Source organism: Carassius auratus, unplaced genomic scaffold (genome assembly GCF_003368295.1).
Source record: "Carassius auratus strain Wakin unplaced genomic scaffold, ASM336829v1 scaf_tig00002013, whole genome shotgun sequence".
Taxonomy (NCBI): domain Eukaryota; kingdom Metazoa; phylum Chordata; class Actinopteri; order Cypriniformes; family Cyprinidae; genus Carassius; species Carassius auratus.
Window position 1 is genome coordinate 233,316 of NW_020523420.1, and position 72,089 is coordinate 305,404.

The 72,089-nt window shown below is 41.4% G+C and overlaps 1 long non-coding RNA gene and 1 pseudogene across 2 annotated transcripts; one reads left to right on the top strand and one right to left on the bottom strand.

The window, feature by feature from the left end:
* The first annotated feature begins 12,236 nt into the window (after positions 1–12,236).
* On the top strand, positions 12,237–33,127 carry LOC113069638 (interferon-induced very large GTPase 1-like; annotated as a pseudogene).
* Positions 33,128–37,897: 4,770 nt separating this feature from the next.
* Positions 37,898–41,358, bottom strand: LOC113069652 (uncharacterized). Of its 2 annotated transcripts, XR_003279782.1 has the most exons (5): positions 41,193–41,358; positions 41,018–41,107; positions 40,513–40,583; positions 38,801–38,902; positions 37,898–38,381 (listed from the first exon to the last, which is right to left on the bottom strand). It is a non-coding gene; the product is annotated as an uncharacterized LOC113069652 (long non-coding RNA). The 2 variants fall into 2 exon arrangements; XR_003279781.1 differs by lacking the exons at positions 37,898–38,381; positions 38,801–38,902 and having other exon boundaries at positions 40,031–40,583.
* Positions 41,359–72,089: the final 30,731 nt, after the last annotated feature.

A 72,089-nucleotide genomic window follows, 5' to 3' on the forward strand; every position in this document is an offset into this window, starting at 1 on the left:
ACCAGAAGAGAAAAGCGTGGGCGGGGTCCACGTCAAAAGAGGCTAGATGAGCCCAAAAGGTCGACATAGGCATGGCGTCGCATTCCGGGCAGCCACCTTTGGAAAGTGCATGGACCGCGTGATTCCTTCCCAGGCTAGAAATGCAAAGGATGTGGCGGCCCCCGTAAGTGAGGCTTTGCATTTGCCGCACTTTGAGAAATGAAGCATTTGAAACAACGCCTCAGCTCTTTAAGAATGGCGTGTGTCGTGGGGCGAACACACACACATAATATAAAAGGCGTGAAAGGATATAGGCGCTGGATAGCGCAGCAGAAATGGTGGCTGAAACGGCGAGGAGAGGGCTGGCTTCTGTCTGGGAGGCGATGTGATGTGAACACTTCGCTGAAGAGATGAAAAATCAAAGAGCAACCTATCTGGACTCATATACTTATATAAACATAAGCCACACCCATTTTGGCAAGGCAAGACATGACATACACGGGCGCCCCCGGCCTCATTGGTGCCTACGTCACGAGCAGTCCTTCGATAGGTTAGAGCAGTTTCTGCAGCGCGACCAATAGGTGCGCAAGCTGTCTCACCTAGGTCTGCTTGGGCTGCAATGCGCTTTAAATTGATGCAAATTTAAAGATAATTTTTTTGGATTCAGTATTCTCCAGAAAAAGGGATTTTCCCGTAGCATAAGATAGCTTACACAAAATGAGAGGACTCTCGTAAGAGAACTCTCAACCTGCCGTGGTTCAGCAGATAGTACTTCAGAGTCAAAATCCAAGGTGCAACCCATGGCTCCTGTCACTTAGAGCATTTTCTTTGGTGTCAATGGGCGGATGAACATGACATAAACATGAATATTTATGATTTTTGTGTTAAATATTAGTGCATTTTCACCAGATCACAAAAACTTTTCAACAAGGTAATTACGTTTCAGCTTTGAACGAAGTTAAGCAATTAAAAATATAAATGTTTGTTTGTGCACAAACTATATATTTGTTCCTGTGTAATATGTTTATTCAACAACTACAGCCACTGATTTTTCATTTGAGTACGCTACAAGTAAGAGTGCTTTCACATTTGGTTCGCTTGCCTGGTCCGAACCCAAATTCGATTGCTCCCCCCTCCCAATGCCCCCACTGGGCAGCTCATATTATAACATTTGAGTCCGAACCCCGGTTCTCTTGCGTCATCAAGCCAGCAGCTGTTTACCCCGTTGCTAAGTAACGACAGTGCAGGAGAAGGCAGCAAATGCATAACATTACTCTCTGCACTTTTATGTATTTATGTTTTTGAACCGTTTGTTTTGTTTACAAAGCTTTGGTACATAACGGCACTTACATCTGTTTTACTAATGTACTGCCAATGCTCTAAAGAAAGCTGAAGGCGAACAGAAGCGAGATGCACAGCTCTCTGTTTGCAGCGCGCCAGTCACGCTCATCAGGAAAGTGAGTGAAACACACACACAAACACACGTTTTCATAAAATAATACGTCATTAATAAGCGGTTCATTTCCGAGATTTGGTAAAATTGCGTTCACATCAGCATCGAATCGTACCAGAGTTCACATGGGCGGCAGTGGCACAGTGGTTTATGTACGTTGTCTACAAACCGGAAGGTTGGTGGTTCAATCCCTGGCTCCACCTGACCAAGTGCCTTGAGCAAGACACCTAACCCCAGCTGCTCCCGACGAGCTGGATGGTGCCTTGAATGGCAGACACCGCAGTCGGTGTGTGAGTGAATGGGTGAATGTGAGGCAACTTGTAGAGCGCTTTGGATGGCCACGTGGTCTGTTAAAAGCACTATATAAATGCATTCCATTTACCATGAACCATACCCCAGACCATCGTTTTTAAGCGGGATTGTGGGTGCGCACCCAAGTTGGGAAGACAGTGTTCACATTATCCAAACGAACCAAACTCTGACATCAATCGAACCTGGATGCGCACCAAAAGTGCTAGTGTGAAAGCAACCTAAATTATTAAATAGTAAATATTTTCTTATATTCCTGTTTTGCTATTAAAAGTATGTCATTTGATAAGTATTCCGTTTGAAGTATGTAGCCTATATAGGCTATGTTGGCATAATAACACTTGCTCACTGTATTGTAAGACTGTCAGGTGAGAGATAAGGAACAATAAATACTTTTTTTTCCTCCTTAAAAAAGGTGGAGAAGTGCATGACAGCCTTCCTACAACCAGATTGCAGTTAATGAGGAGAAGATGTTTGTTTTGTAATTAATGAATTTGTTACAAATCTGAAGAGTTTGCTACTTGCGCTTTTATCTGTTATTTTTTCCTAGTTTGCAGAAGCACTTCTAATGGGGAGACTTGAATTTACTCATTTTATATATGAGGCCACTATTGCACACATACTGTACATTTACATGAAGACATGGGTAAACGTTCTCAGAATTTACTTTTGTTTTTGTTTGTTTGTTTGATTAATCCGATGCAGTGGATGATGACCAACAGAGTATGTACTTTATCACTGTAATAGTTCAACAAATAAAATCCAAAATATATACAATATGAAATATACTATATGATAGAAATGTAGTATTATTTGACCAGTTTTATAGTTTAACTACATTCTGTTCCTGAAATCCACACTTTTGTAATCAAGATAATCAAAGGTAATCAAACCAAGCATGACCTAATAAAACGTTTCATGGATAAAGGGTTTTGGCAAAAAGAACATGTTGGTGGATATTCTACTAATATTAATAACAAGTGGTTCATTCTTGACATGAACAATGTGGTCCCATTGATTTGGAAGTATGTTTCTTCTCCCAACATTTAGACTGATTTCAATGAGTTTGTTCATGGTGTATAAATCTCTGTTTGCCATTTGTTGTTCATATAGGAATTTATAACAGGTTTTAGATCCATAAGAGATATTACTTATCACAGAAATCATATAACATGTGCGTGCTTATAATCAGTAGGCCTATCCCTAAACACCTATACAAAGTAGACAGTTGTGTAGTTTTCAGTAGTTTTTTTTTTTTTTTTTTTTTTTTTTTTTACATGACCATGTATTTGATATTTATAAAGGTGTGTTGTAAAAGTAATTTATGTAAGGCCTTCACCACATCTGTTAATAAAACTTTAACACAGATTCAGTTGCTGTCTTTATTTGCCAAAAGGAATCTACTTTTTGTCCTTGAAAGTAAAATATGCAAATTACTGAATGATTTGATTTAGCCATTTGTTGTACAAATATAAAACATTTCAATTGTTATAAATTTGTAGAATATAAGTAGAACATTGTTAAATTACTGCAAGAGTGCTGATTTCACAATTATACTAGTCATGCACAGCAATTCATGCACCACAATGCAATATATGATTAAAGACAATTTCATTTTAATTTCATTTTTTTTTGTCTTTAATTATAAAGTATATTTCATCCATTAAATGTATAATTTTGTAAATAAGATATATTCTAGTTCATGTTTGTAAAAAAAAAAAAAAAAAACATTCATCATAATCATCATAACAAATTTTATTATGGCACAACAGATATATTTTGGCAAAGTTATTAAGCGGCACATTTAAGGGACTCTCTGTCACGACTCGTAAAAGAGGAGGAAGCAAATGCAGGCAATCAGAAATGGTTTATTGAAAACTTGTCCAGAATGTAGGCAATGGTGATAGAAGGTCTACGGTGGCGTGAGAAGTGCTGGATGGTGAAGTCGGTGGTGAAGGTGAAGACGGTCAATGGATGAAACCAGGAACAGACCGGAACACTCACACGAAGACGACAACACGAACATAATCCAGAACACGAACACGGGAGACGGTAATCCAACTGTATGGCTGAAACATGAATGAGGATCAGACAACAGACAGAGAGATGGGTGAGTATTTATAGCTGAGTGGAGATGAGGATCAGCTGGAGCGAGACAATCAACATACAGGTGACAACAATTAACCAAACGAGCACATGGAGACTACGAGAGTACAAATACAAACACAAAACATGACACGGAGGAAACAATGGATTTCCTACCGTGACAGTACCCCCTCCCCTAGGACGTCACCTGGCGTTCCCAGCCTGCCTTACCTGTAGATTGTAATCATCTATAAGGCGATGATCCAGTATGTCCCGAGCAGGAACCCACCTTCTCTCCTCCGGACCGTAACCTTCCCAATCCACCAAGTACTGAAATCCCCGTCCCCTCTGTCTAGAGTCCAGAATACGATTAACCAAATACGTGGTTTCCCCATTAACGATACGAGGCGGGGGGGGAACCGGGGCAGGCGGGTTAAGACGGGAAAAAAATCACTGGTTTAATTTTGGATACATGGAACACGGGATGAACCCTCCTGTACGCCGGAGGAAGGCTAAGACGCACTGTTACCGGATTAATGATTTTGGTAACAGAAAACGGGCCAATAAATTTGGGAGCAAGCTTATTCGTAACGGAACGCATAAGAATATTCTGGGTTGAAAGCCACACTCTTTGACCGACGACGTAACGGGGAGGCTTCGACCGGTGGCGATCGGCCTTAGCCTTGGTGCGCGACCTAGCCTGGAGCAGAGCTCTGCGAGCTCTGGTCCAGGTGCGGTGACACCTCTGGACTAGTGCGTGTGCGGAGGGGACCGAAACCTCGGATTCCGTACTGACAAAATTAGGTGGTTGGTACCCTAAACTACACTTAAATGGAGACATGCCCGTAGATGACACTGGCAAAGAATTGTGTGCGTACTCCACAATTGAGAATTGCTGATACCAGGACGAAAGATTATTGGAAGCCAAACATCGCAAAACCCTTTCGACATCCTGATTGGCTCGCTCGGTTTGACCATTGCTCTGGGGATGGAACCCGGAAGAAAGACTAACAGTCGCTCCTAACAATTTACAGAATTCTCGCCAAAATTTGGACACAAATTGGGGACCCCTGTCAGAAACCACGTCTGTCGGAAGGCCATGTATACGGAAGACGTGGTCAATGACAGCTATCGCTGTTTCCTTGGCTGATGGTAATCTGGGCAAGGGAATGAAATGAGTCGCCTTCGAGAACCAGTCCACTACGGTTAAAATCACCGTATTGCCCTTAGAGGGCGGGAGGGCGGTAATGAAATCTAGCGAAATGTGGGACCAGGGTCTCGAAGGGACAGACAGCGGTAAGAGTAACCCATCTGGAGGTCGATTGGAAGTCTTACCAATAGCGCAAACTGAACAAGCCAAGACGAAGTCGTGGATGTCACGAGCCATACCAGGCCACCAAAATCGTTGCTTGACTAGAAACCTAGTTCTACTAACCCCTGGGTGACAAGCAACACTGGAACAATGACCCCACTGGAGAACGTCTGACCGTAACCCCTCCGGCACAAACAATCGGTTCGGTGGGCAACGAGCCGGGGGCGTTACCCCTTCTAAGGCAGTCAAAACCTTCGATTCGACCTCCCATCTGAGCGCGGAGATAATGATGGTCCCCGGTAAAATGGGCTCGGGAGTAGCAGTACGATCGGAACGCTCAAAAAGACAGGATAAAGCATCGGCTGCGTTTGACCACCTGAACGTCAAACTAGGGGAGGTCAAAGCGGTCAGAGGCGCGGCTAGTTGGCTGAAATTGCGAATGAAACGCCGGTAAAAATTGGCGAACCCCAGAAATCTCTGCAGGGCCTTGCGAGACTCTGGGGATGGCCAATCTACCACAGCCTTAACTTTCTCAGGATCCATGCGAACACCCTCAGTCGAAATGATGTGTCCTAGAAAAGAAACAGACTGTGCATGAAAAACGCATTTCTCCGCCTTGACAAACAATCCATTCTCTAGCAACCGCAGAAGCACTCGTCGTACGTGTTGCACGTGTTCCTGGAGAGACGAAGAAAAAATCAATATGTCATCCAGGTAAACATATATGAACAGATCGACCATGTCTCGCAACACGTCATTAACTAGTGCTTGGAAGACTGCTGGCGAGTTCGTTAGCCCGAAGGGCATCACGCAGTACTCAAAATGGCCTCTAGGGGTGTTAAAGGCAGTCTTCCACTCATCCCCCTCCCTGATGCGGACCAAATGATAAGCATTACGTAAGTCCAATTTAGTGAAAACGGACGCTCCCTGCAACCTCTCAAAAGCTGAAGACATAAGCGGCGAAGGATAGGTATTCTTTACCGTTATGTTGTTCAGCCCTCGGTAGTCAATGCAAGGTCGCAAGGATCCGTCCTTCTTTCCCACAAAAAAGAACCCCGCCCCCGCTGGAGAAGAAGAAGGGCGGATGAACACCGTTGCTAGAGAACTGGATATATATTTTTCCATGGCCGCCTTCTCTGGAATAGACAAAGAATATAACTTGCCCTTAGGTGGAGAAGTACCTGGCAATAACTCTATCGCACAGTCATAGGGACGATGAGGAGGAAGAGAATCAGCCCGAGACTTACTGAACACCTCCTTCAGGTCGTGGTACTCCGCGGGCACGTTAGCCAACTCCACTGCTTCCCCCTGAAACACAGACTCAGAAACATTAACACCAGCAGACAAAAGACAAGACAAATGACACTCCTCGCTCCAGCTAACCACCGATCCGAGGCGCCAATCGATCCTGGGGTTGTGTTTATGGAGCCAGGTGTGACCGAGAACAATGGGAGATTGAGGTGAGTCCGTGATGAAAAATGAGATCTCCTCCGTATGGTTACCAGATGTGATGAGAGAAACAGGTAAAGTGGTCTGTGTGATGACTGGCAGTCTGTGTCCGTTGAGTGCAAAGGGTGCAATGGGGTGTTTGAGGGAGGTGAGAGGAATGTTGAGCTTACTAGCGAACCTGAAGTCCATGAAACTACCCTCGGCCCCAGAATCCAACAAAGCGTGATGATCGAGTGCGTGGGTGGACCACCGTAGACTCACCGGAAGGAGTGTCGATGTAGATGAGGTCTTCCTGGCAGAGATCCCACGCGATAGTAGCCTCCGTTTTACTATCGGGCTTGGTCTTCTTACCGGACAGCGCTGGATGTGATGTTCTTGGCTGCCACAGTATAAACACAGTCCCAGGGATCTCCACCTGATCCTCTCCTCCCGGGAGAGCCGAGCTCGCCCCACCTGCATGGGTTCAAGATCTCCAGGTGGGCTGACCGCAACCTCTGAGCGCTGACGCTGAGCCTCCGGTCTGGTCACGAGAACTGCTCTCCCCCTCCGTCTGGCGGCTTGGTCGAGTCGGTTGTCTACTCTGATGGCGAGGTCAATCAGGCCATTGAGAGAAGTGGGGAGCTCAACGGCGCGGATCTCCTGTTGGATGCGGTCAGCCAACCCATGCAGGAAGTGATCCCACTGCGCCTCTTCGTTCCACTTACACTCCGCCGCCAGGGTGCGGAACTCGATAGAATAGTCAGATACGGACCTGTCTTCCTGACATAGGTCCGTGAGAAGTCTAGCTGCCTCCCTCCCGGCGACGGAGCGGTCGAAGACCCGTCTCATCTCCTCCGAAAGGGCGTGGAACGAGGCACAGCAGCTGTCTTGGTTCTCCCACACCGCCGTCCCCCAGAGGGCAGCCCTCCCCATCAGAAGTGACAAGACGAATGCCACCCTCATCTCCTCGGTGGTAAACGTGCGGGGCTGCAGGGCGAAGTGCAGAGAACAATGTGACAGAAATGATCGACAAAACTTTGGCTCACCCGCATATTTCTCAGGGATGGGGAGGCATGGTTCGGACTGGGAAATCCCCCCGGAGACGATCGGCGGTGTGGGTGGCGTGGGAGGCGCAGCGGGTGGCGGTTGTTGTTGTTGTTGAGCCTGGAGAGCGAGCTCGGACACCTTCGTCACCATTGCTTGGAAAGCTCGACCCATCTCATCTATCGCCTTGTCTTGGCAATCCATACGACCAACGGCTCTCTGCAGAAACTCCTCCAGATGAGATGGGGAGCGATCGCCTGCTGCTTCCATGATGTTCAGATCCTACTGTCACGACTCGTAAAAGAGGAGGAAGCAAATGCAGGCAATCAGAAATGGTTTATTGAAAACTTGTCCAGAATGTAGGCAATGGTGATAGAAGGTCTACGGTGGCGTGAGAAGTGCTGGATGGTGAAGTCGGTGGTGAAGGTGAAGACGGTCAATGGATGAAACCAGGAACAGACCGGAACACTCACACGAAGACGACAACACGAACATAATCCAGAACACGAACACGGGAGACGGTAATCCAACTGTATGGCTGAAACATGAATGAGGATCTGACAACAGACAGAGAGATGGGTGAGTATTTATAGCTGAGTGGAGATGAGGATCAGCTGGAGCGAGACAATCAACATACAGGTGACAACAATTAACCAAACGAGCATATGGAGACTACGAGAGTACAAATACAAACACAAAACATGACACGGAGGAAACAATGGATTTCCTACCGTGACACTCTCAAGGTAAAATAAGAATATTATATAAATGCTTAATAGTTGTTTGCTCATTTACTTGGAGCATAGCTTACCTCGACAATCACTAACCATGACACAATATATAAATTATTTTGCGTATTAACAAATAACCACTAAGTATAATGTCATTCTATGCTGAAAGATACCTTCTTGAAAATCTTGTGTGTTTCAGTGACAACAGACTAATATTTTCAGAGTTACTCTAAAGAGTAACTAAACCCTAAACCAACTTTTTTAGTTAATGATCTGTAAGAATGGGGCTTAATAATCTGTTCTACCCGTAATAATCGAAACAGGAAATACATGAATATTCATGTATACTCCGCCCAGTGACACCGAATATCTCAGAACACACAGGAGGCGCCGCAGGGCAGACGAACGAACACGGACCGATTACTACAAGCAACCTGGGCAGGAGGAAACAGTAAAATCACTTATTAGTGCTTATTGACACAATACTTAAAGGTGCCATATGCAGAAATTGAGGTAAAAATATCCATAACATGACCTACACGCATCAAAAGAATGAGAATAAAGGCGATGATGTCATTAAAAAAATGTCAAGTTATAGTGCTGCAGAGATATCAACCTTAATTAGCATTAGCATTACTAGCCCCGGCCCGGCAGGTGTTGTAATACCAGTTTCGGCCGTGGGAGGCGGTATGCGGACAACATAACCACCAGCCAACCTGCAACAAATACACGAATAACTCGCAGGGCGTACCTGGACCTGATGTCAATCGTGTGGAAAGTACAGCCCACTACTTTCAGTTCAGAGAAGAGAGCGGAAGGATAGCTGAAGCCCTTGGCAAAAGACCAACACCCGCTACAGGGAAACAACCGCGCTCGGAATCACAAATCAAATCAGATAAGAATACCAGAGTAAACATCGGCACTGCTTTTAATCGCTGGAGACAACTGATGGACCTGAAAGAAATGAGGTTTGACTTGCAAGTTAGATGCTGTTAGTATTTCGCTAGAAGTTTGTTTTATATGTTTGTGTATTTGTTTTCGGGAAGTTATAACATAGAAATGTATCGAAGGCTGTTCGATAAACGTGCTAATGTTAGCGATGGCTAACCGTAGCTGCGTTTGATAATTAGCTAGCTATAACTTAACGTTACCCATTTTATTATATAGGGCTGTGCATGTCTTTACTCATGTACATCTCATCAGTAAAGACGCTCCTGTAATTAGGAGTATATCTCCAGTACGTGTGTTCAGATCAGGATTGCCAGGTTTTCACAACAAATTCTGCCCAGTTGCTTCTCAAAACTAGCCCAATCTCGCTTCCAGAAGGTTCCCCGATAAAACATTGCTTCCCGGGGTTAAAATATAGTTTTTTTTAGCAGGGTTGCCTTGGTATAATTCGCATTTTAGGGGCTAAATATCACGTTATTTGTATTGGGGTCGCTGTGACCAGCGGACATGAAAAACAACCACCACAGACTTGGCAACACTGGTTGGCATTTACTGCACGGAGCCGTAATTCACTGACAATTCACCTGGCAACCCTGATCTGAATGCACATGCTGGAGATATACTTCTAATTACAGGAGCGTCTTTACTGATGAGAGGTGCATGAAAATCGCATTCGATTTTTTGCACAGCCCTATGTATCATAACTAACCTGCTCTGTCTAGTCTGTTGGTCTCCGTGTCCTCTTTGCTTCGTGGTTTTTCTGAGCGTGAAAAAATTGATGTGTGGCGTGAAAGCGTGTGAAAAGAGTCAAATGCGTGTGTCTCACGGTGAATGCTTGAGAGTTGGCACATTAGTTCTCAAGCAGAATAAAGGACAGGTTGATTATTGCTGTTTAGCGTTTGTATTAATCTATGATGTGTCCTTGTTTGCCTACAGGGACATAAAAAAATAAATTAAAAGTGATACGTGGACCAAGGTGTCTGAGATTGTTCATTTTAAGTAAAGGATCCTAATATTTCGTCCACAACAATATTTAATGAGGTTATAACTCCTTGTGGTTAGTCTGCACGAGATCAACAAGCTTGTTTGCTTTGCGGCCGCTTTAAATACAAAATAAGCATTCGATCTACGTTAGAGCGTCTCAGCGCTCACAAATCTTTCTGCAGCATCGTGAGCAGAGCGGCAAGAGCGATTTTTGACGCTCTAGACGCCGGCGGTGTGAACGCACAGTTAGGCTTCGGCTGTGGCTGTAGTGTTGTTGTGAAAGTAGGGGCGGAGCATAGAGACTATGCCGTTTCTCGTTTGTTACTCTAGAGTAGACCAATTCACTTTATTGAGGCATACTGCCCCATCTGTTATGGAATGTGGAGTATGACTTGATTTTTTTTGCCAAACATTACAGATGGCACCTTTAAAACATTAAATGATATTTTAGAACTAATTTTAAGTTATTTAACCGCTGTAAGAGGAAGTAAATCTCCTGTCAGGTGAATACTCACAGTGTTTACCAGTTGTCACAAGTTTAGCTTTTCTCTGTTAGTGAAGTTCCAAAATTTGATTATTTGAGTAAAGTTAATGTTGAAATGTACTGTGTCAAATTTCCACAATTAAGAGTTGAACGCATGGGTAGCTAACCTTACCAGTAGTGTTTTGCTCATTAAGAGTTTACCATAAAACATGACAAGTCATCATGTATCTATAGTTAAATATTAAAAATATATCTCAGAAAAGTCACTGATTTGTTGAAAAATTATTTGAGGTATTTAGTGATTGGTGTATGTGAATAATCTGAAAAAAGTAAATAAAAAATTATAAATAAATATATTAAATTTCACTTTCTGTTATGTCCTGACACACAATAAGGAAATAAGAACTAGCCAAGCATATGCATGGAATTCAGGACAAAGGTATCAGATTCTTAACTGATTTATAACTCACTTCATTCATTTTTATTACATATTGTTATGTGGAATACTTGATTTTTAATCGCCATCCAGCGGTTTGTTATCCCCTGATAACAAATGGTAAAAACTGATAACACAGGCTTATTCAGGTAACTGAAGTCAGTGCTATTTAGGACCTTTTGTGTTTGTGGAAGCTTTGGCGTTTGCTGAGCTAATAAAATATTTAAATTAATATTTTGTGTGCAGTTATTTAAATATGTTTTATGCAAGTAGCCAGTAAAACGCAGAATAATGTTTACCTAGACTGTTATCACAAAAAACAACCTTAACAACCAGATGATTGTCCATTACTCCTTAGATTATTGTTTTTCATTATTTAGTGTCCTAAAGGAAGAAATAGAATTTTAATATTACAAGAATGTTTAATTAAAGATACAGTAAAACAGTGTTTCACAATAATAATAATAATAATAATAATGACAATAATAATAATAATTTCTTACATTTATATAGTGCTTTTCTATACACACAATACACAACTGGTTAAGCACACAATAATGGGAGTGTGACAGAGTATGACATGACACAGGCAATTGGTATTAATATAAAAATCAATACATTTAGGTTTTATTGCACATTTAACTGATTAAAAAAATAATAAAAACAAAATTCATTATTTGTTCCAACAAAAACAGTTAAATGGACATGAACTAAATAACTTGCATGGTTGGTCAGCTTTTCTTTTAGTTTGTCAGATGTTCTTAGAAAATAATATATTTCTGTAAACTGTAAATCCTGTTAGACTGGATCTACACCTACAGTTTATAAGCAGGAAGAGTTCAAGTCTCTGGAGTTATAACTTGATACTCATTCATCACTCAGAGGAAGTTAGACTTTATATTATGTTATATACACATGCTCACACTTAAAAAAAAAAAAAAAAAAAAAAAACTTTTGACAATTATTCTTTTTCAGAATATTAAAGATCTTCTAGCATTAAAGAGTGCCTCCATACCTGACAAGTGAATCAATTGTGCTGTCTGATGCTAAGCAGTATGGGTAAGAAAACAAAACAAAACAAAAAAAATCTGATATTTCGCATTGATGAATCTAACTTGTTCTTATGTTGCAGGTTATTGATAAATTTGAGAATGTTTTTGATTATTTATTCTAGATCACAGTCCGACCATTGTGTTATTTGGAAACCCTGCTGCGGTCCAGTTTCAAAGCGACAATTTTCTAACTGGAGAAATACAACCAAATATTGAAAATGTTGCAATGTCCAGGACTGTTCCTTTGCAGATGAAGAAATCAGGACATCGCATCTCAGTGATCAACCTGATTGGCTTACATGAAACTGCACTTGATCTGGATTCCCTCATTGGTCAACTAGTGAATGAAAATGAAATCATCGCCTTCATCTTTGTTGTGCGACTGGGCCAGCTGATAAGATGGGTCTTGAGTGGCTTCAGAGAGTGTTTGGTGATGAAGTTCTTCAGTTTGTGATGATTCTCTTCACCTATGAGAGCGAGGAAGAGACTGACTCTATAATAGATGATCTGAAGAAAAACTCTGCTCTGGAGCGGCTGACTGAGAAATCACACCTGCAGCAAGAACATGAACAACCAGTCAGATATGAGAGACCTGATGAACAGGATTGAGCAACTGTCTGTTGATAATAAACAACAGTTCTACACTAGTGAGATGTACAACAAAGCATTAAGGGAGAGAGAAGACCTGCAAAAAGGAACACGTCAAAGTGGTAAGAACACAGATTTAGTTTCATTGATCTTATGTTGGTTCTCTGACATGTTTATTTACACCTGATTCTAACACTTTCATTCATTATTCACTAATTGTACTTGTAACAGATATTCAATTGAGGCAAGATTTAGAATCACAATTCTGCTTTTATTGTGATAAAAGAACATCTAAAATCTGTAAGACTATACAAGCCTTAATTACATGAGTTTAAAACTGATGTAGACTCATATAAGACTGAGAAACCTAAAGTCATATCAGTCATATCAAATAAGATTTTATGTTATTGATTGGTTTTTGGACATGGATTTGCTTTAAATGTGATGAAATTTTAGTTCCATTTTAATATTTCTTTCACCTTCCATCACAAGATCAAACCACAATTATTGGGAATAGTATGGACTACACCTCAACAACAGAAAGAAGAAGGACACATGAGGTAAGTGTTGAGTGTAGTGTAAAATAGAACATGCAAAGGAAGTTAGAAAGAATTCCATGAATGTAGACATACAGTAGGTGGCCAACCAAAAGTAGCTTTTTGCTGCCGTGAGTGCTGCTGCTGTGTCTGCAAAGTGAATTTGCAGCTTTTGACCACGAAGTGGAGCTGTAACAACAAATTATCAAACAAGGGCATCAAAGCACATTTTTTTACAAATAGCCATCAACTTTGCCTCGCCGATGTGTTACATTTGATAGCTGCAGGCGACTTCCGGTTTGGTAATGTGGTGTTGAGACGCACGGTGTCGAAGCTCCGCATTATTTCATGTGATCTCTTCAGAATACACCCTACTTTATCAGCACTTCGTATTCATTTAATCCCTCTTGTATGCTTGAAAAATCCCGCCTTCGGAATATTACACTTAAAATGAGCAAGTCTATGAGGACGGGAGGTAAACAACAGTCTCAAGTTCAATATGCACAGGCCTCTCAAGAAAGCAGCAAGATGGCGGAAAACGAGTCCGTATCTGCACAGCTCACAATCGAATCTCTAGTCAAAGAGCTCGAAAGATTCAGAAAAGACATGACTGGGGAGTTCGTTGCACTTCTAAATAGTTCTCTGGAACCAATTCGATCTTCAATTGAATCGATCGGCACGACCCTGACAACACAGGCAGTAACCATAAGAGAGATGGAATCGGGTCTCTCAGACCATAGCGACCGAATAGCTCAGCTCGAGCATGATGTAAGCGCTGTTCAATCAAAACTGACGACAATGGAAAAGGAAAACGCAGTGCTTAAAGCTAGCGTAGAGGATCTGATTTCTCGCTCGAAGCACCATAACATACGAGTGGTGGGCCTCCCTGAGGGCCTTGAGGGAAAAAACGCAAGAGAGTTCATGACCAACTTGCTTTCTGAACTTCTCAGGGACTCCCTTACAGAACCACCTGAGCTGGATCGTGCCCACCGTAGCCTGCGGCCCAGACCTCGCGCAGAGGAATCTCCGCGTCCGCTGATCATCAGATTTCACCGATACATCGTGAAGGAAACTGTAATGAATTGGGCTAAATCCCACTAAGACATGTCTTACAAGGGCCACAAAATCAAGATTTACGAGGACTTCAGCACCGAGGTGGCAAAGAAACGAGCGGCTTTCAACAAGGTCAAGAGCCTACTCTATCAGAAAGGAGTGCGTTTTGGAATGCTGTACCCTGCTCGCCTTCGAGTGAGTCATAACGGCGTGGAACGGATCTTTGATTCCCCTGAGGCAGCGGAGACGTTTTACCATCAAAACTTTCCTAATTAGGTCGTGGACTAATACCTGTGTCCGAACTGGGATGGTAAATTCAACCGATACAAGCTGCTGTAAATAATTTAAGGACAGCATTGAGCTCTCACTGTACTTACGGTTTGTCTTGTAGGAAAATTAGTCTACCGCACTACGAGTGCATTTGTCTGTTTTATTTAGATGTTATTCACGCATCCCCAAATTATACATTTAATTTAACCATTGTATAGTTATTTGGTTGATGGTTTTTAATGTCATACCTCCTGATCCATGTTGGTAATGCCGTCTTGTGGCAGATCGGTTACATAACTTGCCAACTTTGACCTTTTTTTTAAAGATTCAGAAAAGACATGACTGGGGAGTTCGTTGCACTTCTAAATAGTTCTCTGGAACCAATTCGATCTTCAATTGAATCGATCGGCACGACCCTGACAACACAGGAAGTAACCATAAGAGAGATGGAATCGGGTCTCTCAGACCATAGCGACCGAATAGCTCAGCTCGAGCATGATGTAAGCGCTGTTCAATCAAAACTGACGACAATGGGAAAACGCAGTGCTTAAAGCTAGCGTAGAGGATCTGATTTCTCGCTCGAAGCACCATAACATACGAGTGGTGGGCCTCCCTGAGGGCCTTGAGGGAAAAAACGCAAGAGAGTTCATGACCAACTTGCTTTCTGAACTTCTCGGTGACTCCCTTACAGAACCACCTGAGCTGGATCGTGCCCAACCTAGCCTGCGGCCCAGACCTCGCGCAGAGTGTATAGTTATTTGGTTGATGGTTTTTAATGTCATACCTCCTGATCCATGTTGGTAATGCCGTCTTGTGGCAGATCGCTTACATAACCTGCCAACTTTGACCTTTTTTTTTTTTTTTTTTTTTTTTTTTGAATGTTTTCTGATCATCTACTTTTTTATTATTATAATTATTATATTGTTTTTGTTTTATAGTTTCTCGACAGATATCTATGCCTTGATAGCTGCTTTGGGTGTATATCTAACTTTTAGGGTTTGACAGTTCTACGTGGTTAATCGATTGTGTGAATCGTTGTTCTGGCTACTCGTCATGTTCAAAAAGACGAGCATCAGAGTTGTAAGTATAAGATTCCTTTATTTTTTATTTTTTTATTATTTTTTTTCTCCCCCTTTCCACACCCTTAATCTATGCGTCTCAGACTTTTTCCTTTTTCTCTTAGATCCTCACGATAATAAATGATTAGTCCTAAAGTGAACACAGAGGGGTTGGCTGGTCATAATGTCAAATTTGTTACTTGGAATGTTAGGGGTCTAGGTGGTCAAATTAAAAGGTCAAGGGTGTTCTCACACTTAAAGAGTTTGTCTACGGATATTGTTTTCTTACAGGAGACTCACCTCAGGGTTAGTGATCATGTAAGACTACGTAAACCATGGATTGGTCAAGTTTTTCATTCAAACTTTAATAGTAAATCTAGAGGCACCGCAATTGTAATACACAAACGTATAAAGTTTGTCCCACACAACGTAATATCTGATCCTGATGGGCGCTACGTGATAGTATCCGGAATTTTATACCAAACACCTGTTATATTAGTTAGCGTTTATGCCCCTAACTTTGATAACCCTGCTTTTATGACCTCGCTCTTTTCCCATCTTCCAATCTGGATACCCATCGCCTTATTTTAGGTGGGGATCTTAATTGCACAATTAACCCAAGTTTAGACCGCTCACAGCCCAAGTCATTGGCTCCTGTGTCAATGTCCAGATCCTTCTCATTTCTAGCAGATCAGACAGGATGCGTAGACCCTTGGCGCTTTCTTAATCCAACTGCAAAAGAGTTTTCGTTTTTTTCAAATGTTCATCATGTTTATTCACGTATTGATTATTTTTTATTGACAAGGCTCTCCTATCTCAAGTTAAATCTACAGAATATTCAGCGATAATTATCTCAGACCATGCCCCACACATTTTAGACCTCTCTTTCTCACAAAACTTATGTAGACATGCTGGAGGCTGGAAGCTCAATACTGGGTTGTTAGCTGATAAAGAATTTTGTGATTATATTTCTAAGAACATAGTTTTTTTTTTGGAAACCAACAAATCAGATTTGGTTTCGCCATCACTTCTATGGGAAACATTTAAAGCTTTTATACGTGGAAGGATAATTTCCTTTAATGCATACTGGACTAAAGCTAGGAAATTAAAACAACAGAAACTCGTTGATAAAATTTTAGAGATAGATAGGCTAAATGCCAGGTCACCAAACCCTGTTTTAGAGACACAACGGCTAAAACTACAAACTGAATTTGACTTATTGACAACCATCAAGGCAGAGTTTCTGCTAAAACGCACAAGAGCAACCTACTATGAGCATGGAGATAGAGCTGGCCGTCTGTTAGCATCTCAGCTCAGACATCAAACTGCTTCTCAGTTAATCACACAGGTGTATGACTCCTCAAATAACCTTATTAATGATCCGGTTAAAATAAACTCGGAGTTTTCTTCTTTCTATTCTAATCTTTACAAATCAGAAGCTAACGTAGACATTGCTGTTATTCAGTCTTTCCTTTCCCAATTAGAGATACCTAAGATAAGTCCTGATATAGCCAACAGCCTCGACGGGCCTATTAGCCTGGAAGAGATAGCCTCCTGTATCCTAACCATGAAAAATAACAAAGCTCCTGGCCCTGACGGCTTCCCTGCTGAATTTTTTAAAAAGTTTTCCACTCAGTTATCCCACTTATTATTAGATCTGTACAACCACTCCCTAGATCAAGGCTTTCTATCACCATCCTTAAACCAAGCTTTGATTTCCTTAATATTAAAGAAAGACCAAGATGCAAAATTTTGTGGCAGTTACAGACCTATTAGCCTAATTAATAATGACATTAAATTACTAGCTAAAATATTGGCCAAACGTTTGGAAGCTCATCTCCAGTCAATCATATCAGATGACCAAACTGGTTTTATACTTGGTCGTCAGTTGTCTTCTAATATACGTAGACTCCTAAATGTTGTCTTTACTCCATCCAGGTCATCAAAGCCAGAAATGGTTATTTCGCTAGATGCGGAGAAGGCTTTTGACCAGGTGGAGTGGGATTATTTATTCATGGTTTTACAAAAATTTGGGTTTGGACCTAAAATAATATCATGGATTCGTCTATTATACTCCACTCCATCAGCTTGTGTGAAAACTAATTCTGAAACGTCCCCTTATTTCTCTCTATCTCGTGGCACCCGTCAGGGCTGCCCACTTTCGCCTCTCCTCTTTGCCTTAGCTATAGAGCCTCTCTCTATAGCATTAAAATCGTCTTCAGTGTTTTCAGGTATTTATAGAGGAGGAAGGGAGCATCGGGTATCACTGTATGCAGACGACCTCCTGTTATACATCTCAGACCCTCTTAACTGCATAGATAGTATAATGCACCTGCTGAATGAGTTCGGAATAATTTCAGGTTATAAGCTGAATTATGCTAAAAGTGAGTGTTTTCCCATAGGTGATTTGGCGAGACAAATTCCTCCAGCTATGCTCCCTTTTCACATGTCTACTACAGGTTTCCGTTATTTAGGGGTTCATATTTCAAACTCATTCAAGTCATTGCGCAAAGAAAATTTTACTAAATTAGTGGACCGCATTAAAGTAGATCTTCAGCGTTGGAACAATCTTCCACTTTCTTTAGTAGGCAGGATTGAATCAATTAAAATGAATATTCTACCAAGAATACTTTTTTTATTTCAGACTATTCCTGTTTTTCTTCCTAAATCTTTTTTTAAATCATTCGACTCCATTATATCCTCATATATCTGGGCTGGTAAGCCTCCGCGTGTAAACAAGTCAACTCTTCAAAGAACTAAACAGGAAGGGGGTCTCGCTCTTCCAAATTTTCTTTTCTATTATTGGGCAGCTAATATTCAGAAATTGTATGCATGGTGTAATTCTCCGAATATTGATTGGTGTATAACAGAAGCTAACTCCTGCTTATCATCCTCATTATCGGCATTAGTTTTTGACCCCAATTTGAAACGCCCTTCTAAATACACCACCAACTTTATTGTGCTCTCATCACTCAAAATTTGGAAACAATTTTGTCGTCACTTTAAATTAAACGCATTATCCACCTTAATGCCTATTTGCGGTAATCATCTTTTTGTTCCTTCTACTTTAGATTCAACTTTTGCACAGCTCAGAGAGAAGGGCCTTGTTCTATTTCATGATTTGTTTCTTGATGATCATGTATTTGCGTCATTCAACAATTTGATGAGTAGATTCAAAATATCTAGATCCCATTTGTTCCGATACTTTCAATTGCGTGACTTCGCTAAAGCACACTTTAATACCTTCCCTCACCAGCCAACGAAAACTTTAATTGAAGATATAATGTCTCTCCCGAAATCGCATAGTCATATCGCCTCAATTTATGGCTTGTTACGATCTTCGCAATTCCCTCCTTTCCTTGCACTCAAGGGAACCTGGGAGAGAGAGCTGGGACTGGAGCTTGATGAGGAGCTGTGGAATAAGGCTCTAGCTAAAATTAACTCTGTCTGCATTTGTGCTAGCTTGAATCTTATTCAGTTTAAAGTTGTTCACAGAATTCACTTCACCAAAGCTAAATTGAAGAAACTTTCTTTAATAGAAGATGATAGGTGCAATAGATGTTCGCTCTCCCCAGCAGATCACACTCATACTTTTTATACCTGTCCTAAATTGTATTCATTCTGGTCCTCTTTTTTTGATACACTATCAAAGGCTCTTAATGTCTCTGTGAAACCCTGCCCAATAATTGCAATTTTTGGAATAACACCTGTTGATGGCTTGTACAACAAACATCATGCTGATATTATTGCTTTTGCCTCATTGGTAGCTAGAAGACGAATACTGTTGCATTGGAAATCCTCATGCCCCCCTTCTAATTTTTCTTGGCTGAAAGACTTAATGTCCTTTCTACACCTGGAAAAAATTAAACACTCCATCAGGGACTCTGTTAACTCATTTTATAAAGTGTGGAATCCTGTTATCTCCTTTGTTGAGACAACACCTTGACTGGAGATTTGAACTATTATTACTATTATTATTATTATTATTTTTTTTTATTTTTTTTTTATTATTGTTATTATTATTTTTTTTTTTTGTGTGTGTGTATGGGATGTTTTGGGTTGGGTAGTGTTAAGAGTGTTCTGTATATTTGTATAATTTTTCTTTATTCATTTCTATTGATGTTAAAAAAGCAGATTGTGGTGTTTTTCATTTGTCATGCACATTGTCATTTAAAATTCTGCTTAATAAAAAAATATAAAACATTTGACAGCTGCAGTCAGGGACAATAAATAAAAGCACTGTAGTTAAAATATTTTAAATTCACAGATTAAAATTTAGTACTTATGAAGTTATGTGCATTTCTTAGAATGAATTCAGGCAGGATAAATGTCAACGCTACGAGCCTGTGCTTATATTTTCTCTCATATTTAAGATTTGAAACAATTAATAGGTGTGCAGTATTATTTATATATTATGAATTATGTGTTAAATTATCCTAAAGAAATTGTGGTTTACTTTGCCACTGGAGCATTAAAAGTGGTAGCCCATTTTAGTGAGCTAGGCTACATGGATTTAAATGCAAAATGTCAGTATTCGCACATATTAGGCCTATATTTGTTACAAATATATTTTTTATTTCTACTTTAAAAATTCCTTTAATAAAATAGCATGCATTTTTGTCACACACATACTTTGTTGATAATTACCTCTCCTTTCTTTTGAGAGAGAACTGATCAAGAAATTGTTGCATGTTTTATAAATTATTTTCTTTATTATAATATGAGGCACTGTATAATACCGCTCCCATTATTTAGGCCTAATTAAAAAAGAAACAAATAATTTAAACCTGCATAATTTAGCTAAATCATTGAAACTCTAAAGAATGGACGGATTCATAAAATGTCCTCAGGTTTAAACTCAAGTTCTCTCATTATAATCAACAAAATGCACACAATGTAAAAAGAACTTCATTAAATGACAACTTCAGAGCTTTTAAACAGAGCCTTATTTACTTGCTTTCATACAATTTAAGTAAAAAATAAAAATGCAGCCGCCTTTAAATGCAGTTGTGTATCATATTCCTTCAAATATCAGAGTGCAAGATTTGCGCGGCGTGCATGATGCTGAGCGTAACGTGCAGCCTTTATTCTTATTTGTCTGCATATTCTATCTTCCTTACAAATCACATTTACAAATTTTTGGTTTTATTTTGAATAATTGCATGTAAAAAATATTTACTTTGTAGTGTATATGCAAAATGTGATAATGCAATCTTATTCGTAGTCTATAACGTTTTATAATTATTTGTACAATAATATTTAACTTAACCTGCTTTATATCTTTATTATTTAATGCTAAATAGATTTTTATAAGATTTATCATTTATAAGAGTCATGCATCCATAAGCAGCATCGGCCATTAAATCATCTTAAAACGTCAAATAGCCTTCAATTTACAGGTTATAACTGCAACTCTTTCAGTTGTAGACTTGTGAAGATTTATTTTTATTGCGGATTGAATACTGTAATGTAATAGAAATTTGCTTTATTATTATTCATATTCAAGTGTTTGTGCGAAAATTATTAATCTGCATGCATGACAAGGAGGCGCCCTCTCAATCACTTGACTTTTTTCCGGATAATGAAATAACTTAAAATTGGGGTGTCTCACATACATGAGAAATACATCTACAGAAACCTTGAAATGTCTACTTTTAAACAAACCAATTCAAAACTAAAACATTATGTAATCGGCATCAGGATCCTCAAATATCTTGATGACTGGCTCATTATGGCCCGGTCCCGAGAGCAGTTGTGCAATCACAGGGACTTGGTGCTCCGGCACCTCAGTCAGTTGGGGCTTCAGGTCAACCGAGAGAAGAGCAAGCTCTGCCATGTGCAGAGAATCTCTTATCTCGGTATGGTGTTAGACTCGGTGAGTATGACGGCATGGCTCACCAGCAAGCATGCCCAGTCAGTGCTGAACTGTTCCTTCAGAGGCAGGACAATGGTACCACTGAAACACTTTAAGAGGCTCCTGGGGCATATGGCATCTGCAGCCGCAGTCACGCCGTTTGGGTTGCTCCATATGAGGCCACTTCAGCACTGGTTGCACTTCCGAGTCCCGAGATGGGCATGGCGCCGCGGTACACATCGTGTCACCATCACACCAATGTGTCGCCATCAATTCAGCCCCTGGTTGGACCTTGCCTTTCTATGGGCAACACTTTCTACATGTTGTTGTTGTCACAACAGATGCCTCCAACACGGACTGGGGTGTGAAATGCAACGGGCAGGCAGCTTCAGGGTCTTGGACAGGACCTCGACTGCTTTGACACATCAACTGTCTGGAGTTGCTGGCAGTGCATCTAGCCTTACGGCGGTTTCGGCCTCTATTGCTAGACAGGCACGTGTTGGTCCACACGGACAACACTGCGGCTGTTTCATACATCAACCGACAGGGCGGTATACGATCACATGACATGTCTCAACTCTCCCGCCATCTCCTCCTCTGGAGTCAGACGCAGCTCAAGTCGCTGCGCGGTATCCACATCCCGGGGGAGCTCAACCGTGCAGCCGACGCGCTTTCACAACAGCTCACCTTTCCCGGGGAATGGCGACTCCATCCCCAGACGGTCCAGCTGATCTGGAGTCGATTTGGGGAAGCCCAGGTAGACCTGTTTGCTTCCCACGAGTCCTCCCACTGCCAACGGTACTATTCCCTGTCCAACGGCCCCCTGGGCACAGATGCACTGGCACACAGCTGGCCTCAGGCTCTATGCTTTTCCTCTAGTGAGCCTGCTCGCACAGATGTTGTGCAAGGTCAGGGAGGACGAGGAACAGGTCCTGTTGGTTGCGCCTGACTGGCCCACTCGGACCTGGTTTTCGGAACTCATGCTCCTCGTGACAGCTCCTCCCTGGTGCATCCCCCTGAGGAGGGACCTTCTCTCTCAGGGGCTTGGAACCATTTGGCACTGCGTCCAGATCTTTGTAACCTCCACGTGTGGCTTCTGGATGGGACGCGGCAGACCTAAGTGGTCTGCCACCAGCGTTGGTAGACACTATTCAATTCAATTCAAGTTTATTTGTATAGCGCTTTTTACAAAACAAATCGTTACAAATCAACTTTACAGAAAATTATGTTTCTACAATATTTAGTAGTAGCTAGTAGTTTGTGCACATTTGACAGGATTTTAGAAAAAATAAAAATAATAATAATAATACAAGACGTAGTCATCTAGACGATGAATTATCAATATTATTAATTAAGTTATTATATGATTCAGTCACACATTTAGCAATAATTGTTAGTTCTGTTTTTTTGATTCAGGGTTAGCATCATCTGAGGTCCTCTGAGGGTCAGCATCATCTCTTCTCAGGTGTTCTGGATCCAGACTGGAGCTTGTGTAAATCCTAGTTACCACGGGATGTAAATCCCATGGCGAAACATAGAAACAAAATACAGACATCATTAGCATAGCTGCTGATCCAACAAAGTAAAATTAATTTAACCCAAGCTAATGAATAAAAAAGCACCTTTGATCAGATGCAACTACACTCACAATTTAAAAGATACATTATTCGAATGCTTGGCGAAAGAGATGTGTTTTTAATCTAGATTTAAACAGAGAGAGTGTGTCTGAACCCCTAACATTATCAGGAAGGCTATTTCAGAGTTTGGGAGCCAAATGTGAGAAAGCTCTACCTCCTTTAGTGGCCTTTGCTATCCTAGGAACGACCAAAAGTCCAGTGTTTTGTGACCTTAGGGTGCGTGATGGGTTGTAACGTGGTAGAAGGCTAGTTAGGTACGCTGGAGCTAAACCATTTAGGGCCTTATAGGTAAGTAATGATAATTTGTAACTGATACGGAACTTAATAGGTAGCCAGTGCAGAGACTGTAAAATTGGGGTAATATGCTCATATTTTCTTGACCTCGTAAGGACTCTAGCTGCTGCATTTTGGACTACCTGTAGCTTGTTTATTGACGAAGCAGGACAAACACCTAGAAGTGCATTACAATAGTCCAGTCTAGAGGTCATGAATGCATGAACTAGCTTTTCTGCATCAGAAACAGATAACATGTTTCGTAGCTTGGCAATGTTTCTAAGATGGAAGAATGCAGTTTTTGTAACATTGGAAATATGATTTTCAAAAGACAGATTGCTGTCTAATATAACACCCAGATTTCTGACTGTAGAGGAAGTAACAGTACATCCGTCTAGTTGCAGATTGTAATCTACAAGATTCTCTGTCTTATCCGAATTTAATTGGAGAAAATTATTTGTCATCCAATCTTTTACATTTTTAACACACTCTGTTAGCTTAGATAATTGAGAAGTTTCATCTGGTCTCGTTGAGATATATAGCTGAGTATCATCAGCATAACAGTGGAAGCTAATTCCGTATTTTCTAATAATATTACCAAGGGGCAACATGTATATTGAAAATAGAAGGGGACCTAGGACCGATCCTTGTGGCACTCCATATTTTACTGATGATAAATGAGATGACTCCCCATTTAAGTAAACAAAATGGTAGCGATCGGACAGGTAGGATCTAAACTATCTTAGAGCCTGCCCTTGAATACCTGTATAGTTTTGTAATCGATCTATGAGTATGTCATGATCTATGGTGTCGAACGCAGCACTAAGATCAAGTAAGACTAGAAATGAGATGCAGCCTTGGTCTGACGCAAGGAGCAGGTCATTTGTAATTTTAACAAGTGCAGTTTCTGTGCTATGGTGGGGCCTAAAACCTGACTGAAATTCTTCATACAGATCATTTTTATGTAGGAAGGTGCTCAATTGAGCAGACACAACTTTTTCAAAAATTTTAGACGTAAATGGAAGATTTGAAATAGGCCTATAATTTGCCAGTACACTAGGATCTAGTTTTGGTTTCTTAATAAGAGGCTTGATAACCGCCAGCTTGAATGGTTTTGGGACGTGTCCTAAAGATAACGACGAGTTTATGATATTGAGAAGCGGTTCTTCGGCTACAGGTAACAGCTCTTTCAGTAATTTAGTGGGTACAGGATCTAATAAACATGTTGTTGGTTTAGATACAGTGATAAGTTTATTTAGCTCTTCCTGTCCTATGGTTGTAAAGCACTGCAGTTTATCTTTGGGTGCGATGGATGAAACTGAAGTGTTAGATGCTGTAGAATCTACATTCGCTATTGTATTTCTAATGTTATCTATTTTATCAGTGAAGAAATTCATAAAGTCATTACTATTTAACGTTGGTGGAATATTTGAATCAGGTGGCGTCTGGTAATTTGTTAACTTAGCCACTGTGCTAAATAAAAACCTTGGATTGTTTTGGTTATTTTCAATGAGTTTGTGTATATGCTCTGCTCTAGCAGTTTTTAGAGCCTGTCTATAGCTGGACATACTGTTTTTCCATGCAATTCTAAAAACTTCTCAGTTAGTTTTTCTCCATTTGCGTTCAAGACTACGAGTTACTTTCTTGAGAGAGTGAGTATTACTGTTATACCATAGTACAGTACGTTTTTCTCTAACTTTTTGCAATTTGATTGGGGCAACAGCTTCTAATGTATTAGAGAAAATAGTGCCCATGTTGTCAGTAATTTCGTCTAATTCATGTGTATTTTTGGGTACAAATAGCAGTTGAGATAGATCAGGCAGGTTATTTGCGAATCTTTCCTTGGTGGCTGGAACAATAGTTCTGCCCAGACGGTATCGCTGCGACATATAGTTAATATCAGTTATACGCAGCATGCACGATACAAGGAAATGGTCTGTAATATCATCACTTTGAGGTACAATATCTATAGCAGTAAGATCGATTCCATGCGATATGATTAAATCTAGTGTATGATTAAAACGATGAGTGGGCCCGGTGAAATTTTGCTTGACTCCAAAGGAGTTTATTAGGTCAGTAAACGCAAGTTCTAATGTATCATTTGCATTATCAATGTGAATATTAAAATCTCCCATGATTAGCGCCTTATCAACTGTAACTAGAAGGTCTGAGAGGAAATCTGCAAATTCTTTTAGGAATTCTGTATACGGCCCTGGTGGTCTATACACAGTAGCCAGAGCAAGAGATACATTAGATTTCTTTTGCATGTCTGACAGAGTAACATTTAGCAGAAGTATTTCAAAAGAGTTAAACCTGTATCCTGTTTTCTGGGTAACATTGAGAATATCACTATATATTGTTGCAACACCCCCGCCACGACCAGTCTGACGGGGCTCATGCTTATAACAGTAGTTTGGTGGAGTAGACTCATTTAGACCAAAATAATCATTTGGTTTTAGCCAGGTTTCAGTCAAGCAGAGTAAATCAAAACTATTATCTGTGATCATTTCATTTACAATAACTGCTTTTGGTGTGAGTGATCTAATATTTATGAGCCCAAACTTTAAAAATTGTTTTTGTTCATTTACTTTACATTTTTCTGGTTTAATCACTATAAGATTTTTTCTAGATCCTACATTATATTTATATTTATATTTTGACCTCACTATTCGGGGAACAGACACAGTCTTAATAGGTTTTACAGCGCAAGTACTTTTAGCATTTAAGCGGGTGGAACATAACTCATCATAATGGTTATTTGAGAATTGTATTACTAGTCACATGGAGCGAAGTGTCCTGGAGATGTTGTCAGAGAGAAGCTCCGCTCCAATTCTGCTGGGGTGTAATCCATCAGCGCGAAACAGTCTAGGACGCTCCCAGAAAAGATTCCAGTTATTAACAAATAGCAGTTTCTGTTCTTTACACCATGACAACAACCATTCATTTAAAGCAAAAAGTCTACTGAACCTTTCGTGTCCTCGTCGATACGTGGGCAGTGGTCCTGACACGACGATCGTCGCCGCGGGCGTCCTGCTGCGAACCGTCTCGATCAGGCTCCTGAAGTCCCTCTTCTATATCTCAGGCTAGAGCCCCCTCTACGAGGCAGGCCTATGCTCTGAAGTGGAGTCTGTTCACGAATTGATGTTCTTCTCACCGAGAAGAACCCCAGAGATGCCCGGTCAGAGTCGTGCTTTCTTTCCTGCAAGAAAGGTTGGAGCGTGGGCTGTCACCCTCCACCCTGAAAGTGTAATGGGCTGCCATTGCAGCCCATCACAATGCAGTGGACGGCCGGTCCCTGGTGAGGCATGACCTGATCGTTAGGTTCCTGAGGGGTGCCAGAAGGTTACATCCTCCTAGGACACCCCTGATTCCCTCCTGGGACCTCTCTATTGTCCTGAAGGGACTTCAGAAGGGTCCCTTTGAGCCGCTGGTTTCAGTCGAGCTTAAGTTCCTGTCTCTCAAGACAGCACTCCTGATCACGCTCACTTCCATCAAGAGTGTTGGGGACCTCCAAGCATTTTCGGTAAGTGAAGAGTGCCTTGTGTTCGGGCCGGCCTACTCTCACGTTGTCCTGAGACCCCGGCCGGGATACGTGCCCAAGGTTCCCACCACTCCTTTCCGAGACCAGGTGGTGAACCTGCAAGCGCTGCCCCTGTCTCTATTCCCTCCATCAGGGAATGAGGGTTACGTACGTAACCGAAACGTTTTTCACTAACCACAGATAATTTTTTTTCTCAAAAACACAATAATGTATATACATGCTGCTTACATATTATTATAGCCCAGTTTCTGCTGATTAAAATGAGATTCGACTTTAGTCATTTAGATGTTTATAAGCAACTGAAAAAATCACAAATGTCAGGGCATGACAAAACTTCTCCAGTCCTCCAAAATACCCTTAGACTCCAGAGGGTTAAAAACCAACATTTAACAATTACAGTCAGTTTGCAACCCGTGCTTTTGCACCACCTGGCAGTTGTTTCAGCGGTACAGTCTGAGGTATTACCCAATCTGGTTGTCCACCTACTGTACAGCTTATAACCGTGTTTCTTTTTAACACTTGTAATAATCTTGTAATATAGTTTCAATTGACCTTTTGTGGTTTTGGAGCTCTCTACTAGTATACTGTTGTTGCTGGTAAATGTAATTTATTTTTGTCAACTTTTTAGATAGTCTGCATTACGAAAAAAAAAAAAAAACATGTCCATATTTATTTCAATATACTATAAATAATGTTGTAAGCTAATTGCTTGTTTATTTCCCAGGGAGAGACCCAATCAATAGAGCTAGCAAGACTGACTCAAATCAAAAGAAATAAAAATTAAAAGAAGTAGAGCAACTATTTAAAAGCCTCCATCTTTATAACAGGCATAACTGTAAACTAAGAGCTGCAGATGTTCTTCAGTTAACTGCACATTCTTTACAGTCTCATGAGTTTTGTGCAGAGGAGGACCTCACTCAAACTTTCCTACAAAAACTGCTGATGATGAACTACAGAGCAAGATACATCAAAACTAAAGAGACAAATAAGCGGCATGACAGACGACAAACAAATAATGACTTATGTAGTGGTGTTGCCAATATTTTTAGATATGTCTTTGTTTTCTCAAGGAAAAAGCAAGAAAGTTGCTATTCACCCGATGGATGTTCAGATGGCTGTGTTTCATTGTGCTGATAGTTTCCTGAAACAGCTGATGGTGACTAAACTGTCTCAGTGTCAGTACGCTCTGCCTCTGCTTGTTCCTGATCCATTCACACAAGAGATTGAATTTCCTCTCTGTACATTCAGACAAATCAACAATAGTTGGAAGATGAAAAATGACAAAAATGAAATAATCAGCAAAATCCAACAAGTCTGGAAGACAGAAACACATCTGGTGTCTTTCTTTAGTTATGGCACATTGTCCTCATCCAAATCTCAGCTGATGAACAGTCTGATTAATGAGAAACACAACACATTCTTCCACAGGAACTGCCCAGGCAGCAGCAGTACCAGAGTAATGATGGATGGTGTGGTGGAGATCGCCTGGTACTGCCCCTCTGGGAAAGACACAGATAAATTTAATCAGTGTATTGCTTTCTGTAACCTTCACGGTGATGCAGGAGACAACGAGAAACAGCTGCAGATCCTCACTGAAATGGCATCAGTCAGTGTTGTTATTCTACCACTACTTGACCCAAATGACAAGAGTGGAGATCAGATCCAAAACCTGTACATAGACAGAAAGCCACTTATTTGTCTTTTTACAGAGGATGAATCTAATGTCACAGAAATGAGGAGTGGGAAATAAAAAATTGGATTAAAAGAAAGAAATCAATCAGAAGTATCTGAAGAACTTGAACAAGCTATAAATTACTGCCTCTCATTCTTATCACCAGAACCACGTTTTATTTTCAGACTTGAAGATGTGTCCAAACACTCAGGTATTAGAGTAGATGAGAAATATAATGATGGCTGCAAGACAGGAAAAGAAGACGCACAGACGATGATGAGATTACTGAAGGATACAAATGTGGCACAAATCAAAAAATAATTTCTGTCCTGTCTGGGAAAACTGTGGCATCAGTGGTGTATTAAAAACAAAGAACTACATCGATCTCAGGGAAATGAAATAGAAATGGATATTAAACAGAAAGAAGAGATGAAAAAAATTTGTGAAGAGCAGCATGTGTTGGACATTGGTAACTTCATGAAGTTCTTTATTACAAAAATGAATTCACAATCTCCAAATGAGAAGATATTTTTTCTGAAATGGCTTGCAATCCTCCTGGATGAATATACATCAGCTGACCTTTCTGCTCTGCATAACAAGTATGATGAAAAGTGGTCAGAAGTCTTAAAACTAAAAGAGATATGAGAGATTTGAGCAACAGATGGCAATACATTTATCCAATGAACAAACTGAACTTGACAAGATATCAGAAGAACTTCAAGCAGCAACCTTTGGTTTGGAGCACATTCTGAGGGAGATCGGTCAGATCTATGAATCGTGTAAATCAGTTAATAAGAACAAAGAAGGTCTGCCTTGTGATTTTTCTTCTCTCCCAAGTCTTGCAGCAGAGATGATGATCTCTGGATTTCCAGTTGAGCTGATGGATGGAGATGCTGCTCATGTTCCTGTGGTCTGGGTCTCTGCTGTTCTAGACGAACTCATTAAGAAACTGGGAGACCAGAGAGTGTTTGTGCTGTCAGTTTTAGGGATCCAGAGCTCTGGAAAATCCACTATGCTGAACGCCATGTTTGGACTCCAGTTTGCCGTCAGTGCTGGCAGATGCACCAGAGGAGCTTTCATGCAGCTGGTCAGAGTTTCAGAGGAGATGAAAAAACAGCTGAAGTTTGACTTCATTCTGGTTGTTGATACTGAGGGGCTTCGAGCTCTAGAACTGGCTGGAAGGTCAACAAGACATCAGGACAATGAAATGGCCACATTTGTTGTTGGTCTTGGTAATCTTACATTGATTAATATCTTTGGAGAAAACCCATCAGAGCTGCAGGACATTCTTCAGATAGTTGTTCAGGCCTTCATGAGGATGAAGAAGGTCAAACTGAATCCCAGCTGCATGTTTGTTCATCAGAACGTTACAGAAGTCACAGCTGGAGAGAAAAACATGGAGGGAAGAAGACGGTTACTGCAGACACTGGATGAAATGACAAAACTTGCTGCTAAAGATGAAGTTTGTGATGCAGAATGTTTCAATGATGTCATTACTTTTGATATACAGAAAGATGTGAAATATTTTGCACAGCTCTGGGAAGGAAGTCCACCAATGGCACCACCAAACCCATCATACTGTGAAAACATCCATGAGTTGAAGACAACTTTTTTTAGCCATGCCTCAAAATCTTATGGCTTAGAGCTGACACAACTTAAACGCCGTATTAATGATCTCTGGGAAGCTTTACTGAATGAACGATTTGTGTTCAGCTTCAAAAATGCTCTGGAAATTGCAACATATCGGAAACTGGAGACAGAATACAGCAAGTGGTCCTGGAGCCTCCGCAGAACTATGCTGGATATAGAGAACAAACTCGACATCAGCATAGAAAATGAAACAATTAATACAGTTTCAGAAAATGATCTTCAAGAGAACCTGAATGTGAAAAGTAAAGAAGTAGAAAAATCACAATTCACAATTCTTTGAGAAGGACAAAGATAAAGATATACTGATACAGTGGAAAGTATCATTTTATATTAAAATTAAAGATCTTCAAGAAAATATTGTGAAGGAAACAACAAGGAAATTAAATGAGATTCTTCAGCAGCGAGAAATGAAGAAAAGGATTGATGCTCAGAGGACAAATCATGAAAATGATCTCTTGGAAAAGAGCAAAGAACTCGCAATCAAACTCAAAGACAAAGCAAATGATGAAAAAATCCTGAAAAAAGAGTTTGATTCCTTTTGGAAAGAATGTGTTAAGAAGATTACTGCAGATACTCCTCCAATCAAAGACATTAATGTAATAAAAGACATGAAGCAACTCCTCAGTAACTATGAAAGTATCCCTGTAGAGGCCTGGAAGAACAGCAGGGATATTTTCTTTGTGCAACATTGTATAGTTTACATACAGAAACTCAGAGGAGTTACAGAAAATACCATCAGATCAGCTAAACTGAAGTTTGAGGTTGAATCCCAAATTAAAACTTTAGTCAGTGACATTGCTCAACATACAGACAAAAAAGTAATGTCATATAACATTTCAAAGACGGGTTACAACAAAACCTACATTCAAGAACTCGCAGATTATATCAAAGCAAGTGTAGCAAAACATGAGCAAGGTTCCAGGAACTATGTGTTCAAGAAGGAATTTTACATGGATTTGGCAATTTCCATCTGTAAGAGAATAAACAAGGTAATTACTGACCAACACAGAAGATTCAGAGAAGCCAACGATCCTGTTTTATACTTTGAACAGAAGAGCAAAGAGTACTACAGTATTTTTCAGAAATACTGTCAAGGTGCAACATCAGCTGCCATTTTTGGTGAGATCATTTGTCAGAAACTGAAAGAGCCCATTCAAAAGAGTGTCTACAAAGATACTGCCAGATATATGACTAATGAAATTCAAATAAACTGTGAATCACTAAATGGGAACAGATCTAAACTAGAGAAGCACATTCTCAAGGTTGGCAGAACAAGAGGAATTTGAGAAGTACATTACATACTTTAATTATCCCAGAGAGCACTTAAAGAGTTTTGTCAGAGATGAAGTCAGTCAGTATATCACTGATAAGTTTGAAGGCAGTGTTCGCCCCAAGATGAAGGAGAACATTGAACTTCTGCAGCAGAAAATTATGGAAGCAGCTCACAGAGCAAGTACAGTGGTCAACACGACCAGAGGAGATGTTCAGAAGTGGCTGGATAATTTCACACTCCAGCTTTCAGATGTGCTGATATTCTCTGTAAAGGACCTCGGTGGAGTGAGTCATGAAGGTGTTGATGATTTCAATCTCCTAGAAGATGTGATAAGCAAATTACTTGGTTCAGTATCATCTGAAATACAACATAAATTCAGCACAGAGTCATTTCCTGTAAATCTGGAAGAGAAAGACAGACCAGACATTCTGATTGCCTGTGTAGGCTGTACAGTTAACACATTTCATGTTTTCATAAAAATAAAATATTGGCAAAATTGTGTTTAAAATGTAACTATTATAATTTTTTTGTTGTTGTTTATTGAACTGTTGTATAAAGTTAATATCACATTTGCAGTTAAGCAGATATTCAGAAAAATGGCACTTTTGCTTTGGGCTTTTTATGCCCACTTATCTTGAAAACCGGTAGGCTTGAGACTGTTCCATAGACTGCCAAATAAATAACAGTATTAAGGAACAGGAAAGTATGAAAAACATTGTCAGAATACTTCTTGTACACAAAGAAAACTCCAACCCATAGGAAAGAAAATCAAAAGTGAGTGCTCTTTAACATGTCAAATATTTATGAGGTTACTTGAAGATTGAATGGAGATTTTTGCTTGAGTCTCCTGCTTCTCAAACTTGTCTCCTAATACAAAAAACTCTAACACTCTCACAATGGTTTCCTTAAAAGCTTTAAAAGAGATCGCCGCAACATCACACATTGTACTCAGGTATTTATCCTAGTCTAAAGACTCTGGTGGTCTCATTTTTCTCCTCCAAAGTTTCAAACAAGATCTCAAAAGCATTGCACACTGTGCTCAGATATTTCTCCTAGTCTCAAGACTCTGGATCTCTCACATTTGTCTCCTTTAAACCTTTAGAATAGATCTCAACAACATCACATACTGTGCTCAGATTTTTGTCCTTAGCTAGTGACACTGATGGTCTAACATTTGTCTTCTCCAAAGTTTTAAACAAGATCTCAACAACATCACACACTATGCTCAGATTTTACTTTTTAGCTAAATAATTTGGAGGTCTCATATATGTCTCCTTTAAAGCTTTAGAAGAGATCTCAACAACTTCACAAAGTGTGCATCAAGTCAAGGCACTAAATAAACAGAGGGAAATTCAGAGTTAAAGGCTATATTGAGAGAGAAGTTATGCAGAAATAAGGGTAATGTTACTTTTTATAGGACAATGTTTATGTACTTAGGCACATAATTTGTTGTTGGAAATAGTACCAGATGCCTTAATCAAAACTGATCTACAGAAAATGTAACCCTGGAGCTTTCTTTGCTGAAAGGCACCTAAATGTCTTGATTATTCATCGACTAATTTGATTATTATTCTTGTGTTGGGTGTGTGATCAACTTTTATTGTTTTTAATTCAACAAAACAACATCCATTCAAACACATTAACATTCATTTATAATGTACAAATTGTGCCTTTAATGTGATTTAAACTTTAAAAGTACTTTAAAACAACAGACACAACACATAGTTATTCAACATGGAAAGCAATAGAAATGTAGTAACCAGGTCATTTTCCCAGATAATTGTTTCATAATGTATGCTTTGCAGGGAGGCCGGCAAGATGGCAGACGTTTTAAGCTCTCAGCACCAAAGTTTACTCAGGAAAGTAATTAACGTAACTTTCAGCATAATTGTGTATGTTTTGGTTTGTAAGATATATTTTTTCAACTTGAAACATGCCCAAACCTGCACAAAAGAGAATCAGTGACTCCAGAAAAACTGATTCACACGTGCTTGCTAATAACGACCATGTAAACGAAAGTGGTTTGATTCAAGACAAGCATATGGCAGAAGATGAAGACGAATCTCGACACTCGCTAATCTTATCAATACAAGGAATGATGCTTTGGAATCAATGGTGCAAACCACCTGTGTAGAGGTAAAAGAGCTGAAGAAAAAAAATGTTTTACATGGAGAAATGGATCGACAGGGGTGAACAGACAACCAGGCTGTGCATGAGTTAGGTGACCGATTTGGAGCGGTACGGTAGGTGCTGGAACCTGCAGCTCAATGGACTGGCAGAGGCTTCCAATGAGAATGTGCGAGAAGAGGTTATCCATGTGTGCCAAAAGCTGCTTCTACATGAAGCTGCGAAACTACCAGATGCTATAGATGTCGCTCACCGACTGGGTACCAAGCATGTTAATGAGACGAGGCCATGTGCAACAATAATTCGCTTCACTGCCAAGGTTCAGAGATGCAGTTTGTAAAGCAGCTAAAAGCAGCGAGTTTCTTCAGAACCAAGGCATGCAGTTTAAGGAGGATCTGACAAAGGAGGATAGAGAGAATAGACATAAGTTATTGCCTCTTATCAAAAAAGGGCGCGATGAAAGAAAATCTTATTTTGTCTGAGGTTGCAGATTTATTTAAGGTACTGAAGTGACAGGGTGAGATGAGCAGACAAATGACTGTTCTTCGATATATTCTCAAGGCTCTGAAAATGTTGATTTCTATGTTTTCATTTCTGCTATAAACTTCAATAGCTATGGTCATTATACAGTTTACACTCAAGTCCTTGTTTGGAAGAGTTTGATCTGCCCGCTGGAATGTTTCATGGTATTCTAAATACTGTTTGTTCTGTATTTTTATTTTTCAAGAGAGTTGTTACATTTTGTCAGCTACCGTTCGTAATTTTGAGATTAAGATTATTTTCCTAATTTATTACAGATTTATCAGGCAGTTCAAATGTTGTTTAGTATTCTTTGACTAGGATGTCTCATCTTTCATTTGTTTCATTTAGTGCTAGTGGGCTAAGAATAATGTCAAAAGGAAAGCTCTTTTTCTATTTACTAAACAGTTTAGGGCAGATTTCTGTTTTGTACAAGAAGCACGCTCTACAACAGAGGATAGCAAAATTTGGACTTCACAATGGGGAAATTGCGTATGGTTTTCTCAAGGGTCTGAACACTTGGCTGGAGTGATTACCTTAAAGAACAGATTTAATGGAGATGTTTGGCAAACACAACGTGATCCTACAGGACATTTTATCTGCCAGGTAATTAGATATATTGATATTTATTAATGAATGGAACAATTGATAATTATTATTATTATTATCTGATCTGCAAATCAAACTAGAAGAACTTTATAGAAGGAAAGCTAAAGGTGCGTTTGTTTGATCAAGGAGACATTGGCTTGAGGAAGGTGAGCAAAATTCACAATACTTCTTTAATTTAGAGAAACACCATATTAATAATAACTTAAGTAAAATAAATGTGAATGGGATTGTAACAAAGGAACCATACACTAATTTATAATTACTGCTGTGAATTTTATAAGAAAATATATACTTTTAATTACTCTCCATTTATATCTGATGCTTTTTTTTTTTTAGCTCTATAGAGGTGAAAACTGTTGACAAAAATGAAAGAGAATTTTGTGATATGCTTATTTCTGTTGAGGAAGTGATAAAGGCAATTAATAATTTGAAAAATAAAAAAATCGCCAGGCACTGACAGTTTGACTGGAGAATTGAGCTATTTGCGAATTGTGCTATTTGCTGAAGATTTGGCCCCTTTTTAGCTAAAAAATGTTTAATGAAAATGTTAATAATCAGTGTCTTCCTTCCACCTTAACTCAAGGCTTAATCACATTAATTCCCAAATCAAAAAACTATTTTCTCTTGATAATTGGCGGCCCATTAGTTTACTCAACAATGATTATAAACTATTTGCCCTGATCATTGCTAAAAGACTGAAATATGTGCTAGATTCAATTATAGAAGAAACACAATCTGGATTCATGAAAAATAGGCATAGTACAAACAATATAAGATTAGTGTTAGATATTTTGGATTTTCCAGAATTAAATATAATGGTTTTATTCTACAACAAAATTTTGCTTTGGAAATTTCTTTACTAATGCAATTAAAACTTTATAAGAATTGTAACAGTTCAATTAAATTGTTTAGTGGCACTTCTAGCAGATTTAACTTGTCTAGATGGATTAGTGTCACGAAGTGCACACAAATGAGAAGATCCAAAAGCAGTGTTTTATTTGGGTAATCCAGAATAATAAATCAGCCACACTGAAAAAAATGATACTTTGGATTAACTTAAAAAAATTGCTGTAATTTGTTACAGCTAATTTTTTTTAGATTTTCTCAAATTGTATTTATGATTTAGTTAAAACCATAAATTTTGATTTAACGTCAAATCAAAATTTTAATTTTTTCCAACACAACATTTTACTTTAACCCAAAGTAATAATATTGTTTGTTACAAAGAACATGTCATTTTTTTGCTTTGATACAACCTAGTGTTTTTATTTTAGAAAAACGTAACATTTACAATTACATCCAAGTTAAGTTTTTACTTTGAAATAAGCTAATTAAATAGATGTAATTAGTTTCTCAAATAATTTTTTTGATTTAGTTGAAACTATACATTTTTACTTGATGTAAATCAAAATTTTGCTTTGGTTCTAATCATTTTTTTTTCCTTTTGGAAAAACTAATATTTTCAGTTTTTAATAAAATAAATTGAAATTTTTACTTTGGAAAAAAAATAATAAAATTGATGTAATTTTGTTACAAGTTATTAGATTAGGTTTTCTTAAGTTGATTTTTTTTTACTCAGAACAAACTATCAATTTTAATTATAACAAAGTCAATAAATGTAGGTCAATATTATAATGCCTCAATAAAAAACCCAAAGTTGCTCCCATATTCAAGTTTTGTTGTACAAAATACCTTGTTTGTTTCGGTCTGTAGCTCATTTTCCTTAAATAAAGACACAAAAATTAACTTCAAAAGGACTGAAATTTAATTCTGCAAGAATTACATCTCTTTTTTTTTAATGAATGAATGCTTTATTTCGAACATAACATAAAACAAGTAACAAAAGAAAGCAAACTGAAAATAAAAAGACAAACAAACCAAACAATTAATGATAATAATATGAAACCAACATGTCCGAAAAGGAGTAGGATGAAGCATAAGCTTATTAAAACCTACCCCTTCTCCACTATTCAATAAACAATCAGTTTTCCCTAATGAACATATTTACATAATACCCATCTAAAAAAAATAGAAAATAAATAAATTAAGAAAACAAATACATAAATTATTTTTTTACAGATTGCTACGTTTTACTTTTAAAACATGTTCGCAGACCATGTAACATCCACAGCTGTGACAGTAAATATGGTATTACCTTTTTTGTAACAGCAATTAAGTGCAATACAGTTTCTACACTGTACAAACCTGGCTAGATTAACAAAAAAATAAAATAAAAAACAAGTGCTTAAGAGTCCCACATCAATATTGAGCACATTACCAATCAATGAAACAGTAAAATATGTAAAACCTGAGTAATGTAATGCAATATCCTTTAATAACTGTAAAACTGTTTAAAAGTTAAAGGGATAATTCACCCAAATAGCAAAATTATGTTATTAATGACTCAACCTCATGTCGTTCCAAACCAGTAAGACCTCCGTTCATCTTCAGGACACAGTTTTAAGATATTTTAGATTTAGTCCGAGAGCTCTCAGTCCCTCCATTGAAGCTGTGTGTACGTTATACTGTCCATGTCCAGAAAGGTAAGAAAAACATCTTCAGTGTAGTCCATGTGACATCAGAGGGTCAGTTAGAATTTGTTGAAGCATCAAAAATACATTTTGGTCCAAAAATAGCAAAAACTACAACTTTATTCAGCATTGTCTTCTCTTCCGTGTGTGTTGTGAGAGAGTTCAAAAAGCAGTTTGTGATATCCGGTTCGTGAACGAATCATTCGATGTATCCGGATCTTTTTGAACCATTCAGTTCGATTTGGTGAACAGGTTCAAGAAGATCCGGTTACATCGAGTGATTCGTTCTTTGATGATGTTTTTCTTACCTTTCTGGACATGGACAGTATACCGTTCACACAGTTTCAATGGAGGGACTGAGAGCTCTCGGACTAAATCTAAAATATCTTAAACTGTGATCTGAAGATGAACGGAGGTCTTACGGGTTTGGAACAACATGAGGGTGAGTCATTAATAACATAATTTTGCTATTTGGGTGAACTATCCCTTTAATGTTAACAATGTGCCCAAATATCTATACCACAAAACAACTTGACAATAAGTCAGTTTAAAGTTTTTTTCATTGAACAGTAATTCATTAACCGGCAATGTTTTTGAGTACAAGCTCTAAAACGGAACCAAATACAATGTATTCAAATGTATTTCGCTTTGCTAATTTACTTTCACAGCTTAACACTGAGGCTGAGAACTTTGTGCGTCATTTTCTTTGGTTCAATCTCCATAAATAACTTTTGTAGTGTATCAAAGGTGTGTTCCAGCTCACCTGGATAGCTCAAGTTCAGCACATAAATTAGGCCAAATAACATCGCACATGCATGTGCGACTGATGGCAACCTGTTCAGCACTTTCACACCTTCAAACTCTATACCAATGTCAATGTCAATGTGACGAACACAGCCATTGTGTAACTTGCAAGCTCTGTTTCAGCTTCATTCCTCTGGACAACTGAAAAAAGACGAGCTACAAGTTATTCTGATGAAACCAGTTTCCAATGTACCGACATAAAAGGACACAGACAGTTCCCAAAATCAAATAAAAAATGTTGATGATGAGATTAAGCTGGTTTATATTATAGACACAAGACTCAGGATTCGTCGTCTGATTGCCAGAGACAAGCAAGTTTTTGAGTAGGATGATTATAAATTGTAAGTAAAACGCCCTGCTGACGACTTGGTTTTGGTCTCTAGCTAATTTAAAATTTAATGAAATAATGCTAAAAAAGCAGCATTTTCTCATTGAAATATGACCAAATTAGCACTTTCCCAGCAACACTTTCTTTTGCTTCCACATGGGCAAGGGTGGCAATGTGTCAGATGCATCCTTTATCATTATAAAAGCTTATGGAATCATGCAAAACTACTCACCAGATACTCCTTAATGAGTTGGTCCAGGTCTTCCCCGAAGTAGAGAATTAGACAATTCAGCAGACAATCTTTTTTCAGTCTTTTCATATTGACTTCAAGGCTCTAGAGGAATACACACACACAAATATATATTTTTACATTTTAAATCGGAAACATGGACAACACTAAGATGGGGACAGAGTTACAGTAATTGTGATCATATTTAGGTCTTTACCTGAAGTCTTAAAGTATAAAGGTAGCATGAAAAGACATAATTGTGATGTTTTGCAGGAACAATATAAAAGAAGATTTATCCTGCTTTAAGTCTTTCACAGTCAACTATAGGTACATATACAAATGATAAAATGTTACCTTTGGCACAACATAGTTAGCACGTGGGCTTTCTCGCTAAACACAGAGACCGTCATGTTGCGAATGGGAGAGAGAGAAAAGTGTGTGTGTGTGACAGTGACCGTGTATCCACCCGCTGTATGATTGCTGCCAATGAAGTATAGCCCAATCGACGTGGTTGTGTATGATTTGGCAATAGGGGACAGCTGGTGATAAAACATGTTTAAAAATTATCGGGAGGTGCTTGTAACGTGCTTGGCTCGGCTTGTAATTCCGCTCACACGCTGCAAGCCGCGACCATGCGAGCATCCCTGATTACACTCGATTTCTCCCGAGTGAAAAAAATCATCTGCAGCAAAACAAAAATAGTGTCTGTGACTGTTTTGTTGCAACTGATAAGACAGTTGTTTTTATTATGAGATTCATTTAATTAAAAAGAAATATATTCTTATTTCTAAAAACATGATATATTGTGAATTATTACTGATAATATATTGATTATTGCAGTATCGCCATATCGTGATATTATCGGTATCGTGATATTAAACATTTTATTAATAGCCTTGCATTTTGACCCAGCGTCAAATCATAAATTTAACCTCTTAAGCCCCACCTAAACAGAGCACATTCTCTCCAGTTTGGCATCACCCAAATCTAAAGCGTAAAAAAAAGCATCAAAATGGCAACAAAAATGAGGATGAAAACGCAACAAAAATGTGACAAAAAAAAGAGAGTAAAACGTGAAATAAACATACTGGAAAAGCAACAAAAGAGGGACAAAAAAACATGACAATAAAGCCATGAAAAAAAAAGAGCGATGAAAAAGCCAAAAACACAACAAAACACTGCAAATCCATTCAATGTTTAGTTTTGAAAAAAGTTATGTGTGTGTGACCTTTCGGTGCTTTGAACAGATCTAGATTTTAAAGGTTCTGGACTACGCCACCTGGTGCCTCTCACACCAGGATATACTTTACACCTGAACTGCTAAATACCTGATTTAAGGCAAGCAGATTCGTCGGAGTACACATAAGATGAACTAGACAGAGACGTGTTCTCAGTAGAAAAACAGTAACAAAACTTTATTATACAATGGTATCATTAAAAGAGCCACACCGTCATCGTAGAGACACATTACTAATAGAGACTAGACCTGGCATTAGCTGTTACAGGGGACAATGTATGATTACTAATTAAACTAGAAAATACTGATTCGCTGGCAAGGCAGGTTACCTGTCCGAGATACGCGTGACGTTCACCACCCATGCTCTGGAACCTGGAGCCCACGATCCCATGCATCCACACACACGCACACACACACACGCGCACACACACACCACCACAAGCCGATGATTCAAACAAGATTGTGAAGTGCAATTTACCACTACAATACGTGGTGCAGGGTGTGGGGACGGAACCAGGAACCTCTCTTGTGAGCAGCTACGCTAATACTCTGGAAAGACAAGGAAAAGAACAAGTAAGTTATCACTAGAAAAATGGATAGAGAAATGTAACGCTATACACTACTAGCACAGCCAATACCACATCAGTCAGACAGAGCAGTAGACGGAGGCTACGGCAAAATAAACAATAAAGAAAAGAAATATATAAAACTTAATTCAGGCAAGGCAAAGCAGCAGGAGCAATCTGCCTCAATGTTGACATATGAACTGACACGGTGGAAAAACAGGCCTTTGCGCTGGTCTTCACAACCCTACATAACAATCGTTACACACAGCATATTCATTAAATGCATTTATATTAAGAGTTGACAATAAAACAGTCATACAATATGTCAGGGCAACACAATCAGACTCATTGTACATGTGTTCAAAAGCTTTTAGTCCTAACACACTGGATCTACTCATAACACAATAAACTTTTTACCTTCTAGGACCTTCAAAAGCACACAGCGCGATTACCCGGAAGCGTCTGGCAGTAACGTTACAGCTACACGGCGGGTACTTTGCCCCAGACCTGTGTGCAAATGTGTGCATTAAAAAGCATATATCCCAACAACGACACCCACATTATAGTTAACAATAAAATACACAAATAATACCTTCTTGATGCTAGTAAATTGTGGTAAAGCTACCCGGCGTGTGCTTTGCCCAGGACCTTCAGCAATACACAGCGCGATTACCCGGAAGCGTCTGGCAATCAGTAAAACACTTTGACACAGGAGAACCACATACCCAAGCAGCAACAGGACTGAAAATGTATCGTGCGTCAGAGAATATCTCTAAGCTTAACAGGCAGACGATTTTATAGCAACTGGCCAGACACAAATGAGTTGTTTAGCCACTCACGGCTAGCTAAGTGACGTCAGGGGGTAACCGTAGCTGCAGAGGGACAAACTTCAACCAGACAGCGATTACTCTGCCGGTTACACTTTACCCCCCCCCCCCCCGATTTGTTATCGGCGTCTCGCCGATAAGCTCAATAGATCATAACTCTACCTTCCTTTAATAAAAAGAATAAACAAAATGCAAGGGGGGTAACCTAATACCAAGGACGGAAAACTGTTGTCACTTTACTGCTAGACCCAAGTACTTGAGAGTTAGTAGCCCCATCTGCCCTACTCACCACTGGCACTGGGAGATGGTGTGGGTTGGCATGTCTTCCTGCAGTAGTACGAGCTGTTCTCCGGGGTGCCACTGAGCCAGCTGGTGTCCCGTCTGTGATGGGGGCGACCTGCTGGGAGTCGGGCAAAGCCAGCATGGGGACATCCACTGGAAGAGTGGTGGCAAGCTGGATAGGTGGACCCTCTTCCCGAGAGCGGACAAGAACCCATTGGCCAGGGGTGTCACCATCTGCTGGCTGGCTTGTTTCCTCCTGCAGTTCCACAGGCCTGTTGGATGTTTGTGGGTCCTGGTCCAAGTGGACAGGCTTTAATATGGTTCGATGTACTTGTCGTACTTTGCTTAGGTCCCGTGCTGGAGCCACAGAATATACCACCCCACCAAGTGGGGGTGCACGGATGACCTGATGTATTGTGGCGCCCCAGGCATCTTGGATCTTCGACCGGCCCCTCGTTGTATGGTCTCTGATGTAGACATGCTGTCCTTCTGCCAGTGGCTCACTCCGGATTTTCTGGTCATGCCGTTCTTTTCTCTTGGAAGCAGCAGCCTGCATCCGCTCCCTGGCATTCTGGAAGGCCACATTTAGGCGCCGCTGGTGCTCTCGGACCCATTCACACACATGCCCATGTCCAGGCTCTTGTACCCTGCCAAGCAGGAAGTCCACCGGTAACTGGGGGTCTTGCCTGAACATCAGGTAATATGGTGAGTCGCCAGTTGTCTGATGGGCAGCAGTGTTGTAACTAAACACTAATTGGGGTAGGTGCTCTGGCCAGCGGCGCTTCAAATCCATGGGCAAAGTACGGAGCAGATCGTGCATCATGCGGTTGAAACGCTCACACTGGCCGTTGCCCTGAGGATGATAAGGGGTGGTCCGGGTCTTCTGGATCCCGTACAGGGCACACAATTGATAGATAATGGCATTCTCGAAGCTGCGTCCCTGATCAGAGTGCAGGCGAGCTGGGACTCCAAAACGAAAGAACCACTCCCGGATGAGCACGTTGGCCACCGTTGTTGCCTTCTGATCCCTGGTGGGCATGGCCTGTGTGAATTTAGTAAAAACATCAGTCATGATCAACACTTGTTCCCTACCATCCATTGCAGGCTCCAAGAAGGTGAAATCCACAGCCAATATCTGGTTTGGACGCGATGCCAGGAGGTGCCCCATGGGTGCATGGGGTCGGAATTGCGAAGACTTCGCAAGGGTACACCGCTCACAGTTCTGACACCACTGCTTTATATCTTCCACCATTCCGGGCCAATAGCACCGCAGTCTTATCAGCTCTGTGGTACGTTCAACCCCCTGGTGGCCATGATCGTTGTGGAGCTGCTGTAGGACTTCCTCCTTTAGGCATGCAGGCAACAAGAGCTGACGCACCTCTTCGCCCCCATCTGGACGGAATGTTCGGCGGTAGAGCAGTCCATCGGCTCCCACGACACGGTCCCATTGTTGCAGCAGCACACGGGTAGAGCCCGGCAATTTCCTACGCACTGTCGGGTCGGGCGGTCCCTGTGTCAGCCATAACGGCAGGAAGGCTCCAATAGTGGGGTCCGCTGCTTGTAGCCTTCTTAATTCCTCGAGGGTGCGGGAGGGGAAGGCCGAAACAGCCATCTGGATTGCCAGTGGTGGATCTTGACATCTGGTCGTTTGTTGTACAAGGACTGGTATGGCTGTCCCTAGTGTGGAGGACTCTGTGGTCTGTCCCAGTAGTCCTACAGGTTGTCGGGAGAGGGCATCTGCATTCCTGTTGGTACGCCCAGGCCTATAACGGATGGTATAATTGAAAGCAGCAAGCTCGGCCTCCCACCGCTGTTCAGTCGCTCCCAGCTTGGCAGTCCCCAGGTGGCTTAAGGGATTATTGTCCGTCCAAACAGTGCACTGTTGGCCCCACAGATACTCCCGGAACTTGTCGGTCATGGCCCACTTCATTCCAAGGAACTCCAGCTTCATGGAACTGTAGTTTTTTTCTGCTGGACTGAGACTACGACTAGCGTAAGCAATTGGCCGGATCTTTCCTTGCTGCTCCTGAGAGAGCACTGCTCCGAGACCAATGTGGCTGGCATCGACCTCCAGAATAAAAGGCAAGTTAAAATCAGCAAACGCCAAAGTGGGGGCACTCACCAGCCTCTGCTTCAAGGCCTGGAAGCTGTTCTCACAGACATCTGTCCACACTCCATCAAGCCGTGGCCCTTTGCCCTTCCGGGTCTTAGTACCGCCAAGCTCTGCCCCCAGGCGGTTTAAAGGAGCTGCCAGCTTGGAAAAGCCCTCTACGAATCGCCTGTAATACCCGGCAAAACCAAAGAAAAAACCTCAATTCGGACACGGTGGTGGGACGGGGCCACTTAGCCACTGCGGACACCTTGGCTGGGTCAGTGGATACACCTTTGCGGGATACAAGGTGGCCCAGGTACTGGACTTCCTTCTGGAAAAACAGCATTTCTCCAGCTTTGCTTTCAGACCTTCTTTCCGTAGACGGCTCAACACTAGATCCAGACGGTGTATATGATCTTCGACACTAGAAGAAAAAACAATTATATCGTCCAGATATAGTAAAAGGGACTGGCAATGCTGTGCTCCAAACATTCTCTCCATCAGCCGTTGAAAAGTGCTTGGAGCGTTACACAGTTCGAAGGCCATGCGGTTAAATTCGAATAACCCAAACGGCGTGCAAAAGGCCGTCTTTGGACGGTCCTGTTCGGTCACAGGTACCTGGTTATATCCGCTAGCCAGATCCAGCTTGGAGAACCATTGAGCCCCCGATAGGGCATCCAAAGACTCCTCGATGCGAGGGAGAGGGAAGGCATCCTTTCTGGTCCTGCTGTTAAGCTGTCTGTAGTCAACACACATACGTAGGCCGCCACATTTCTTCCGCACAATCACAATGGGAGAGGCATAGGGGCTACAACTTTCTCGTATGACCTGGCTGTCTAGTAACTGTCGCAGATGGGCCTTAACAGCGTCATAATCAGAAGGGGGGAGACGCCTGTAACGTTGCCTAACTGGTTGGTCGTCTAGCAGGGGTATATCATGAGATATAAGATTAGTACAGCCAAGGTCACCCTCAAAAGCTGAGAACACCGACTCATGTTTTAACAAGAATGCCCTTATCTGTTCTTGCTCAGTCTCCCCTAGCACTGACAAATCAAGGGCCTGTATCTGCTCCCTCACTGACTTAGGCCTGTCTTCCCCCTCAGGAGTCTGCATGCTAGCCACAACAGCCTCTATTTCTGGTTGGTCTTCAGAAATGCCCACAGGAAGGCCCTCAACAGTTGCATGAACAAGCGACCCTAGTGACTGGCGGGGATATAATGTAGCACGTGTAAACCCCACATTGACTACAGGTATAAAAGCTGTACCTTGTTCTACGTGCACTAGTGCAGGCGAAACTAGGAGACCACTAGGTAAAGAGCCGCTAGCCGGTTCCAGCAGGACAGCAGGAGCATCACAAAAGTGAGGAGAGCACGTGGCTGCCACCAATTTTACAGTGCCCCCTGGTATATGAATGGGCCTTCTACCTCTAACTTTAGCTACACCCGTTTTGGGTGGAAGAGGGCTGAGCTGGACCCGATGACAATGCTGCAAGGCGTGCCGCCACGGAAGTGAAGCGTGAACTACCGGTGGGAGATCAAACAAAGAAGAACCATGTTGGCCAAACATTCTCGAATAACATTCATCCCAAGCACACCCGGCACAAGTGGAGAAGCGAGCTGACCTGGGGGATCTTTAACCACTAGCCAACCTCTTTGGGGGATTACCTTCCCTAATACTTCAACCGTTAGCTCAGCATACCCGATATAGGGTATGTCTAGACCATTTGCAGCCCGAAGCTGCAACCAATTACACTGTTGAAGTTTATCCTTGAAATGTTGCACAAAGAAACTCTCTACCAAGGTAGATACCATAGACCCTGTGTCCAAAAGACAACTGACAACTACTCCCCCTACTCTCACAGTTACCTTCGGGGACTGAGCGACAAGGGAGGTTACAGGGTGACTAAGAGTATTCTGATTCTGAGAGCCGCTACCATCCCCTCTCAGCGTGTGGCTCTGCACGCTGAAGGGAGCTAGTTTTCCGACTGAGAAACTGAGACAACATTAGCCTGAGCTTGGGCCTGGGGGATGTGATTAGGAGCTACTACTCTCTCATTGTTACACTCTCGAGCGTAGTGACCAGGTTTTAAGCATCGCCTACAAATGACAGTTGACGGCCGACTAACTAGAGAGGGACAATTGGAATAGGCTGGGTGAGCTACTCCTTGCAAAGTAGTTAAGGCACTAGTTAAGTGGTTGATCTGTTCTTGTTGCTTCAGCAACATAGACCGCAGCTCTGCCATTTCTGAACTTGCCATACTAATGGGCGATGAAGCTCTGCTTGGCTGAGTCTTGGAGTACTGCATAGCGCAAAGAGAGGGAACTGAATGACTCCTACCCCTATTGAAGTCACTGGGCCTGCCCTCACACTCCCACCGGATGGCAGCAGCACGCACTTCCAGCATGGACATCCCTGGGGTCTGACGGACAAGCCTCTTCAATTCCCTGCGGAGGTCCGAGTCAATAACGTGCTCTGCAAACTGGTCACGGAGCAGCATGTCAAACTGGGGTACTGAATCAGGGGAGACCTGTTTAACTTTATCCATCAGAGAAAAGAGAGCATGTGAATATTCTTGTAAAGATTCACCGTCTAATTGTTTTCTAGAAAATAAACTTTCTTGTAAGGCAACATAAGACTGGGAACACCCATAAAGTTCTTTGAGAATATTTGCAATTCTTTCCGGGTTTTCCCGATCTGCCCTTGGCCTATAGCGAATCTCATCTTTAGCCTCCCCATCCAGATGATCAAACATAAAGTAAGCTTTGTCAAGTGCACCCAAACGTCTAGTACGCGCACAGACCTCCACCTCTACACCCCGGAATACAGGACACTTCCGTTCCCTAGGGAGATACATCATCCGTTCATGGGACACAGGGTTAGCAGGGTTGGTGGAATTGTCCGGCTGAGGCGGCGGTGGTTGCTGCTGCTGCAGGCGGCCATTATCTGCCTGCAGCTGACGGATCTGTTCTCTCAGCTGTTCAACTTCGTCCATTGCTGCAGCGGAGTAATGCCCACGTTACAAGAGAGGCGGTGGGGTAGTCAGTGGTCTGCCCACTGCTCTTTAAGGTCCCACGCCGTGCCCACTGCTGCTTTGCCCTTAGCTGACTACTATGCCTTGAAAATCAAAATATACATAAAACAAAAAGAGAGAAAGAAAAAAAAAAAAAAAAAAAAGAAGACACGTCTCTGTGTGCAACAACCCTGCCGACTACGCCACTTTGTGACCTTTCGGTGCTTTGAACGGATCTAGATTTTAAAGGTTCTGGACTACGCCACCTGGTGCCTCTCACACCAGGATATACTTTACACCTGAACTGCTAAATACCTGATTTAAGGCAAGCAGATTCGTCGGAGTAAACATAAGATGAACTAGACAGAGACGTGTTCTCAGTAGAAAAACAGTAACAAAACTTTATTATACAATGGTATCATTAAAAGAGCCACACCGTCATCCTAGAAACACATTACTAATAGAGACTAGACCTGGCATTAGCTGTTACAGGGGACAATGTATGATTACCAATTAAACTAGAAAATACTGATTCGCTGGCAAGGCAGGTTACCTGTCCGAGATACGCGTGACGTTCACCACCCGTGCTCTGGAACCTGGAGCCCACGATCCCATGCATCCACACACACGCACACACACACACGCGCACACACACACCACCACAAGCCGATGATTCAAACAAGATTGTGAAGTGCAATTTACCACTACAATACGTGGTGCAGGGTGTGGGGACGGAACCAGGAACCTCTTTTGTGAGCAGCTACGCTAATACTCTGGAAAGACAAGGAAAAGAACAAGTTAGTTATCACTAGAAAAATGGATAGAGAAATGTAACGCTATACACTACTAGCACAGCCAATACCACATCAGTCAGACAGAGCAGTAGACGGAGGCTACGGCAAAATAAACAATAAAGAAAAGAAATATATAAAAATTAATTCAGGCAAGGCAAAGGAGCAGGAGCAATCTGCCTCAATGTTGACATATGAACTGACACGGTGGAAAAACAGGCCTTTGCGCTGGTCTTCACAACCCTACATAACAATTGTTACACACAGCATATTCATTAAATGCAATTATATTAAGAGTTGACAATAAAACAGTCATACAATATGTCAGGGCAACACAATCAGACTCATTGTACATGTGTTCAAAAGCTTTTAGTCCTAACACACTGGATCTACTCATAACACAATAAACAAACTTTTTACCTTCTAGGACCTTCAAAAGCACACAGCGCGATTACCCGGAAGCGTCTGGCAATCAGTAAAACACTTTGACACAGGAGAACCACATACCCAAGCAGCAACAGGACTGAAAACGTATCGTGCGTCAGAGAATATCTCTAAGCTCAACAGGCAGACGATTTTATAGCAACTGGCCAGACACAAATGAGTTGTTTAGCCACTCACGGCTAGCTAGAGTGACGTCAGGGGGTAACCGTAGCTGCAGAGGGACAAACTTCAACCAGACAGCGATTACTCTGCCGGTTACATGTGTTTGTGTTACGTGTGGTTCAATAGTGTCTTTTTCACCAGAACCAATTTTGGTTCTGTCCAAACGGTGAAGGTGGGAGCGGTTCAGGATGGATTCTCGTGTGTTTGTAAACTCACAAATACAGCGAGAATTCAGCTTGCTGACGAGGTAACGATCTAACAATACTAATAGGAAAATATCTTTAAAAAATATTTTGAAGTTTGACATAGAAAGATACTGTTAAATGCAGAGCCCAGTGCAGTGTTTTTGGATGTTAATATTCGCATGAAACAAGTAAAAAAAAAAGTTTGCATGATATAGCTCCTTTTTAGTGACCAAACTGGACACATAACCAACATATGATAACTTCTCCGAGGGAAATAAAACCATGAGAGTGTCACTGGATTAGAGTGCATTTACCATATCCAGTAAAAATTTTAAATTTAAAATGACTTTTAAACTAATTTCAATCCATATTTGTAACTTTCTAATTCAGAATACAAGTTACAAGGCAAACAAAGGATCAAAGGATAGGCATACAAATGAATCTAGATCTATCTATACACAATACCGGAGTACATACCAGATCAAGAACTTTAATTATCTTCTGGGTTTTCTCTCTGATAACTCCTGCCTTCCTTCTGAAGAGCTCGATCAGCTTGCTGTGGTGGTTCTCCAAAGAAGCCAGGAATCTTGTCTGAAGTGGAACAGTTGTAATCCGGAGAAATTCAGCGTTCATCTTAAAAATATTAAATGAAACAAAACACAGAATAACGATTACATGACATCTACATGTGAGATACATTCTGAAATACAAAATTACAAAAATAAAATTGTTTAAATGCATTTCATTTTGAACAAAATGTTAATATTTCATTGCAGATTTCTTATAATAGGCCATTAGTATCCTCTACTTAACAGGCCATTACTTATAGTTCAATATATTACATGCCTCATCCTCTGTGACCAATGCAGGCAAACTCTTCAACACCCAATTCCTTTTCCACAATTTCTTGTCTTTGCAGTGAAAAGGCTTTGGCCATTTTGTCCTTTACCACTGCACGATTGTCTCGTTTCTTTACTTCTATTAAAAGGGAGTGTCTCTCATTTTCCAGTTTTTCTTGAGTCTCTCCAGTTGGAATGTCAGGTATATGGTTAGCTTCTCCTCTCTTTGGTCTCTTTACTTTTTTTGCTGGCAAAGCATCCTCTGGGGCTTTGGACTTCAATGAAAATATAAGTGTAAGGCACAATTATTATAATATTCATAAAAATAATGTTCACTGCCTGGTGTGCATGTGTGGATACTCTACCAAATTCTGAAGCGGTTAATGATTCCAGAAAGAGGGCACCTGTAAATACAAAGGAAATGGCATGAACTTATAGGGGACAGTGATTATTATTTTCATTAACGTTAGTCACTTTAAACTATAATTTATATAGTGTTTCTCTTTAATCAGTCATTGCTCTCACCATTGCTACAAATACAATATGTGATAAACAAATACATACAAGTAGTAAATAGTAAATTAACATTAGGAAGGTTAAGAGAAAATATAGCCATTGTGGCAAAACGGACACTGAATTTATAAATGTGTATGGCAACACTGTCATCCATCTCTAATCTGAGCAGGTTCACAGGGTGCACTAGTTAACAATAAATAATTTTACTAAAACCTCAGCAGGTTATACTAATTTGTTCCCTCGTTTTACTATATTGTGGCCACGTTGTAATTTGTTAAATCAAAATGAGGCAGCGCGCACTCTCATCACCTTCAAACAGCACGAGCGCTCTATTGCTCTCTCTCCCTTGCGCAAATCAATATCAATTAACAATAGTAAAAGGTCGGAAGACCGATTGTGTTTTATATATTAGTAGTTTGTTCATATAAAGTGTTTGATTAGCAAGTACATGGTAAACGTAAATTTATATAATATACATTAACTTACTGTAGACGCCTCAAGGCTCTAAGGTTTTTAATAATCTAAAAACCGAACCAGCACAGACGGAAATCTTTACAGCACAGATGTAGATCTAGCGGTTGACACCATTTTTAGCTGTTTTAGAGCTTTAAAACAGGCTCCATGTCCAACCCGTAGCGTTCACCGATCGGGTTCAGAAGCGCGTGCTCCTTCACCCGTCTCAACAAGCTCACGAGTACGGAGTCAATACAGTTAGTGTTAGGCTATTGGTGAAAAGCCCGCCTAAAGTCTGTCCCTAGAGCACCCTACTCTAATCCCGCCGAAACTTTGGCTCGGCTGCAGCTCTATGTCTGAGCGGCAGTGAACAGTGCCCCTCAGCACCTGAGCAGTGAACCCGTTACCGATTAAACATGTCCAGACACTGGCGGGGCTCTTCAGTTGAATTGATAGCGATCTAGACACGATTATTATAAGTTTAGTATTTTTTTAACTACACGACCATATAGTGCGATTAGCAAAAATTCGAGATGACAATTTTAACCGGTTCATATTTCTTAAACACCATCACAGAACACCCCGACGTCTGTAAAGTAGTTCCCGGTTCTTTGACTTAATGTTAATTTCCTCAAAAACAGATACGTTGTCACCAAGCAAAACACATTCGAGCTCTTACCTTGTTTAATTGAGTTTTCTCGCAGACTCCCACATGGAGATGGTCTTTTGCTTGCGAAGCAAATATTTTAAAGTTTGTCTAAAGGGCGTAACACTTACTTTGAGGCAAAGTAAAAACAGAAGGTATAAACTGAAAATCACAATTTTCCATTGGACCAATGTAAATATATATTTTGAATGGATTGCACTGATGTTTCACTTTTTTCAGTGCAGGCAATGGTCACAATCCAGAAAAGCAGTCCAAAACAAGAACATGACAAACACCAGGGAACACGAAAAAGCAGGGTGACATAAACCAAGGACTCCATAACAATGACAGAACCAAACAGGGTATATATAGACAGGTGCAAACAATGTGAGTGGAAACAGCTGTGTGCAATGAACAGTGATTAGTCCAGATAAGGCTAGTGTGAAAACAGTTTGTAACGATATTCAAATCTCCATATTCATCGGGAAGAAGGAGGCAGGAACCGGCGCACAATCAAAAACATTTTAATATTCAAAATAAACACAAAGCAGCGCGTCAGCCCCTCACGGCGACTGACGCGCACAAATGAAAAGCAAACATAAAATAATATCCCAGGCCTGGTCCTCTCTCGTCCTTCACGGTCGTCACTCCAGTTTTATATCCTTCCATCTCCTACGTGGGACTCAAGACCGGCGGTGGGGCGCAGGTGTAGCTCATCTCCAATCACTACACCTGGCCTCACTCCTCGTTCCCACGCCTCTCGGCCCCGCCCCACTCGCCACATACCCCCATCGCCCCTCGCAGGCCGGGGGGTACCCTCGAGACTGCGCTCTAACCCCCCCACCCCCCCCCCCCCTTCCCTCCGGGGGGGACCGCTCACGGGGACCTGCAGGAACCTAGGGGTAGGACAGACGAGGCAAGAGAAAAGGAGATGGAAGGAGGAGCGACAAGGACGAGAGAGGGGAGAGAGGAAAAAAAAAAAAAATCCGGTTCCCAGACGCACTGCTGCTCGGCCCTCCACCAGCTGGGTGATCTCCTCCGCAGGGCCTGGCGGTGGCACTGGACGGCGACGGCTCCTCCGGTTTTGGGCAGTCGGCAGGAGTCCCCCGTTCCCTGCCCCTCCGGATTCCTTCGCGGAGGCAGCAGGCTCCGGCCCCCTGGCGAACGGCGCCGACTCCTCCGCTCCCTCACGGACGGCAGCCGCCCCTCCATATCGTGGGCGGCCAGCAGCGAGCTCGCCCGTCCCCGGCAACTCGCTCCAGCCCACCGCCTCGAGCGTCCCTGGCGGCACATACCTCGCCAGCTCGAGGGCACCGCGGATTCACCACAGTGGCGAGGGATCTTCAGCAGCGCGTCCCTCCTTCTCCCGGGTTTCGGCACCACTGTAACGAAAGTTCAATCAGAGTAGAGGAAGGAGACCAGAGTCGGCGTACGGGGCTCGTGAGAGGCTTTATTCCAAAACCAAAACAAAACAAATAAACAAACAAACAAGCGCGGCAGGTGCGCGCACTCTCTAACAGCACTTCGGCCACGAATATTGCGTCTGACTTGCTCGATCGCTCTCCAGCTTCCTGCGCTCACGAGTCGCCGTCTCTCTCTCCTTTCGCCGGCTGTCGCGCTCCTTAAATGCGGGTTCCCCACGCCAATCACTGAAACGAGATCCAGGTGTTACTTGTTTCTCACCTGAACCACTTATCGCCGCTCGTCTCTTCACTCGCTCTCCCGTTGCAGACTTCACTAAACCACGCCTCCGCCACACAGTTCCTGAAGTGGGGTGACGATATGGGAAAGGAGACCTCTAGTGGATACCCAGGGATACACAAACCAGACACTGATGATGCTTACCCTGAATCAACAAACAGAACAAACAAGTGTGACTGCATCATATAATAATTACTGTTAATTCACTAGTTCACGCTTACATATAATTAGCTGAGGTATAGTATGCGTATTTGGCGTGCTGTCCGGGGAAGGGCTCTGAGCTCGGGAATGGCCCGAACCTAGAGTACCCCCCAAAAAGCAAATGTACAAGAGGACAGCTGCCAGTTTAAAGAACTGGCGGGGGCTGATTTGATTTTCTGAGAAGTCGTCTCGTTGGCAGGCCGGAAGGGCCTACGTACTCCGGTGGGAGCGACTTAGGCGTTGGAAGAGTAGGCCCTACCGACTGCAGGTAGTGAACTACGTGGTTGTAGGCGCCCGGTCAGTAGGGCTCGAGCCGATGCTCAACGTGAGCTTGTGTTGTTGGAACAGTGAGCCCTACCGGCCGATAAGGAGGAGCAGCGTGGTTGTGGTGCCCGAGCAGGAGGACTCGAGTTGCCTCGACCGGAATAGATAAAGCTGTCGGTGTACGGGTCCTACTGGCTGATAGCCCATGCTATTCAGCAGGTGAAGGGCCTAATGCTGACCGAGAGGGACCATGAAGCCTCCGACTGGAGATTGAGACTCAGGGTGACGGACGTCTGGGTCCTCTCGGTTTGGCAGATAAAAAGCTTTGGGCTGGCCAACAAAGAGGGCTCTGGCGACATTCGAAGGGAGATCGGATGGATGGACGGCATCAGATGGATGAGACTCGCTTGCAGCCAGCAAGCATAAGCCCGACCGGGAGAACTCTCGCCAGACGTCTGAAGGGAGCGCACGCATCAGATGGGTAAGCCTCGCCGCACGGGGAGAGTGGAAAGGAAAACCCGACTGGGAGGACTCTCGCGGCATCCGATGGGGCATTAAACTCAGAACATCGAACGGGTAAGCCTCGCAAGGCGGGGGTTAAAAGATGTGAGGGTAGCTGAGAGTTTTTTTTTGGTTTTTATTGCAGGATTTGACGAGAGGTCGAGACTCGTAGCGTCGGACAGTTAAGCCTCGCCTACCGTCAAATGGAAAGGTAAGTTGCGTGGCCGAGAGACTCTTACCGACGTCCGAAGGGAGCACATGCATCGAACGGGTTAAGTCTCACCGACCATAGAGTTGTTACGTCAGTGGATGTAAACGGGATTTCATAGGGGTGAACGTGTATTTGGGTTGTGCTTTGCTCTCCTTGCTCTGTTCTCTTTCCTTATTACCACAGGTTCTCAAACCAGCTGTACTCAATCTATGGCTGACTGACGTGATTGGAGGGTGAAGGGGAGGAGCCAGGATATAAACCGGAGTGGATCTGTTGAGAGCAGAGAGAGAGAGACTTTGGTGGCCAGGATTGATTCCTCCTCCTGTCAGCTCAGATCACATTTTTGATTTGTATGCTTATACAGTTGTTGATTTGTTCTGGAGTAAGTGAGCTCAGGACGTGTTGTAAGTGTTCTTAAGTTGAATAGAGAACTGAATCTGTATTGTTTAATTCCTTTCTTATTTCATGTCAAGTCTGTTATTTCTTACTTATCCTGATTTGGGGAATGTAGGGGGAGGGTGCCATTTTTGTTTGTATTCTTCCTTTTCTCCTGTTTATGGTGAGCTAGGGAGAGAGGGAAGATTGATGTTCTTTATTTTTCCGGGATTATCTTGTTCTAGGTAACTTAAGGTTTTTGGGCTAGTTAGTTTAAGTTTTGTTTGTTATTTTGGCCGAGCTCTCCCCCGAAGTTATTATTTATTAAACTGTTTGGTTGTTATCTTGTTTGTGATTTTGTTATTCTTTATATCTTTCAAACTATAAAGATATTATTTGGATTTGTTGTTGTGTGATCTCTGGGACAGGAGGTTGGGTTATCCTGGAACTCTCTCCAAGGGTTAATATTATTTAATTTAAGTAGTAGTCTCTTTTTTTTTCATTTTGTTACTAACAACCCTAGATGGGTGGTTATGTAACAAATGGGGGCTCGTCCGGGATAAATTGTGTTAATGGTCTTAATAACTTGGAGATGTGTCTCTTGTTATAGAATCCGGTATGAGGTACAGTTCAACTCCTTGTTTTGGTGAGTGCTCATTTCTCTAAGTCTTTGCTTGGAAGTCTTTGAATTTTGTGGGAGGGACAGAAGCATTAAGATATGGATTTTGATTTGGTAAAATTCTCTCTTAACCCTACCATAGAGGTTTATAATCGTTGTAGGAAGAAAGATTTAATTCTTATAGCTGATTTTTTTCACGTTGCTGTACCGAAAGAGTCCACTAAACAGGCTATTAAAGAAAATCTTTTTGGCCAGTTGGTTTCTGCTGGTATTTTGCCTGATGAATCCGAGACACCTGAAGAGGAGTCTGAAGTTACGGAGCCTTCTGAGGTTTTGCTCAAACCAGATGTTTCTGGCATTGAAACACATGATGGAAGTAAATTGGCTGTTAAATTGAAAGAGTTAGAGCTATTGATCAAGAAACAAGAGTGTGAGGCAGGGTTAATTAAACTGCGTGTTGTGCAAGCAGAAACCGATCGTGTAGTTACATTACGTCAATTAGAGTTACAGAGAGATCAAACGGCAAGTAAATCAATTCCAGTTCCTCGTGCTGAACCTCTTTCAGATGCGACCACATCGGTAAGTCAGTCGAGTTCGGTTGAGCACCCTGACTTTGACGTGAGTAGATACGTAAAGCTTGTTCCTCCTTTTAGGGAGGCGGAAGTCGACTCGTATTTCAATTCAATTCAATTCAATTCAAGTTTATTTGTATAGCGCTTTTTACAAAATAAATCGTTACAAAGCAACTTTACAGAAAATTATGTTTCTACAATATTTAGTAGTAGCTAGTAGTTTGTGCACGTTTGACAGGATTTTAGAAATAATAATAATAATAATAATAATACAAGACGTAGTCAGCTAGACGATGAACTATCAATATTATTAATTAAGTTATTATATGATTCAGTCACACATTTAGCAATAATTGTTAGTTCTGTTTGTTGATTCAAGGTTAGCATCATCTGGGGTCCTCTGAGGGTCAGCATCATCTCTTCTCAGGTTTTCTGGATTCAGACTGGAGCTTGTTTAAATCCTAGTTACCACGGGATGTAAATCCCGTGGCGAAACATAGAAACAAAATACAGACATCATTAGCATAGCTGCTGATCCAACAAAGTAAAATTAGTTTAACCCAAGCTAATCAATAAAAATGCAACTTTGAACAGATGCAACTACACTCACAATTAAAAAGATACATTATTTGAATGCTTGGCGAAAGAGATGTGTTTTTAATCTAGATTTAAACAGAGAGAGTGTGTCTGAACCCCGAACATTATCAGGAAGGCTATTCCAGAGTTTGGGAGCCAAATGTGAGAAAGCTCTACCTCCTTTAGTGGACTTTGCTATCCTAGGAACGACCAAAGGTCCAGCGTTTTGTGACCTTAGGGTGCGTGATGGGTTGTAACGTGGTAGAAGGCTAGTTAGGTACGCAGGAGCTAAACCATTTAGGGCCTTATAGGTAAGTAATGATAATTTGTAACTGATACGGAACTTAATAGGTAGCCAGTGCAGAGACTGTAAAATTGGGGTAATATGATCATATTTTCTTGACCTCATAAGGACTCTAGCTGCTGCATTTTGGACTACCTGTAGCTTGTTTATTGAAGAAGCAGGACAACCACCTAGAAGTGCATTACAATAGTCCAGTCTAGAGGTCATGAATGCATGAACTAGCTTTTCTGCATCAGAAACAGATAACATGTTTCGTAGCTTGGCAATGTTTCTAAGATGGAAGAATGCAGTTTTTGTAACATTGGAAATATGATTTTCAAAAGACAAATTGCTGTCTAATATAACACCCAGATTTCTGACTGTAGAGGAAGTAACAGTACATCCGTCTAGTTGCAGATTGTAATCTACAAGATTCTGTGTAGTGTTTTTTGGTCCAATAATTAGTATCTCTGTCTTATCCGAATTTAATTGGAGAAAATTGTGTGTCATCCAATCTTTTACATTTTTAACACACTCTGTTAGCTTAGATAATTGGGAAGTTTCATCTGGTCTCGTTGAGATATATAGCTGAGTATCATCAGCATAACAGTGGAAGCTAATTCCGTATTTTCTAATAATATTACCAAGGGGCAACATATATATTGAAAATAGAAGGGGACCTAGGACGGATCCTTGTGGCACTCCATATTTTACTGATGATAAATGAGATGACTCCCCATTTAAGTAAACAAAATGGTAGCGATCGGACAGGTAGGATCTAAACCATCTTAGAGCCTGCCCTTGAATACCTGTATAGTTTTGTAATCGATCTATGAGTATGTCATGATCTATGGTGTCGAACGCAGCACTAAGATCAAGTAAGACTAGAAATGAGATGCAGCCTTGGTCTGACGCAAGGAGCAGGTCATTTGTAATTTTAACAAGTGCAGTTTCTATGCTATGGTGGGGCCTAAAACCTGACTGAAATTCTTCATACATATCATTTTTATGCAGGAAGGTGCTCAATTGAGCAGACACAACTTTCTCTAAAATTTTAGACATAAATGGAAGATTTGAGATAGGCCTATAATTTGCCAGTACACTAGGATCTAGTTTTGGTTTCTTAATAAGAGGCTTGATAACCGCCAGCTTGAATGGTTTTGGGACGTGTCCTAAAGTTAACGACGAGATTATGATATTGAGAAGCGTTTCTTCTGCTACAGGTAACAGCTCTTTCAGTAATTTTGAGGGTACAGGATCTAATAAACATGTTGTTGGTTTAGATACAGTGATAAGTTTATTTAGCTCTTCCTGTCCTATGGTTGTAAAGCACTGCAGTTTATCTTTGGGTGCGATGGATGAAACTGAAGTGTTAGACGCTGTAGAATCTACATTCGCTATTGTATTTCTAATGTTATCTATTTTATCAGTGAAGAAATTCATAAAGTCATTACTATTTAACGTTGGTGGAATATTTGAATCAGGTGGCATCTGGTAACTTGTTAACTTAGCCACTGTGCTAAATAAAAACCTAGGATTGTTTTGGTTATTTTCAATGAGTTTGTGTATATGCTCTGCCCTAGCAGTTTTTAGAGCCTGTCTATAGCTGGAAAGGCAGTATTTCATTGCCTTTGAACGTATAGCAGTGAAATTAAGATGGCCTAAGGATATGTGGGCATTATTGTTGCAGTGCAACTTGTCAGGGAAAGCCCAAGAAGTATGTGCGGCATTGCCTGTAGATCAGTCACTTGATTATGAGATCGTTAAAGTGGCAGTGTTAAAAGCATATGAATTAGTCCCGGAGGCATATCGTCAAAAATTTAGGTCTCATTCAAAGTCTTTCAAGCAAACCTGTGTAGAATTTGCACGAGAGAAGCGAGTCGAGTCGAGTTGTAGATGTTGAGCAACTCCAGGAGTTATTGCTATTAGAGGAGTTCAAGAATTGTATGCCGGAGGCTGTTGTAATATATTTAAATGAACAAAAGGTCAGTTCTCTTTTTGATGCCGCGGTATTAGCGGATGAATTTGTTTTGACACACCGAACACGCCCTGAGAGAACTAATCATCCCATAGGTAGTATTGTGAGGGAAGAATCTCGTGTTTTTCCTCCGATGCCCAGGCCAGGGAAAAGTGTGAAGCCAGCCCGTCAGTTTACTTCGGGGCGGACAGTTGAGAATAGGGTTTGTTTTTTTTGTTTAGATCCCGGCCATTTAATTTCTGATTGTAAGGCCTGGAAGCAGAAAATGTCTGGTAAAGCTAAACATGTGGCTATTGCCCAATCTGCCTATGAATCGGAGTCCACCTATGGACCGTTTATTCTGCCTGGTACTGTATCATTTAGTAATGATTCAGAAATGAAACCAGTTTTGATTCTGCGAGATACAGGGTCGGCTCAGTCCTTTGTGTGCGAGGATGTTTTGCCCTTTTCAGATGAGTCATATACCGGTAGAAATGTACTTGTGCGAGGTATCGAGATGGGATGTGTGAATGTTCCACTTCATAGTGTTTATTTAAAGTCTGATCTGGTTACAGGAGCTGTTGAGCTGGGTGTGCGCCCCAAAATTCCTGTGGATGGGGTTAGTATAATCTTGGGGAATGACCTTGCTGGAGCTAACGTTTTCCCTTGCCCCGTGGTGGCTAATCGACCTGTCACCAGCATCCAGCCTGACCTGTCTGTTCAGTTTCCTTCAGTGTTTCCTGCTTGTGTGGTAACAAGGTCGCAATTGAAGAAGTTTAACGATGTAATTGACCTTTCAGACACTTTTCTTGGTACTGATGTGGAACCTAGAAAAGATCCTGTAGTTGTGGCATCTGAAATAAAGTCTAGTTCAGAAACTTTGACATCGGAGGGGGTTTCTTTACCTGTGGGTCGAGATCAGTTATCCCTAGCCCAGAAGTCTGATCCTACATTGCAAAATTGTTGTGAGATGGCCGTTAATGTTAATGAGATCTGTGACTTAGATACATCATATTTTTGGGATGATGGGGTTCTCATGCGGAAATGGAAGCCTCCACATTCTGATGCGGTGGAATGGCGGGTGAGATATCAGATTGTTTTACCATCAGGGTATCGATTACAAGTACAAATTGGCTCATGACCATCCTCTTTCTGGACATTTGGGGGTCACAAAAAGTTTCAGCGTGTTTCAAAGTATTATTTCTGGCCGGGATTAAAATCTACGGTATCTGATTTCTGCCGTTCGTGTGACGTATGTCAACGTGCAGGGAAACTGAATCAAAAGATTCCTTTAGCTCCTTTGTGTCTGATTCCTGTGCTCTCTGAACCTTTTGAAAGGTTGGTAATTGACTGTGTGGGTCCACTGCCCAAATCGAAAACTGGGTATCAGTATATTCTAACAGTTATGTGCTGCGCAACGCGATATGCTGAAGCTATTCCGCTGCGCTCCATTAAAGCTCCTCTAGTCGTAAAAGAGTTGGTGAAGTTCTGTACTACTTTTGGTTTGCCTAGAACAATTCAGTCTGACCAGGGGTCAAACTTCACCTCGAAGGTATTTGCACAGATGCTCGCTGAGTTGGGAGTAACCCATAAAATGTCTAGTGCTTACCACCCAGAGTCGCAGGGAGCTCTTGAAAGGTTCCATCAGACATTGAAGTCTATGCTCCGTGCCTTCTGTGTGGAGACAGGAAAAGATTGGGTAGACGGTTTGCCGTTGTTGATGTTCGCTATACGAGAGTCGGTTCAGGAGTCTTTGGGTTTTAGTCCCGTTGAACTTGTGTTTGGGCACACTGTTCGTGGGCCATTAAAGCTCTTGAGTGAGCAGTTGCTAAGAAAATCTAGTTCACCTGTGTCAGTGCTTGAGTATGTAAGTTCTTTTCGTGAACATTTACATCAGGCATGTACTTTCGCTAAAACTCATCTGGCTGGTGTGCAGTCTAAAATGAAGAAGCGCTTTGATCAGAAAAGTTTATCGCGTCACTTCTGTGTTGGAGAGTCCGTTCTCGTTCTACTTCCTATCCCTGAGACTATGTTTCAAGCCAAATTCTTTGGTCCTTATGTGATAGAGAAAAAATTGAGTGAGACGGATTATGTTGTGAGTACACCAGATCGAAGACGTAAGAGTCGGGTCTGTCATATCAACATGCTTAAGGCCTATCATGTGCGAGATGTGACACAGTCTCCCTCATCAATGCTTGCGGCCCCTATCCTTGTAAACTCTGAGCAGGATCCTGAGGATGGTGTGGCAGGTGATTTTCAAGGGTTTGGGGTACGTCTGGAAAACTCAGTTGTTTTGAGTAGTATAGATTCTCGTCTTGAACATTTATTACCCAACCAAAGAGATGACGTGGTGTGTGTAATACGAAAATATCCCTCTCTTTTTTCTGATGTTCCTGGGAGAACTACAGTGTTGTGCCATGATATAGACGTGGGTGCTGCTTTGCCCATTAAACAACACCCATATCGACTAAATCCATTGAAACGAGAAGCGATGAAAAATGAGATTGACTATTTGTTGACAAATGGGTTGGCTGTCCACAGTCAAAGTCCATGGAATTCTCCATGTTTGTTGGTCCAGAAACCAGACACCACTTTCCGTTTTTGTACGGATTATCGTAAGGTTAACAGTGTTACGAAGGCAGATTCTTTTCCTTTACCCCGAATTGAAGACTGTGTTGATCGAATCGGTTCTGCTAGGTATGTTACCAAATTAGATCTGCTCAAGGGATATTGGCAAGTCCCTTTGACTGCTCGGGCTAGTGAAATATCTGCGTTTGTCACTCCTGACAACTTTCTGCAATATACTGTGATGGCGTTCGGTATGCGGAATGCCCCAGCGACTTTCCAGCGGCTGATGCAGAAAGTTTTGTCAGGAGTGCCAAATTGCGAAGCATATCTAGATGACCTAGTAATTTATTCAAACAGCTGGGAGGAACATGTGAACCAATTGGACCTAGTGTTCAATCGTCTCGCCAAAGCTTCTTTAACTTTGAATCTGTCAAAGTGCGAATTTGCAAAGGCAGTGATTACATACCTGGGTAAAATGGTAGGTTAGGGGCACGTGAAGCCTGTGGTGGCCAAAGTGAGTGCAATTCGTGATTTTCCTACTCCTGTAAATAAAAGAGAACTTAGGAGGTTTTTGGGAATGGCCGGATACTACCGTGGATTTTGTTACAATTTCGCAACGGTGGTGTCCTCTCTGACCGATCTTCTTAGCACTTCAAGGAGGTTTGAATGGAGTGAAAGGTGTGAATATGCTTTCAATGCAGTAAAGGATTTATTGTGTAATGCCCCAGTTCTGGTGGAGTGTTGATACAAGAGGATGACTCCGGTATTGAACATCCTGTGTGTTACTTCTCGAAGAAATTTTCCAAGTGTCAGTACAATTACAGCACTATTGAGAAGGAGGCGCTGGCCTTGGTCATGGGATTGCGACACTTCGAAGTGTATTTGGGAGGTCACTGCAGCCCGATTAAGGTGTACACTGATCATAATCCATTAGTGTTTTTGACACAAATGTCTAACAGTAACCAGCGGTTGATGCGGTGGTCACTTGTTTTGCAGGAGTACAACCTTGAAATTAAACATCGGAAGGGTTCGGACAATGTAGTGGCTGATGCGCTGTCCCGAGTGCAGGGAGCTGATGATTGACTTGGGGATGTGAAATTGTTTTTGCATTCTTGTCAGATGCAAAAATTTATTGATGGGGGTGCTACGTCAGTGGATGTAAACGGGATTTCATAGGGGTGAACGTGTATTTGGGTTGTGCTTTGCTCTCCTTGCTCTGTTCTCTTTCCTTATTACCACAGGTTCTCAAACCAGCTGTACTCAATCTATGGCTGACTGACGTGATTGGAGGGTGAAGGGGAGGAGCCAGGATATAAACCGGAGTGGATCTGTTGAGAGCAGAGAGAGAGAGACTTTGGTGGCCAGGATCGATTCCTCCTCCTGTCAGCTCAGATCACATTTTTGATTTGTATGCTTATACAGTTGTTGATTTGTTCTGGAGTAAGTGAGCTCAGGACGTGTTGTAAGTGTTCTTAAGTTGAATAGAGAACTGAATCTGTATTGTTTAATTCCTTTCTTATTTCATGTCAAGTCTGTTATTTCTTACTTATCCTGATTTGGGGAATGTAGGGGGAGGGTGCCATTTTTGTTTGTATTCTTCCTTTTCTCCTGTTTATGGTGAGCTAGGGAGAGAGGGAAGATTGATGTTCTTTATTTTTCCGGGATTATCTTGTTCTAGGTAACTTAAGGTTTTTGGGCTAGTTAGTTTAAGTTTTGTTTGTTATTTTGGCCGAGCTCTCCCCCGAAGTTATTATTTATTAAACTGTTTGGTTGTTATCTTGTTTGTGATTTTGTTATTCTTTATATCTTTCAAACTATAAAGATATTATTTGGATTTGTTGTTGTGTGATCTCTGGGACAGGAGGTTGGGTTATCCTGGAACTCTCTCCAAGGGTTAATATTATTTAATTTAAGTAGTAGTCTCTTTTTTTTTTTCATTTTGTTACTAACTCCCCAACCCTAGATGGGTGGTTATGTAACAGAGTGGAAAGGTAAAGGTTGTGTGTTCAGGAGACTCTCTCCGGCGTCCGAAGGGAGCACAAGCATCGAATGGGTAAGCCTCGCTGACCATAGAAAATGAAAAGGTAAGGTTGTCTCTAACCGGGAGGCTCTTGCCGACGTGCGAAGGGAGCACACGCATCGAACGGATAAACCTCTCTGGATGTGGGACAGAAAAGGTAACATTAGGTGGCCAGGAGGCTCTCGCCAGCATCCAACAGGGACTTCCTGTTCCCGGAAACAACTAGGTGAGCCCCGCAGGCTGTAGGATGGAAAAGGTACGTTTGTGTGGTCGTGAGGCTCTTGTCTATGTCTTATGGCAGTTTGCTACTCACGACATGAGACGGGTAAGCCTTGACGACCGTAGGAAGGAAGGAGGGTTTATTTGTGTGTTTGGTACTTGCGGCATCGGACGGCTTGCTTATTGGGTTTTGCGACCTATACTACATGGAATGGTAGTGGTTGTCTGGCCAGGAGGCTCTCGTCAGCATCTGATGGGAGCACTCACATCGAACGGGTAAGCCTCGCTGGCCAAGGATGGAAAAGGTCATGTTGCCTAGCCGGCAGGCTCTGATCAACGTCCAATAGGAGCTTAGCTCCAGGAATCGAACGGGTAAACCTCTCTGGCTGAAGAACGGAAAAGGTTGTCTAGCCGGTAGACTCTTACCTTCATCCGACAGGAGCTTAGCTCCCGGAATCGAATGGTTAAGCCTCGCTGGCCAAAAGACGGAAAAGGTAAGGTTGTCTAGCCGGGAGGCTCTCACCTATATCCAATGGGAGCCCAGACTCCATGCATTGGATGGGTAAACCTCTCTGTACGTAAGACAGAATGGCAAAAAAAGGGTAGCCGGGGGCTTTCTCCTATGTCCGAAGGGAGTGTGACCTCCTGGCAACAAACGGGTAAGCCTTGCTGGCCGCAGAATGGAAAAGGTGAGGTTGTCTTGTCGAGAAGCTCTCGTCAGCATCCGATGGGAGCTCGAGCTCCTGGCATGGAAGAGAGAAGCCATGCCGGCCATCAGTCTCATGCTTCACTCATGTTATGAGTGTTGCATAGTTTGCCCACCAGAGGGCGGTCTGCAGCTCCAGAGTTGCAACAGCGCCAGAAATCCACAAAGAAGAATGCAATCAGCCAAGCCACCCAGGTGAGTCTGTCGTTCGTCATGTAAAATGATTGTAGATTTAGTTCATACACTGTATATAAAAACGGTGTGGTAGTTCTAGTTAACGGTCCTATCATTATCACTTCTAAATATTCTGTAACATCACTTACAGCCGCCAATGCATTGCTTTATTAGATTAGCCACAAAGCTAATACCATGTTTATCAGTGGAAGAGCGCGAACGTTAATAAGAGGTCGAACTATAACGTTAGCGTTTAACTTATTCTAATTCTATTGCGGTGTGTTTCCCACATAATGACCGCGTAATGGGCCTTTCACACAGGACGCGGTATGCACAGCAGCTTGCCGCTGGGTTCAGCATTGCCCTTCAGATACAACGCGATTTGCGCTGCGCTATGGCGTAGGCGGAGTTTTAAAAACTTTTAGCGGGAGCTCTTTCATAGTCTGTTGTTCCTCCTTTCGGTCAGCAGCAAACATGTATCTGTCCCGTTGTAAGAAGCGAGCGATAGCGCTAGTCCTGCTGATGAGAATTAAGAGAGAAGCAAGGAAGAAGAGGCTACCCTCAGGTCCAGGGAACAATTTGGTGAATTCAGGCTGGTTACGTTACTCCAGAGCCATGTAGAGCTCTATGATACTCTAACGCTAATATAGCTTCCTTTTTAGCAGGCCCCTAGAATGCTTGCTATTAACTTGGTTCTTGGAAGGTGGTTCTTCTCAATATTGACAGCGGTGTGTTCATGGCACTAACGTTAACCATTCAACTTCGAACTGATTCCATAATATTCCGGTAACAGTAGGCTAACTTTATGTTCGCCAGCGCATGACGATGTTTTGATTCAGACTGCACAAAGAGAAGAGGAGAAGATATACGGGTCCGTTGTGAATGTGTCTGTGAGAGCAAATATAGTGTAGTTACAGTAACTACAGTAGGTGCGTCAGAAATGATTAAACCAGAGGGGACATGTAAATAAATGTGAGCTGAACAAGCGCTTTTTTCTTTTCTTATTTTTTCTTACATATTGTTTCAAAGCAGCTTTACAGACATAACAGGAAAATGTTGAAATAATATTGTTAAATATAAGGAGGTTAATACCTATTGCTTGACAAATAAATATATATATATATATATATATATATATATATTTCTCATTTTTGCCTATGTAGGAGATCCCTGTTTATTATTATTATAATTCTAATGATGACATGAGTAATGATACATGGTGATATTATTAATACACATGCTTATTCTTTCTATGTCTCTCTTTCTGCCTACAGATGGCTGAAAAAGGTGAATGCTGTAGCAGCAAAGTGTGGGACTACTTCTGCAAATACTTTAACTTTAGTATTATAATTTATTTACAGAACACACACAGACTGTTAAAACCAGCTTCAACTGGAAGAAAGTAAAAGTGTTAAATGTTTAAAACCAGACTGTTTTTTGATCATTAAAAAATGTATACTTTTGATGTGCAATTGTTTAGTGATTGAGACCGTAATCTAAGGCTTTTTTTTTTTAACATAATCCCTTCTGGAAAATGGTTTATACAGCCCACATACATAGAACAGGCAGACATTTTGCTATTGAATGTTGTGTAAGTGCAGCTTATAGGAAATGGGTCTAATATCCAGTTTATTTTCAAAATCAAAATATCGGCTTATAAATCTGCTCTTTTCGAGTTAATATCGGCATCGGCCCCCAAAAATCCGTATCGGTCGGGCTCTGTTTTTAAATTTTTTTTATTTATTAATTAATTTATTTATTTATTAAATTTGCGACACCAGATGGGTAGTCTCTCCAGCCATCAGAGGGAAAATTGAGATTGTTTTATCTGTGAAGCACCCGTTGGTGTTCGGCAAAAGTGTAACTTGCGGTATTGGATGGGTACATCTTGCCATCGGAGGGAAAGTTTGTTTTAGCTGCGATGTACTCGTTGGTGTTCGATAGGTAAGTGTCGCTGACTGAAATATTTATTTATTTTTTATTTTTTTATTTTATTTTATTTATTTTTTTATATATTTTTTATTTTAGTGAGAGCTCCTTTAAAATATGGCACGTATCGGATTACCTGTTAAAGTACGATGGAATACCTAATATCTGCAAACAATGTATGTCTATTTGTGGATGGAGACTTCTTCGCCGCCTACGGATGCTGCTGCGGCAATGGGGAGATACAGGAAAAGGTTCCTGCGAGAGCAGAAAATGCTGCGGCAGTGAGGAGGTATAGGAAAGGCTCCTGCGGGAGCAGACACTGCTGCGGCAGTGGGGAGATACAGGAAAGGCTCCTTCGGGATCAGAAACTGCTGTGGCAGTGAGGAGGTACGGGAAAGGCTCCTGCGAGAGCAGACACTGCTGCGACAGTGGGGAGATACGGGAAAGGCTCCTTCGGGAGCAGACACTGCTGCGGCCGTGGGGAGGTACAGGAAAGGCTACTTGCTTCAGCTGCTGTAGATGATGGCTGTGGGAAGAGTAAAAAGGGTTAGTAACATTTGATGGGGCAAGCTAAAAAAGAATGGGTAGCCTACTGTGTTACCAGCTAAGCAATTGGTTGCCTGATTTGACAATTCCTCAAGCCTTGTCCACATTATTATGTTCCTGTTGTAAAAGCATCTTTCCTCTCATTTGGCCTCCGGGCTCTTTAGACGGTCTCCAGAGCGGATACATTTGGAACGCTGTTTTCACGTTGTAGTATGGACTGTGGAAATAGAGGCTTTTGGAAGCAATGAGCATGTTTAGTCTTGTAAGACGTTGTATCGAAAGACATTGTTATAGCAGTAACGTTAACCCCTTACCAGTCACCCCCCATTTTTGGAATGGAGACAGGAATTACATACCCAAAATAAAAATGTTTCTGCTCATGATTCTTTCTGACTAGATACATGATCAACATTTGTTTTCCTGACATAAATTACTAAATAACTGTCACTGAAATGATGTTTTATCAAAATATTGGTCAAATATCAAAGCCAAAGTCTTTAGACTTTCGATTGATGCACGGTTTATCCAGATCAAGTAAGAGAGTGAAGTTTAATCCGCTGTGAAAGTGAAACGATAATAAACTGGGGCCGTTGGTGATGCTTGCAAGCAAATGGGTTAATAGCAGTTAAGTGCATTTTCACTTCCAAGTGGTTTCTAAAGATATTTACCTGTTTTTTCGTATTACGGTCCTTAAAGGCGACAGTAATTTTACTCACACTTGCTTTCCTGCGTCAAAACACAAGGGCAGATGCGTTTTGAGTGACCACGCCAGTGAATGGTGAAATAGGTCCCTGAATGATTTGGTCCTGCCAGAAAACTTGCATGGAAATTTTAATTTAAAATTAAATTAAACATTTAGCAGACGCTTTTATCCAGGACTTACAGGCTTTTATATATATATGGAAAAAATCATGTAACTTATGTCTGTATCATTTCAGTGAGGTTTAAACGTGCGCGGTAAGGCGAATGTAATGCCTTGGCTTCGTGGTTAAAAGTGGCATCATCATCCGACGGAACTACGTTTGTATCTGTTGTCCAAATCTATGCGCACTCCACATTCCAGATCAGCAGGTGGCGGTAATGCATATTTACGCTGGTTTGCCAAAACCACCATAAAACACTAGTAGAAGAAGACGGAACTGCGTCATGACCTTGTTTAATAAACTTTAGCCGCGAACCTGCTTTTAGATGCAACACTTTGGATGCCAACTGCCGTAAAATTCCGATGAAGAAGAAGAACAACCTGCTTTTAGCGTCTTCGCCTGAAAATGTATTGGTTAACGTCACGCGGTCTGCACCGCTAGAGGAAGCGGCCTCAAACTGCCACTCGGCCGGAATGCCGGGGTGAAAGGCTGAGCCACAGCGGGAAGTGAGAGAGGCTTGCTGCGGTGAGAACTGGGGTTCGGCCCCGGTTGGTTGGATTCCTTCTGCTGCAATCCAGCGCTTGAGGAGAGCTCGGTCTCGGGCGGCACTATCGTTGTGTCGAGGGAGGCAAGCTCAGAGTTTGCACGGTCTATTGGCCACGACGTGTGGCTTGGTGAGGAGAGCAGCTTAAGAGGATGACGCCTAATGCTGCTCAACGGCCGTGTTTGGCTGGGTAGAAATGATCTCGGGTCCGGCAAAAGCAGCAGATCTTATAAATCCCCGGTGTAGCTCTCTTCGTTGGTACGAAAATTGGGTCTGTGATAAGGTGACAGACGAAGCAAACCAGCATCCTGATAAACCATCAATGGATAGAGGTAAGTCAGTGATATTTATACTGTGGGATTGATTACTAGATTGTGGTCCATCTGTGTCGATCAGGCTAAGTATCTGACGTGCTCCTCCCGAATCTTGTTAATAAAAACGTCATTAATGTTCATCGTCTGGCTGACTACGTCTTGTATTACATTTTCTGAAATATCCTGTCTTCTGCGCACATACTGACAGTCACCACTTATAAGCTATTACTAAATATTGTAGAAACATAATTTTCTGTAAAGTTTCTTTGTAATGATTTGTATCATAAAAAGCGCTGAACAAATAAACTTGAATTGAATTGAACATTTTCAAGACAAGCAAATAGAGTTAAGCGGAATGATCTAAAACTTGCTCCAGGTGACTTTATCTGGTTACATTACCTCTTTTTATAGTCAAAAACAAGTTTGGACTTCCTGCTGCAGCTCAACTTTACAATTTTGATGAAACTGACACCACAGTAGAGGAAGACATTCTTCTAGAGCTGTTGGAGGCCAATCCAGAAATGTGCCTGACAGTACGTGACAGCATTTCAGATAAAGGTAGGAGTCATTAAGAAAACCTATGTTGATGGATAAGGCTCTTTGATGCAGCTGACATGTCAGTGGGCAAGGTTGGGTCAAGTTTGTTACTGATTACTAAAAATATATTCTGAATACTCTAGGGTTACTTAAAATGTTTATACTAAAATGGATAAAGCCACAGAAGGTTAAGTTAATCAAATTCTCTCTTTTTAAAGAGTTTTCTCCTTTAGATCATTCAACACCATCTTCACTTCACCCTCATGGATACCATATCACTTTCTTCAAGTGACAGTGACCTTCGAGAACTGGGTATTCCCACAGGCAGAAATAGATCCAGCAAAGAAGACACAAGCAGTTCAAAAACAAAGGCTTTGTTGTTAGAGGCAGCAAAGGAGATAATTGAGAGCTGAAAATGACATTATTTTGATTTAGCATCAATTATAAGGTGTCACGCTAAATTTAGATTATCAACAAAGCATTTGGTTCCAAACTCACTTTTTTTTATTAAATAAAATGTAATTAATTTGCCCCTTCCTAGAATTTTACCTTACACAACACTGCTGTTTTTAGACATTCATCTGACCTTTCACCCTTAGTCTATACAGACATGTTGTGGTATGTTTTTTCTAATGATTTTATCTAATAAAAAGAATTGAACCCTAAAACATATTTTTTCTTTTTCTGTTATGCAAATAGATGGTTGAAAAGGCCTTGCTTACGAAGCCTGGAGGAGAGGATATTCTTGAAGAGAACAAGTCAGAAAATTTACTAATGCACCGCACTCTGAGACAGCTTGTCAACATATTGGCGAGTGATATAACTGAGAGACATGGGTTTAAAAAGGTTTTTTTACAAAGGAATGTAAAAAAAAGTCTGTAATATTGTAATGGTATAACTAATGTTTCATGTACTATATGTGGTGAAGTGCTCCTTTTTGTCTCGAATGACCCCGCCACATGAGTATTTAGAGAGCTGTGGTTGGACTATATAAAGGGTATCCCCAGAGCGTCAGCCGAGCGTGCACCTGAGCGTCATTGTGGTTGGGGTTCGTGTGCTTCAGCGTGTGAGCTGGTGACAGTTAGAAGGTCCAGGTCGTACTGCTTGGTTTTCGTTTTCCCTTTTCTTTACATGAGCGTGGAAGTTCATTTTATAACTAGACAATTTCAATTGCACATGTAACCCGGCTGGCTGGGAGTGACTGCTGTTCTGCTGTGCGGTAGGTCTACTGCATTATGTATATGCGGGCGTGGGATCATGTTTGCATATGGATGACGTGTGAATTCCTTTTTGTGTAGTAAAGGGAAGGAAGGGATGGTTTGCTCGATATTTGATGGGAAGTCCTGCTGATTGGTATGTAAACCCACTCATGTGTCTTTGTCTATTTTTAAGTAGGAAGGTGTGTGTGTGTGTGTGTGTGTGTGTGTAATCCGCGATTTAGTTCAATGGTGCTATTAACTTTAGTAGCCTTTTAACATTATTTATGACTATGGAATAAAGAATTGCACTTTTCTATAAGGAGTCTATGGAATGTTTTTTTCCAGTGAAGCAAATTATCTCAAATCACAGGGGCAGTTTACAATGTCTACCAGTTCCAGATTCACTTGAAGGTGTACACATTTATAATATTTTTTTAGCAGTTCAGTCAGTGTATTGTTTGAGTGCATGCATTACTCCGGGATATTGGTTTGTTTGAACTCAGAGAGGAGTGTCAGCCACATTAAAAAAGTTAACATATTAAGTAATTTGTGGATTAATGTTTATTAGAGATGCGAACCGTTTAAAATGATTCAGTTCGATTTGGTGAACTGAATGATTCATTCGCGAACCGGATATCCAGACTGCTTTGTTTTAAACACTCTCTCGCAACAGACACGGAAGAGAAGACAATGCTGAATAAAGTCATCGTTTTTGCTATTTTGGGACCAAAATGTATTTTCAATGCTTCAAAAAATTCTAACCGACCCTCTGATGTCACATTGACTACTTTGATGATGTTTTTCTTACCTTTCTGGACATGGACAGTATACCGTACACACAGCTTCAATGGAGGGACTGAGAGCTCTCGGACTAAATCTAAAATATCTTAAACTGTTTTCCAAAGATAAACGGAGGTCTTACGAGTTTGAAACAACATGAGGGTAAGTAATTAATTACATAAATTTGCTATCTGGGTGAACTAACCCTTTAAGTGAGAGGATGTTTTAAGTGCACACACTCTCTCCGGGCAAGAGCTGCGTGTATCTGAGCAAGCACGTCTGGTTTTGTGACAGAGCAAAGGAAATCTGCGTGTGAACAGAGAGATTTGTGCTCGTGCATTATTTTAATGTGCTTTCATGTTACAATAATGCGCTCTCACTGCTGCACCGCTTACACATACTGTATACACACTGAAAATGTTTGAACCTGTATAATGTATAACAAATGTATTTCAACACCTGAGGCACCACTACAATTAATGAGCTCTTAGAACAATGCATGGCAAAAAAGAAAAAAAAGTCCCTGGACACAGAATTTATTTATATGTTTTGCTATAAGTCTAGAAATGTTGTTACACTTTTACTATAGTGATTATTTTGACTTATGTCTGTTCTAGAGAAGTTACAACTTTTTGATAAGGCTCTAATTGGTTTTCTTTTGGAAATATGTTTCAAATTCATCCTGAATGCATTTATGCATTTATGCATTTGTCTGCGTCAAAATTTCGATTAAAATCTAAATTGATCAAAGATTTTTTTTCATATCGCACAGCCCTAGTTCATTTAATAAATACAGTTAAAGGGGGGGGTGAAATGCTCGTTTTCACTCAAAAAGTATTTAGTTTTATTATATTCATAAGAGAAAGATAGTCTGTACCGATTTTTCCCGGAAAAACACGAGCGCCTGGAGGCGTGACGTGTGGGCGGAGCTAAAGAATCACGAGCGCCAGTTGCGTTGAGAGCGTTTGGAAGCTGTGACAGCTGTGAAGGCTGAAACTGAACGAGAGCAGCAGCAGCAAGGACTCGCTCCGAGCGGGGCTCGAACCCGGGTCTCCGATGGGAGGCGGACGCACTAACAAGGAGGCAGAGATATTTTAAGCAGTTTTACTCACCGCATGCGGTTCCAACACACAATCGTGACCCTTTTTCGTTGGGATTGCATCATCCCTAAGAAATAAACGATACGCAAATCCATCGTCAAACTGGGCTTTGTTTGTAAAACAAGCATTTTAGAAATGCAGGGAACAAACACAAACACTTGCACAACTCTGTTGATGCTCTGTAAAAATAAACTCCATCCACTGGTCCCTTAATGCTGTTTTTTCTTTGGTAATCTGTGCAGGGTTGTCTTGCCCTGGCAACCAAAAACACACTCCTTTTGTGACATTTCGCGACGCTCTCGCTCTGATCAGTGAATGTCTGTTGTGCTCTCATTGCTCTGCTATACGGGAGCGTGCGCTCTTCCGGCAAACGTGCCCTCAGGACCCATATAAGGAAATTCCGCTCCATCTAACGTCACACAGAGCCATACTCGAAAAAAACTTTCCGAAACTTGTGACAAACCGGAAGGACTATTTTGGGAA